The sequence below is a fragment of the Equus caballus genome, chromosome 1 (genome assembly GCF_041296265.1).
Source record: "Equus caballus isolate H_3958 breed thoroughbred chromosome 1, TB-T2T, whole genome shotgun sequence".
In the NCBI taxonomy this organism is placed as follows: Eukaryota; Metazoa; Chordata; class Mammalia; order Perissodactyla; family Equidae; genus Equus; species Equus caballus.
The window spans coordinates 84565137-84637225 of NC_091684.1; the positions used below are offsets into that span (position 1 = coordinate 84565137).

At 35.1% G+C, this 72089-nt stretch overlaps 1 pseudogene; it reads left to right on the plus strand.

Moving 5' to 3' along the window:
• Positions 1-20909: 20909 nt before the first annotated feature.
• On the plus strand, positions 20910-33307 carry LOC100629229 (mitochondrial intermediate peptidase pseudogene; annotated as a pseudogene).
• The last annotated feature ends 38782 nt before the right edge of the window (positions 33308-72089 follow it).

Sequence of the window (72089 nt, forward strand, 5' to 3'; positions counted from 1 at the left end):
ATCATTGGTGCACAAATGGATTTATATCTTTAACTTAGGCATTTAATACTTTTTACAAGATATTATTATCACATACAGAGAAGGAAAAGCTCTCTTTTGGTTCTGGGTATATGTGTAAGGCATACATCCATATTACCTGTGGTCATAAGTCCACCTGCAAGGGGAAATTTAGAAAATAGAGATGAAAGTTGAAGAGAGAGTGTTCTGGATCCATAGTTTCTGGATCCAGCTATTTCCATCCTCTGGCTACTCTTATTATTTCAGTACAGAAGAAAATATATTCCTCCTCCATTTTCGTTTTTGCTCAGCTTAGTTTAATTTGGGTTTACAACATTTGCAAGTGAAATGATCTTGAATAATACAATAACAATGAATTGTGAGGATTATAAGACTTGTAGAAATAATAGGAATGCCAAAAATAACACAAAAGCTGGGAGAGGAGGAATGGAAGTAAGTTGACTGACAGTCTCAAAGGTAACTGCATATTTAGATTTGGGCAAGAGCCACTCACTCATTATAAGGAGGTTTTGATTTGGGTGAAGCTAAATATAAACACAAATATATTCCATATAAGTCTGTATTAAGTAATTAGAAAACAAATACAAATGTAGAAATCAAAACTATGTAATTCATAAAAAACAATAACACAGAAACTCTGTTGAGACATACCAAAAATAAAGACACATGTGTGCACAAATACACACATAATTAAGAATCATCACAGGATAGATTCTGCTTTATATAGCAATTCTATGAGAAAGCATTTTTCTTAATCCTGATGAAATAATTTTTCCAGGCAAAAGCAACTTACTAAAAATAAATCAAATTCAGTTTTCTAGTTCTACATGAAAGGAGCTTGGAAGTTGCCATTCTGTCCTAACAAAAAGTAAGAAGTGGAACAGACTGAAAAGTTGACAACTCTTCTTGGATCCATAAGAGAGGTGAGCATAGACAGCAAACCACTGCACCCAAGATTGGAGAGACAGACAGGCAAATACAGGGAGTCATGTTTTACCAGAACAGACTTATGAGTGGAAACCACCACAGGAACTTGTGCCAGGATAGGGAAACTTGAACCATAGTTGATGAATTGCTGGAGACTCAGTGTGGACAAATCTGAGAGTTAAAAACTCCAAGCTTCTCCAAGAAGACATAACAATCTTAAACATATATGTGCCTAACAACAGAGCATCAAACTATATAATGCAAAAACTAGTAGAACTACTAGAAGAAATAGATAAATCCAATACCATATTTGGAAACTTTGACACCCCTCTATCAGAAATGGACAGATCTAGCATGCAAAAAAATCAGTAAGGACGTAACTGAACTCAGCACTGCCATCAATCAATTGGATATAATTGACATCTATTGACTACTTTACCCCAAAACAGCAGTACAAAAATTCTTCTTAAGCTTGCCTAGAACATTCAGCAAGATAGACCACATTCTGGGCCATAAACCACACCTTAACAAATCCAGAAGAAAGAAAAACATATAATCTCTGATTTCAGACAACAATGGAATTAAACTAGAATTAACATAAACTTAACCAGAAAATCCCAAAATAGATGGAGATTAAACAACACACTTTTAAATAACACATGGATATAAGAATAAATCTCAAGAGAAATAAAAAAAATTTTTTGAACTATAGTCATGTGCCACATAACATTTCAGTCAATGACAGATTGTATAAGCAATGATAGTCCCATAAGAGTAGTACTACATAGCCTAGGTGTGTTGTAGGCTATACCATCTGTGTTTGTGTAAGTACACCCTATGAAATTCCTACAATGATGAAATTGCCTAGTGACCCATTTCTCAGAACATATCCCTGTTGTTAAGTTATGCTTGACTATAAATGAAAAAGAAAACACAACTTATCAAAATTTGTAGGATGCAATAAAAGCAATTCTTAGAGGGAAATTTACATAAGTGAAGATATATGTTAAAAAAGAATAAAGATCTAAAAAATCAATAATCCAATTTTCCACCTTAGGAAACTAGAAAATGAAAGCAAATTAAATCCAAAGAAAGGGAAGCAAAGAAATAATAAGAGCAGAAATCTATGAAATTTAAAACAAGAAATAGAGAAAATCAGCAAAACCAAAAGCTAGTTCATTGAAAAAGATCAATTAAAGAAAAATGAAAGGAGACATAAATTATTAATATCACAAGTGAATCACTACAGATTCCATGAACATTAAAAGGAGAGCAAAGAAATATTATGAACGACTCTATTCCCTCAACTATGATAACTTAGATGAAATGGACCATATCATTGAAAGACCTAATTTCCCAAAACTCATGCAAGAAGAAATAAACAATCTGGATAAACCTATATCTATTAACGAAATCGAATCAATAATTAATCCCTTCCAAGGAAGAAAGCATCAGGCAGAGATGGTTTCACTGGTGAATTTTACCAAACATTTAAGAAACAAATTATACCAATCTTCTGCAATCTCTTTCAGAGAGTATAGGCAGAGTGAATACTCCTAAACTCATTCTATGAGGCCAGTATTACCCTAATGCCAAAGTCAGACAAAGACATTACAAGACAAGGAAACAACAGACAAATATCTCTCATGCACACAGATGCAAAAATCCTCAAAAAAATATTAGCTACTCAAATCCAACCTTGTATAAGAATTATATGATACATCCAAGTGGGATTATCTCAGGTATGCAAGGCTGGGTCAATATTCAAAAGTCAATTAATGTAATACATTACTTCAAAAAACTGAAAAAGAAAAGTCACATGATCATATCAATAGATGCAGTAAAAACACTTGAAAAAATTCAACACTCCTTCATGGTAAAAGCACTCGGTAAAGTAGGAATAAAGGAGAATTTCCTCAACTTGATAAAGAGTATCTACAAAAAACCTACAGCTAACGTCATACTAAATGGTGTGAAACTTGAAGCATTCCCACTAAGATCAAGTACAAGGCAAGGATGTTCCCTCTCACCACTTCTTTTTAACATCCTACTGGATATCCTAGCTAATGTAATAAGACAAGAAAAGGAGATAAACATACAGATGAGGAAGGAAGAAATAAAATTATTTTTGTTCCCAGGTGACATAATCATATGTTTAGAAAATCTGAGAGAATTGACCAAAAAAAACCCTCCTGGCACTAATAGTGATTATAAAGTTTGCCAGAACATGGTTAATATACATAAATCCATCACTTTCAGAAATACTAGCAATGAATAAGTGCAATTTGAAATTAAAAACACAATAACAATTATATTAGTACCAAAAAATGAAGTACTTAGGTGTAAATCTAACAAAATATGTATAGGATCTAATGAAGAAAACTGCACAACTCTTAAGAATAAAATCAAAGAAAAACTAAAATACCAGAAAGATATTCCATGTTAATGGATAGGAAGATTCCATACAGTCAAGAAGTCACTTCTTCTCAAATTGACCTGTACATTCAATACAATCCCAAGCAAAATTACAGCAAGTTATTCAGTAGATATGGACAAACTGATCTGAAGTTTATATGGAGAGGCAAAAGATCCAGAATAGCCAACATAATTTTGAAGGAGACCAACAAAGTTGGAGAACTGACACTGCTTGAGTTCAAAACTTACAGTAAAGATACAGCCATCAATGCAGTGTGGTAATGGTGAAAGAATACATAAATAGATCAGTGGAACAGAAGAAAGCACCCAAAAATAGATCTGTATAAATATAGTCAACTGATCTTTGTCAAATGAGCAAAGGCAATACAATAGGGAAAAGATAGTCTTTTCAACAAATGGTGCAAAATATTCATGCAAAATAATTTAGACACTTTATCTTTCACAAAACTCAAAATGAATCACAGACCTAAAAGTAAAATGCAAAACTATGAAACTCCTGGAAGATAACATAGGAGAAAATCTGGATGACCTATGGTGGTATCTTTTTAGATACAACACCAAAGACATAATCTATGAAAAAGAATTGATAAGCTGGACATAGTAAAAATAAAAACTCCTACTCTGCCAAAGAAAATGACATGAGAATGAGAAGATAAGCCACAGAGTAGGAGAAAATATTAGCAAGGATACATCTGATAAAGGAATATTATCCAAAATATGCAAAGAACTCTCTAAACTCAACAATAAGAAGACAAATAACTTCACTTAAAAAATAGGCCAAAGATATGAACAGACACCTCACCAAAGAAGATATACAAATGGCAGATAAGCATATGAAAAGATAATTCATATCACATGTCATCAGGAAAATACAAATTAAATCAACAGTGAGATACCACTATACACCTATTAGAACATCAAAATCTGGAACATTGACAACAACAAATCCTGGGAAAGATGTGGAGCAAGGAGAGCTTTCATTCTTTGCTGGTGGGAAAGCAAGATGGTACAGCTACTTCGGAGACAGTTTGATGTTTTCTTACAAAACTAAAATATTCTTACCATGTGATTCTGCAAACACTTTCCTTGGCATTTATCCAAGAGAGTTAAAAACTTATGTCCACGCAAAACCTGCACAGATGTTTATTGCAGCTTTATTCATAATTACCAAAACTTGAAAGCAGCCAAGGTGTTTTTCAGTAGGTAAACGGATAAATGAACTCTGGTACGTACATATGATGGAATATTATTCAGTGTTAAAAAGAAATGAGCTGTCGAGTTATGAAAAGACATGGGGAAACCTTAAATGCATATCACTAAGTGAAAGAAGCCAATCTGAAAAGGCTACATAGTGTATGATTCCAAATACATGACCTTCTAGAAAAGGTTAGTAGGTGCAGTAGGGTGAATAGGTGGATAACACAGGATTTTTAGGGCAGTGAAAAAACTCTGTATGATAATCATAATTGTACATTCATTTAACCCATAGAATGCACAACACCAAGAATGAATCCTAAGATAAACTATGTACTTTGGATGATTATGATGTGTCAATGTAGGTTCTTCTATTATAATAAATGTACTACTCTGATGGAGGATTTTGATAATGGGAAAGGCTATTCATGTGCGGGAATAGGGGAAAGGTGGGAAATCTCTGTATCTTAATCTCAATTTTCTTGTGAACCCAAACTGCTCTCAAAAAATAAATTCTATAAAAAAATCAATTAAAATTAGAATATCTGGATAGTCTAACAAATATATGCCAAACAGCTATTAATAAATTCCCACCAAAATGTACAGTACAGATAACTAAAGAAAATAATTTAACTTTTGAATAATGTGCACTGTAGATAGCATAATAATTTCCAAGCAATATAAGAATTTACATATTAATTTTCCCAATCTGTTTGAAGAAGATAACATAGCTCTAATAATAAAATACACAGAGAACCATTTACAGAGCATAAGGTGTTTTTCCCAAGGCTTTGCTCCTCTTTTAGGGAGTGAACTTCTTTATTTGGTTCCATTTTCACTGCATCATCATAGAATGCCTTAAAAGTTCTATTTTGACTGCTCCATGCCTTAGGTTTTAGTATTCATGGTTATTTTTCCTTATTTTTATATTTCTCAGCTTATCTTAGAATTTTGGTAGGAAATAAAAGTATGCCGTTAAGCTTCCATTATTTGTTTATAGACACTTCCTCGTTAAATGATAGAATTAGGGAAAACTGATTAAGTCATTGAGATTATAAAGAAGGTAGGAAGCAGTAATCACTTTCTTTCTCTGGCATCTGCTTAGTTCCCATTTCAATATTTGGTATTGCTGTGTCCTAATTTAGCTTCAAATTTTCTACTTAGAGGACCTTACTAACTTTTTGGATGAACTATTTTATTTTGAAGTGGCCCCAATCATAAGAGAGAAAGGAAAGAAAAAATGTGTGCATATTGGGCAATTAGCCTTTACATTTACAGGGTTATTTTATTTATTTTGGGGTAGAAGTGAGTATGATTGGGGTGTTGGGGTTTGGGCCTGAGTTTGCAGCCTGTTAAAAACCATACATTGCTATCAGACTATATTTTTTCATGATGTGCTTTTACACGTATTAATTTGAAGGCAGGGCACTGTGCCAGAAGGGAAGTGTGCTTTTGGCTCCAAGTCAAAGCAGATATGAAGAAATCTAAGGAGAAGGCAAAGAAATGAATATGACCTGAGTACATCAGCTGGCTATAAAGAAATGCTATTAAAGACTTTTTTTAAAAAAAAAAAAAAAACTAACTACATAATTATATTGATGTAGCAAAATTCTTATTTCTGACTTTGATTCAGTTGATGGCAGAGAGGTCACCTTAGAAATGTTATTCGTATATTCTCACTGTAATGAGAGAATGTTAACATTATTTGTGACAGTATTAGTAAAGAATATTAATGTTATTAATGTTCTGTATCTTGTTAAATTGTAAGAAATTTCTACTTAAAATAAAAAATTGAAGACAAGCTATTCATTATGCAAATTAGCAGTAACAATAATGCTTCATATATATTCATGAATAGTAACCACTCAATTGTGGTCCAATTTTCCTCTCAGTCAGCTTTTCATCCTGACATTTTGTTTTAAAATGGTGCAACATGGTTTTCTTTTAATTTTCACTTGCATGAACAAGTTCAAAGCAACCGGCCTATAATTATCCATTCACAAACAATAGCTAATTGATTTTTGTAATTTTCTACTCTATCATCTACCTGCATAGAAAATTAAGCACACATCAAGAAGTTATGTACTCACTTTTGGTGTAGTGTATGCTTCATTTTATCTTTGGAAATGTTGATTACAATGTTCATTTAAGAGTTGGACTCTAAGAGTTTGTTTGCATCTAAACTAAGGTGCTTATAAAGAAGAAATAAATTAATGATATATAGCCCCATATCTTGAGGTAAAGAAAAGTGTTTGTCACTGTAAATACTAAATTGTTAAAATATATAGTGTTGTTAAAGGACAAAATATTACATGTTGATTTTTATAGAGCATATCTGTCAATTCTTAGTTTACATTATTTAAAAATAAAGAGATCAAGTAAGCATTTCCCTGGAATAATTGACAAAGCTACAAAAAAAGTGCTATTGAGGCTGGAAAGGGAAGAGTTTCCAAATAATTGAGATATTAATTCTTGGCAATTGAAATATGATAGGGTTTTGTGCTCTCAGGTGCACCTAGGTTGTTTAATATAGCAGCCACTAGCCACATGTGGTTATTTAAACCTTAATTAAATTAAAATAAAATAAATAAATACGGTCCCTCAGTTACTCTAGCCACATTTTAAGGGTTCAACAGCCTCATGTGGCTAGTGGGTATGCTACTAGTAAGTATAGGAAACATTCCAGCATCTTAGAAGTTCTACTGGACAGACCTGAGGTAGACCACAAATAGAGATGTCCAATGGTTGGGAATGTAGATTTGAAAGTGAGGAGTGGGATTCTGTATAGAATTCTTGATATTATGGTCACTATAGAAAAGTGAGATTTGGAGCTGTTGAGTTTAAACAAATGGACAGCCAGTTATTTCTCCCGCAAAAATGGGTTTATTTGGGATCAACAAAGAATTGCAATTCAGGATATGCAACCATGGAGAGCCACGTGCAAGTCCTGAGCAACAAGGGAAGGAGAAACTATTTATAGTGCGGAAGAGGAAGTTTGGAGGGCTATTTTAAGCAGAGTCCATTGAAGGAGACTGAGAGTTGTAAGTATAGCGGCTTTCCATTGGCCGAATTGTGACAGTCTCTCATTGACTGAGCCGTTGCTCGTCAAGAAGAGGAAATCTTTCTTCTGTTGGGTTCTGCAATTATCACAAGGTGTGAGAGCTCCTCATTCTGGCCACCCAACTCCATTTTAAATGAGGTTTCTCGTTATTAATTTTCACAAAGCCATGAAATAGATAAGATTGCTAAGAAAGCTAAGGTGCAACCCTTTCAGAATATCAACTGCTAAGGGAAGAGGCAGGAAGATTGGTCAATCAAACAGAGAATGTTTACTTAGAGAGGAAGATTCAACCTTGCTGATGTCATCAGGGTCTTGACTAACTCAACCAGCACTTTCGGTATCATTCTGGAATTATGCATCTCCAAAAATTTGTGCACTGTGCGATCTCACACTGAAGAGCAGAGATATTCCTCAAAGTAGCCAAGTTTAAAAATATTGTCCTTTCAAAGACTATCACTACTCATAATTTTAGAAAATTTGCCTCTCTCTTTTGCCTTTATGATCTACAGCAAGCTGAGTTCCAAGTATACTAGAGTGTCTTCCTTTTGACATAAATGAGAAACGTGTGGCAAATCTTTCTTTTGGGCAATTTTGAGCAAGTTTTCTATCTCTGAAAGAGGGAGTTTTAATTAAAAATGCAAATCAGTATTTTAAAATGAAATCTACTTCATAGTATCATTTGCTATTCCAAAGGTCCTATAAACTGAGTTAACATCTGTACCAGTGGATCATTCTGTTCTGCAGTTTGTCTCAAGATATTTACGCCTTTTCTCACCTCCCCCAGGCTGTGGGACAGTCATCTCTTCACATTGCTTGAGGATGCCGCATTAGAAGTCCCTGTCTCAGTGATTCTGGATATTGTCAGACTTTTAAAATTGTATATATCTTAGAGATGTGAAGTGAGATCTTATTTTAATTTGCATTTCTCTGAATATTAGAAAGTTTGAGCATCTTTTCACATGATTTTGGCCATTTGACAGTGGCTCAACATGAGGTTGACATAGGGGAAGCCATATTGTAGAAAAGAAGCCATAGTGCAGCCTAGGTGGATTTGCTCCAGGTTGCATGTAGTCTAGATAACTAATAGCCACGCTTTAGGAAACATGTATGCTTTATAGATTTATAGCCCCTGCTTGCGTATATACCTCCCAGCTGTGATAAGATGATAATCTGTTAAGTTCCCTAAGAATGTAATGACCCCCTCATGGAGATTCTATGCTGGTATCCATCGTCAACAATAGCCGAAACATCCGGTGTGGTGAATCCCAGTCTGTAACACCAGATGGTCAACATCCCTAACTCCTTCTCCTGTAACCCACTGGCCTATATAATTGCTTCAAGATTCTGCACCCCTCCTTAAAATGGTTCTTTGGGACACTAGCTTGCCATCTTCTGATCAGCTAGTTCATTGCTTAATAAAAGCGCTTTCTCTACCACCATCTTGCTTCTTAATGGATTGGCTTTTGTCTTGCAGCAAGCAGATTGTGCCTTTGGGCAGTAACACATTCAGTTTATTTTTCTGTGAATTGGCTTGTTTCTCTTGTTTTCTTCTCCTTATTTTCAATAAAACTGCATATATTTATTTATTTAACTTCTTAATATGCTCCCTTGATTGTTTATTCATATTTTTAAAAGATTCTTTTTCCATGGCTTGTCTTTTAGCTTTCCTCATGGTGTATTTCTATGAACAGAAATTTTGCATTTTAATGTAGTCAATTTATTAAACTTTAATTTCATGGTTCATGTGTTTTGTACCTGTATCCTACCCTACCTAAGGCTAAGGACATGTTCTCTGACATTTTCTCCTAAAAGATGTAAACCATTGTTTTTATTTATATATTTGTGCTAAATTGAGTTTATATTTTTTTAGGAGCTAATTTTTTTACAGTATGAACAGCTAGTTTCTCAAAACCAATTATGGAAGAGTTCGTCATTTTAGTATTATTCTGTAGAGCCACATGTGTCATATATCAAGTTTTCATATGGGTGATTCTGTGTGGGTCTTCTTGCTTTGTTTCCTTAGTTTCTTTATCCCTATGCCAATACCACATTGTCTTAATTACTGGTGCTTGATATTAGATCTTGATATTTGATGGGAAAAATACTTCTGTTATTCTTCTTCAAAATTTTGATTTTTTGCCAGCCCAGGAAGCTGGTTAACTTATTTCTCAGCTCGACGACCTCTGTTACTTACTATCACTTTCAATACTTTAGCTATCTTTATAGTAGGTATTATGCATCAAACCATGAATTTTACTATGCAGACTTTCCCTTGTGAAGAGTTTGAGTGCCTCCGTTTTGGTCTTGTTCCTGTGTTTCGTCCATTCAACTATGGTGATAGGAGTGGTTATATTGAACAAATATGGTGCTTCCACTGTTTGCTTAGAAATAGAAAAGTGAAGAAGGTTGGTAATTATCAGAAAGGAATGAATCACTAAAAGCTGTGCAGACAACCCAAATGTGTCTTCAACACATCTCTACTTCTGATATCATTGCAACTATAGTTTCAATAGTTTCTTCTTGATAGTTAGGGTCAATCAGTCCAGTCAACACCATGATCCACTTTCCAGAACCAGGTGGCAATATAAGTTTCCAAGACTTTAAAAACATTATTATGTTCCCTGATTTAAGTTTCCTATCCCTAAACATTCACATACTACGTTACCATAGTTCAGAATCATAGGGATCAGAAATAACCATTTTAAAAGTCGATCGTTTGTTGCAACTGTAGGAGGCATCAGCTCTAGCTCCACTTCTTGATTTGTTGGCTTATTTTAATGTGTTAACAAGAGGAGGAACAGTCTTCTTTGTCATGGACCATACTGTGTCTTTTAATTCAGTTCTTATCTTCATATATTGGTATCTCCCAGCTCTTACGGCAGGCATTCTGCTTTTATGTAAAGTCTTCACTCTCAGTGGATAGAGTGCATGATAGTGAGTCCTATGGCTCCTTCTAAGCTTTCCTTTTTTTTTTTTTTTAGTCTAAGATGTATTCCTGTGTCAGAAACAATGATGTGAGAAATACTCTGATGTAGTATAAAACATTTAGTTAGTACATTCTTATAGATTGAATGTTTGTGTTCCCCTAAATTTCATATGTTGAAATCTAATTCCCAATGTGATGGTATTTGGAGGTGGGCCCCTTGCGAGTTGATTAGGTCATGAGAGCAGAGCGCCCATGAATGGGATTAGTGCCCTGATAAAAGAGACCCCAGAGATTTCCTTGCCCCTTCTATCATGACAGGACACAACAAGAAGATGACCATCTATGAACCAGGACTGAATCTGCCAGCCCCTTGATCTCGGATTTTCCAGCCTCCAAAACTGTGAGAAATAAATTTTTGTTGTTTACAAGCCATTCAATCTATGGAACTTTGTTATAGCAGCCTGAACAGACTAAGACACACATGAGTAGCATGCCTCTATGATCAGCTCCTACATGACAAGCTGGCTTGAAAGAAATATGGAAGAATATTAATGACTGTCGGTTGCATTTGTTACTAAACAGAACATTTGGTTGATGTGGTAACCAAGTTGCATTTGGCTGTAATATTGTATCCATATACAGTCTCTCTTCATGCTTCTTTGTTTATTGCACAAGTAAATGGCAGACTTTCTGAGGATAGAGGAAAAACAAAACTTTACATTGACTAGTTATAAAGGACAACACTTTCCTTAGTTTATATAAAACAAACTAGTCTCTACTTCTCTTTATCAACCACTTTGTTGTCATATTTTCCTTAAAATATATTTTAAATACAGGGGTTCTTCAAGGCTTAGTTAGAGCCCATCTTCTTTTTTTATCAATTTTTATGACATTTTCTACGTCTACTGGATTCATAAGTGTACTTAAGTCCAATCTCTCCACTCAGTTTCAAAGGATGAACATAGATCTTGATTTGGCTAGGAAAGTTCTATCCTCTCCGATTTAGCATTCATTTTTTTGCCTTATTTTGGAGAGTAGTCCATTTATTACAATGCATTATTAATTATAGTGCAATTAGAGTAAGCTACATTTATTTCATAGGGCTTTGCAATTTCAGTTTCTTGCCTTGTCTCATCTATGAGTGTGCAATAGCTGCCCAAGGAAAGAGTTTAGGACAATTGCCCCTGAGCTAAGATCTGTGCCAATTGTCCTCTACTTTTTCGTACATGAGATACCTCCATAGCATGGTTTAATGAGCAGTGTGTAGGTCCACGCACAGGGTCCAAAACTGTGAACCCCAGGCCATGGAAGTGGAGCACCCGCACTTAACCGCTACACCACTGTGCCAGCCCCCTTAGTTTCCAATTTTATGCTGACATCCTCCATCAGTTCATAGATTATCCTCATTTTTATTCATATCCTGAAAATATTTTAATAGTTGTTTTAAAGTCAGTGTCTTATAATTCCAATGTCTTTCATATCTGAGTCTGTTTCAATTGACTAATTTTTATCATAGTTGCATGTCATATTTTTCTGCTTTTTATTTTGGGTATTGAGGTGCTATATTGTTCAGTTTCTGGATTTTGCTTTCTTTCTTTAAAGAGTGGTGAAGTTTGTTCTTGGAGGCACATACATTTCTGGCAGATCAGCTTGATTGCTGAGGCTTAGCTGCTTCATGTTAGGCATTGTGATGGGGATATCAGCTAGATCTTAATTTAAGGCTAAAGATGAACTACTCCTCAGATCACACATTTCTGGAATCTCAACTTAAAGCCCAGGTATTCATTAAGATATTCATTTCTGGAGGTTGGACCTCCAAAACCTCCTAACATTGTGTGGTCCCCAGAATCTTCATTAATTTCTCACCTCTTTATAGCCATACAAAGTTTTGCACAGTATTGCCAAGCACAAGTTTTAGCTTATTATTTGCCAAATACTCAAGAGGATGAGTACACAAATTTGGGAGGTCTTTCTCTGAGTAGTTAGCTGTTATTCTCCTTTTAAAATTCCATCTGTCTCAACAATTCTGAACTCTGATCTGTCCAGTGAGATTGTTCCCCTTTCGCCCCTACTTCCTTATTCCACAATTTGAAAAATGCCCCAGGACAGAAGGATTAGATGAATATGAAGCTCACTTCACATGTTTTCCTTCTCTCAAGGATCAAAGCTCCATGTGTTTCTTGTGCAGTGCCTGAAAAAGTGGCTTAGTATATTTTTTTCCAGTTTAATACTGCTTATAGTGAATGCGTAAGGTACCTCTTTCTTAATCATGGCCAACAACAGAAATAATCTGATGAATATTTGGTTTCAGACTTTTTTTCAGTTTTTCATCTCCTTCTTATTTAAAGTTTCCATATCTTTTCTAAAGTTCTCATTTTCTTACCCACTAAATCCATCTTTGCCTGGAGACCTTTAACATACTTGTTATCATTTTTTTACAGTCCTTCTCTAATGATTACAATTTTTGTGTCATCTCTGAATTGCTCCTAATGATTATGTTTTTTTCTTGATTATAGGCCACATTTTTATTCTTAATTGCATGTCTAATATTTTTGTTTTTAATCTTATACTGGCCATTTTATATACTACCTTGTAAAGCTTCTGGATTCTGCTTTCTTTTTTTTTAAGAATGTCAATTTTCCCTCTAGCAAGCCAATCACCTCAATCCTGTGGAAGCTTGTTTTAGGTTTTGTTAGGGCACATTTAATTGTGTTTCTTCTTTAATTCTAAGACGTGAACTTTAGTCCTGAACTTCGTCCTTATTACTAAAAAAGTGGCTTGTCTGGGGATTTATTGTAAAGCCCTATTGCAAATCTCCTCTAGATTGATATGATATAAATTTTAAACATTTTATCCCTGGCACTAGAAATTTATTAGAATATTTTGGTCTTCCATATGTTGCTTTCTGCTGGGCTTCTTGTAGTCTCATCTCACGGATGCAGAGCTGAAAAGTGAGCTAAGGCAGTCAGCATTCGAAAGCAGAATTAAACCTTCTCCTTTTGCGGCTTTGTTTTTCCCCTGATTTCATCCCTCTGGCAGCGCTGAATTCTGACCACAGCTCTGCATCCCAGTCAGACTGCTGCTTGCCTTCCTTTTCTGGTATGCTGCACAGACTATGTATGGGGTGCTTTCAGAGGACGTAATGTTTAAACGTAGATATCACACAGTGCACATCCCTGCTCTCAGTATCCTATCAAGAACTTTAATATAATATCTACTCTTGAAAAAAGTGTGTTTGTTATTTTTCAATTATTTTAAAATTGCAGGGTTTGGAACGTGCACTATTCTGTTTTATATCCTCAGTGTCTAGTATAGAGCTTGGCTAGAGAAGACAAGTGATATTTATTGAATGGTTTAACTAATGAAATATTTATGCCACATAACAACAATAACAAAACACTGTGTTACCATGGGCTAGCCTTCTATATCTGAAGGAGTCCATTTTTTACTGAGACTAAAATATTCATAATCACAATCCAGGGGAGACTTCACTGTTTTAAGTAATTAGTAGTAAGAATCTTGGTTAAAGTTTGAATATGAGAAAAGGAAGACAAAATACAATATCTTTAATAGATATTTTATTTGGATAATTCATGCAAGTATGTGCTAAGATGTACCAGATACTATTATAATTATTGCTTGTGGTAAACTTTTGGTAAAATACAACTGTTAGCTCCATTTCCATAGAGCTGGTCCTGTGCCTATTTCCCTAAAAAGAGATGAATAAGTAAAGAAATTCCTCACTGAATTTCCTGTTTTACATTTCAAGAAGCTCAACCTAACTCTACGAGTGCAGTTTTTCATGGGATGATGCATGATATCATTGATTAGGATCAAAATTTCTTACTACAGTTATTTTTCACTCCTACTGCCTTCAGATTTTACTTAAATCACTTTGTTTAGAATTTGGGTGTTTACTCAAAATTCACAGTCTATCCCATTGTGTAATGTCATACACAGATATAATTAGAAATGTTATTATGTATATATACATGCATACATGTACATAAACATATATACATACCTATATGGAAATATATACTATGCTAATTGTGGATGTACACTATGTGTCAGTTACACATGCCTATATACTTGCAAACACACATATTCCCAAAAGATCATCTTATTTTTCTTATTTTCAAGTTCCCACAATATTAGAGTGAACAAATGACACTGTTAATCTTTCTTTAAGAAAATATTCTACTAATAAATTAGTCAAGTGAATTAAGAGGGAACACAACATATTTAAAGAAATAGGTGTTGAGAATATAGTTGTAAAATTGTGGTGATGGTCACTCATTCATTTGTTCACACATTATTGATGGTAAAGTACTAAGTATCAGGTACTGCATTGCTTGGCAGAATTCGCATGAAATTTTTTTCAGACACTACATTCCTTGATTTAGTATTAAAATTTTAAAATGATAATTCAGTATTTAATTTTATTGATGCCAGTTTTTATATTTTCACTTACAGGAGGTAAATTGTTGTCCTTTGAAACTCTGTGCAATGCATAGCATGGTTTTGGAATAATATGTATAAGCTCTAGTTATATATATTCAAATATTTTCTTATTCTCTCTTCCCTCCCCTTGATTAGATCTTATGTCTAGAAAATATTTCGGCCTCCATTAGTAGAGAGGGAGATGTCAAGTACACAGATTATGAGTCTAATATTCAGGAAAGAGTTTTAGCTAAAGATATAAAATTGGGAGTCCTCAGGTCTAGGGGATATTCAAAGTCATGCGGTTGAATTAAATGTCCAAGAGAGTCAGTTAGATAAAGAAGAGTTTATGATCAGTGACTGGGTCTACGGCCTCTTCTACATTAAGTATTTGGAAAAACAGAAGATAGATCAGGAGCAGCCAGTGAAACAAGAGAAAAGAACCACAAGGATTAAATAAAGATAGTATATGGAAATCTGATGATAGGTCATGCAAAAGGAGAGTCAAATGTCGATCATTGCAATTTGAAACATGGATATCATCAGTGCTCTTAGTAAATTTGGAAAAGTCATGGAATAAAAAGCCTCATTGGAATAGGTTTAAGGGAAAATGGAAAATGAGAAACTAGCCCCAGTGAATACAGACAGCTCTTGTGGTTTCACTGCCAAGTGGAGAAAAGAAATTAGATGAAAGCTGTTGGGAAAGTGAGGTTAAACAAAGGCGCTTTTTTTTTAAGAAGATAGAAATAATGGCTAGCTGTTGGGAATGATCCATTAGTGAGATAATAAATGTTAATAAGCACTACAACTTTGCTATGGGAATTGAATAAGAGTACAAATGAGTGTAGATGTATATCAGGACTGATTATGATATGAATATGATATTATTGGAAGAGCATGTAACTACCACAATAATATATGATAATTACAGGATTATAGAAAATACATAATGGCGTATGATATTGTCTTAGTCTTTTTGGGTGGCTATATTAAAATATCATAGACTAAGTGGTTTATAAACTGCAGAAACTTATTTCTCATGGTTCTAGAGGCTGGAAAGTCCAATATCAAGGCATCAAGGTGCTGACAGATTCCGTTTCTGGTGAGAACATGATTCTTGCTTCACAGACTGCAGTCTTTTCTCTGTATTCTCACGTAGAGAAAGCTGGTGAGGGATCTCTGTGGAGTCTCTTTCTTAAAAAAAATTATTTTATTAAGGTCATGTTGGTTTGTGACATTGTGAAATTTCAGGTGTACATTATTGTATATCAGTTTCTGTATAGACTGCATTATGATCAGCACAGTCTAGTTTTTATCTGTCACCATACATATATGCATCTTTACCCCTTTTGCCAACCCTCCTACCCCCTTCCCCTGTGGTAACCACTAATTTGTTCTCTTTATCCACGTGTTTACTTATCTTCGACATATGAGTGAAATCATACTGTTCATCTTTCTCTGTTTGGCTTATTTCACTTAACATGTGGAGTCTCTTTTATAAGGGCACTAATCCTATTCATGAACTCTGCCTGCAAACATCATCATTCTGGGGATTAGGTTTCAAAATATGAATTTTGGGGGACACAAGCATTCAGTCTCTAACAGATATATAATGGTAATATACAATTTAATGGTACATAATACATTATACAATGCCATAAAATTATAATGATGATAATAATAAGATGATGCTCTGGAAGTGATCAGTCAGTGTGCTGTTGACTAGCTGAATTTTTTTTCTTTGCTTCTGTCCCTTTACAGTGATGAAATCACATGGTGGATTGTGAGGTTCTGTTGCTCTCCCACTTGACTGAAACAAGGATGCTGACAACCTACAGAGTAGCGCCATTAAAAGTGGTACAAGGCTGCTCCTTTGTCATAATTTTACAATCCTTTTCAGGAACTCTACTAATACATGGAGCTATAGATACACTGGATTTTATTTAAGAAAGCAAATAGCCACAACATAGAAAAAATATTTCCTGTAATTCTAGCTTCCCTTTCTCCCATTGTGGTTGATCTTTGTCAAAAATACCAAATTTAGAAACACCTTTTTTCAGTACCAAATACATTAAGACCTTCCAAATTGTTCTATCTCCTCCCCTCTCCTCCACCAAATTATTTTAACGCCAAAATTCAAAATCATCAGAGATGTATCTGAAGATTTTATGGTTCCTGTTTATCTGTATGTATATTACAGAATTACTTTTTTATTAAGAAAAATCATACTGTTTTCAAATTTGTTCTTAGCCAAAGTTTTGAAATAAAATTTGGAAAGCTAAAGTCTAGTTAAAAATATATGCTAATTAATTGAATATATATACAAATAATCATATGAATCTATTATTGAACCTTATATTTTGTAGCATATTGAAGGCTCTTAACAATCTCATGCTTATTTAGTAAATATACTGGAAACTGGTGGTTTTAGAAAGGAATCTAAAAATCGCTTTTCTAGTATGTTACGCTAGTATGAAAATGGCATTTTCTGGCACCATAAAGTTATGTTATAATTTTATTATCTTGTCTGTAAGTTGAACAAGTTTGTACTATCAAGCTAAATGTTAAGAGATGAAATAAAAGAAAAATATCTATGGTTTTTGAAGAAGATCGTAGTGGTTGAAACTCTTATTTTCCAATTTTTTTAGTTTTTGTTTTTACAATCATGGTGACAGAAGGTCAAAAAAGTGGCTAGGCACGTGGGGCTAATTTCAAATTAATTCGTATAAACTCCACTTGGATCAATTAGTAGAATGCTTGTATTTATACACTTAGATTGAAGATTGAACTTTTACACTGACCCAGAGGCAGTCAGCCACTATTTTCAATCAAAGCAATTGCACTTCACTAAGTAGAACAGGCCACTTTCATAGCAAAATCTATTTAACTCTGATGGTTTTAGCATATTTTAAGGTTATGCATCAAATATAATAATATTTTAAAAGAATCATTATGTAAAATAACTTTTTAAGTCTGAAATTATTCAGTATTGCACACATGTTCTGGGTAATTCCATTATCCTCCTAATTAACATCTAGTCTTAATTTAATTGGTGTGTTTTCTTCTTGTTACACTTCATTTGCTATTTTTAAAAATATATATTTACTGGGAACACACAATATGCCAGACTGTACTAAGCACTCATGGAAATTAGCATTCAGTAAGACAATAAAAAATAATAAAGTATGCAAGAAATGAATACATAATTGCCAATTGTGAACAGTACTAGAAAAGAAAACCATAAACAGTCTCTTCAAGATCAAAGAGCTTATCCTGACTACAAAACTTAAAGAGGGCAGGTTAAAAGTTGGGGAAGGTAGAAGACAGAAAAATCTGGGACTTCTAGGCCATGGCAAGTTTGTGAATTTTATCCTGAGTGATTGGATATAATTGAAGGGTTTGAAGTTTGAGGCAGCACTGCATTGGTGAAATCTGAAGGCACTGAATATGACTACAGAATCAACTAAACCCAAATCCAGCTCAACTGCTTATGAGTTTCATTAAATGTATAGTAATATCGTACTGGGACAGGAAGAGGTGTGCTCATTTCAGGGCAAGAAATCATTTCAAGGCAAGAGAACAATCTCAGTTTCCAGTGACCAGAAATCATTAGAAAATTATGAGACACTAAAGAAGCAGCAAAACCCATGGATTGATGAAAGAAGAAAGAGTCCCCTGAGGCAAGTCCAGATACAGTTCAGATAGATGAAAACTATCCAAAAAGGACTGTAAACTATGAGCAATATCTTCAAGGTTCTGAAGGAAAAGGTGGGCAACACGGGACAATAAAAGAAAGAGATTTAACTCATAAGCAAGTAGTGGAGATAAAATGAAATAAAAGAAATAGTCAAAACAATCCAAAGGAGGGCAAGTAAAGAAGAAAAATCAAAGAACACATGGGAGAAATAGAAAATACCAAGATGTTTATACCCAACCATATCCGTCATTGCACTAAGCATAAGTGGTCTATATAGTCCACTTAAAAAGCAGAAACTGTTAGATTGAATTAAAAAATAAGACCAAATTGGTGGCTGACCCAGTAGTGCAGTAGTTAAGTTCACATGCTCTGCTTCGGTGGCCCAGGGTTCACTGGTTCAGATCCTGGGTGTGGACCTATGTACCACTTATCAAGCCATGCTGTGGCAGGCGTACCAGATATAAAGTAGAAGACATGGATGTTAGTTCAGTGCCAATCTTCCTCAGCAAAATAAAGAGGAGGTTTGGTGGAAGATGTTAGCTCAGGGCTAATCTTCCTAAAAAACAAAAAAGACCAAATTGAACGCTGTCTATAAGAAACTCACATTAAATGTAAAAACACAGATAAGTGGGAGATAAAGAAATAGACAAACAAGAAAAGAAGGCTTTTCTTGTTTTTCTTAAGAAAAGAAGGCTGGAGTGCCTATATTAATTTCAGATAAAGGGACTTCAGAGCTAGGAGTCAATTCAGCAGGAAGACATGACAACCTTAAATGAGTACACATCTAACAACAGAGCTTCAAGATTCATGAAGCAAAACCTGACTGAACTGAAATGATAAATAAAACAAAAAATCCAAAACTTTAGTTGGAAATCTCAACACTCTTCTCTGAGTAAGTGATAGAAGAAGTGGAGAAAAAATTAGCAAGGTTATAGAAGAACAACATTAGCTGTCAATTTGACCCAATTGAAATTCATAGAGTACTCTACTCATAAAGGGCAGAATCAATCATTTTTTTTGTCTTAGGATATTCCTTATTTCAATTTAGAGGACCTCTTTTTCTGATTATGAAATTAATATATGCTTATTGTAGGAAATTGGGGAAATACAAGAAATATATAAAGAAAAACACTTTTAAACCCTTAGTTCATTTCTTAGGAATAACTACCACTTTTATTTTGATATAAATTCTGTTAGAGAAATAAATATTCAATCACACTTGTTAAAGATGGTAAGGCAGACTTTATTTAGGATCATTGTGATAGGTTAGGAATCACTGCAATGGATTTTAGAGTGGGGGAGAGAGGTTCGGGTCAACTCTGAATATAGCACAGGCCCTTGGGAATTTACAGCCAAGGAGCAGGGTGGGGTCAGTAGGTGGAAAATTACTAAGAGGAAACATCAGGGGTAAAAGGGATTTTGGCTAAATTGACTTAACAAGATTCTTGGCTGAACACAGGCCAGGGTTATCAGAAATCCCCTGGGGATGGTGGAGCATAAGGAACCTGATTAGATATCTATGGTGATCAGATATTGATGGTAGGCAGTTCTGGTTAAGTTTACTTAGCAGGATTCTTGCTAAAACCAGATTTACTAGGAAGTGCACAGATGGGTCTACGAGAAGTTTCAAGAACCCAACTACAATTTGGTCAAATAATTTTTGTTAATACTTTTAGATAAGATATTAATAAGTACACATATATCTGTAGTTAATAAAAAATTAAAATTTTATAGCATATATAATATTTACCCACTTAAGTGTTTTTTACACTATGCAAATATATAGATGTATGTATTCAGTGTGAGCAACATAATTTATTTTGCTAGCTCTCTCCATTTGGACTTATAAGTAGTTTTCTTTTTGTTGTTGCTATAAGTTACTGATGAATTTATGCACAAAAACCTCATTAACTGTTTTTTTAAATAATGAAAACTTTAAGCATCATAATGTGGTTATATCTATGTCAAATTCCTAGAAACAGATGACTGAGTAAAAGGGTAAGAAGACTCTAAAAATAATCTTGCTATACAACGTCAAATTGTCCCATAAAATTTGTTTTAATGTATACTGACATTATCAGTTTGGGAAGACCTTTTTCCAGAACATTAATAATTTTTTAAATTAAACTTTAAAAAAAAGTTTATGGCCATGGGTGAGCACCACTGGGACCACCTCCAGGTGCCATCCCACATCTGTCCTCATAAGCATGACCTCCTGGTGTCAGGCGGAGAAAGCCAGGTTACAGGAGAGTGACATTAGCATCATGGCAGAGTGAGTTTTCCCAGTAATCTCTCCCCTCCACCATACAATGCATTCATACTCCAACAGAGGACATCCAAACATGACACAAAAGACATCTAAGAGACCCACACAACCATATGATGGAGGGAAGAGAGGCTGGAGGAGGTGGAATGGGGTAAGATGAAAGACTTGACTCTCTCCCCCAAAAGACTGTGATATGGGACCCCAGGTGGCCTCCAAGAGAGAAGGAAAGGGGGAGGGGATGTTTGTTCATCAGAATGTCAAAAATCCCCACAAGCCCTCGCAGTCTAGAGGGAAGGCCTCTACTAGGATGAAAGCTATCGTGGGGGGGGACCTCATCAAGCCAACATCCCAGGAGAACGGATAGTGACAGTGGAGCGAGAAACCCCCGGGGCACACAGAAAAAAGCACCCCTCCCCGACACTAGCCCAGTGCTGTCTCTAGTGGCTAGGATCTTGGCAGAATGTAGAGGACCTTTATCCCCATCCAGTGGTGATAGGTGGTAACTGTGACCAAATAATACCACAATACACAAAAACAGAGCCATACCCTCTAGCAGTATCAAAAATTATATTAAATCTCCAGACCAGAGAGAAAATGACAAGTACCCAGAAATCAGGCCTGAGGACACAGAAATACGTAAGCTAAATGACAGAGAGTTCAAAATAGCTATCATCAAAAACTCAATGAGTTAAAAGAGAATGTAGAGAAACAATTCAGCCAGTTGAGGAGCTACTTCACAAAAGATATTGAAATTATAAAGAAGTATCAATCAGAAATACTAGCTGTGAAAGACAATGGAATAAGTAAAACAAAATATGGATTCCCTGAACACTCAATCAGACATCTTAGAGGAATGAACCAGCATAATTGAGGACAGACATGTTGAAATGCTCCAGATAAAGGAGGAGCAAATTAAGACTGAAAAGAAATGAAGAAAGTCTTAAGAAACATCCAAGTCAATTAGGAAATGCAATGTAGGAGTTACAAGTATTCCAGAGGGAGAAGAGAAGGAGAATGGAGCAGAAAGCTTTTCCAAAGAAATAATAGCAGAGAACTTCCCAAACCTAGGTAAAGAGATGGAAATCCATATGAAAGAAGACATCAGATCTCCTAAATATGTCAATGTAAAAAGACCTATTGCAAGCCATGTGGTAGTGAAACTGGCAAAAGTGAATGACAAAGAAAAAGTACTAAGGGCAGCAAGACAGAAGAAAATAACTACAAAGGAACCCCTATCAGGCTTTTAGTGGGTTTCTCCACATAAATTTTACAGGCTAGGAGAGACTGGAATGATGTATTCAAATCTTTGAAGGACAAAAATCTTCCAGCAAAGAATACTCTATCCAGTGAAAATATCCTTCAGATATGATGGAGAAATAAAAACTTTCCCAGATAAACAAAAGCTAAGGGAGTTCATAAACATGACACCCTCCCATAAGAAATCCAAAAGGAGACCCTTATACCTGAAAAAAAAAAAAAAAAAGAGAAAGGGGTTGCAAAGCACAGAATAAAAAGATGAACATGAAGACAAAATCAAAAAATTGTAGCTATACATCAGAACAGGTTAGCAAATACTCAAGTATAGCATTAAAGATAAAAGGAAGGAAAACACCCAAAACAAAGACAATCTTGTCATTTTAACCACAAACTCACAACACAAGATGCAATAAGATGTGAGAAAAACAACTTAGCAGGGAAAGAGAAAAGGGACTGAATCAGTTTCGTCTAAGGAAATAAGAGGCCATCAGAAAATGGACTATCTTATCTACAGGGTTTTGAATACAAAACTCATGGTAACCACCAAACAAAAAAGCAGAACAGAGACACAAATATTAAATAAGGAGAAAACAAAGAAACACAACATTAAAAACTACATAACTCAATTGGTAGACCAAAATACACAGAACAAGAAACAAAGGAAATGCAGGACAACCAGAAAATGAATGATAAAATGGCAGCATTAAGCCCTCATATATCGATAATAACCCTCAATGTAAATGGTTTGAATTCGCCAATAAAAGGATATAGAGTAGCCAGATGGATTAAAGAAAAAGAACCAGCAATATGCTGCCCCCAGGAAACACATCTCAGCTCCAAAGACAAACACAGCCTCAGAGTGGAGGGATAGAAGATGATACGCCAAGCTAATGGATAACAAAAGAAAGCAGGTGTCACAATACTTATCCCAGACAAAGTAGACTTCAACATAAGACAGATAAAGACAGGCAAAGAGGGGCAGTATATAATGATCAAAGGAACACTCCACCAAGAAGACGTAACACTTATAAATATGCACCCAACACAGGAGCACCAAGATACATAAAGCAACTATTAACAAACCTAAAATAACACATTAATAATAACACAATAATAGTAGGGGATCTCAACACCCCACTCACATCAATGGATAGATCATCCAGACAGAAAATCAACAAGAAAACAGTGGAATTAAATGAAAAGCTAGACCAGTCGGACTTAACAGACATATATAGAACACTCTATCCAAAAACAGCAAAATACGCATTCTCCTCAAGTTCACAGAGAACATTCTCAAGGATGGGCCATATGTTGGGAAACAAGGCAAGCCTCAATAAATTTAAGAAGATTGAAATAATAATAAGCATATGTTCTGATTACAATGCTATGAAGCTAGAAATTAATTTGAAGAAGCAAGCTGAGAAAACGACAAAGATGTGGAGACTAAACAACATGCTATTGAACAATCAATGGATCATTGAAGAAATTAAAGGAGAAATCAAAAAAATCTGGAGACAAATGAAAATGAGAACATACCATACTAATTCACATGGGATGCAGCAAAAGCCACATTAAGAGGGAAATTCATCGGGCTCACCTTAACAAACAAGAAAAATCTCAAATAAACAACCTCAAACTACAACTAGCTGAATTAGAAAAAGAACAAACAAAGCCCAAAGTCAACAGGAGAGAAATAATAAAAATCAGAGCAGAAATAAATGCTATTGAAAAAAAAGGCAGTAGAAAGGATCAATGAAACAAAGAGCTGATTCTTTGAGAAGACACACAAAATTGACAAACCTCTAGTGAGACTTACAAAGAAAAAAACAGAAAACTCAGATAAATAAAATTAAAAAGAAAGAGGAGAAATAACAACAGATACCACAGAAATAGAATTGTAAGAGAATACTGTGAAAAGCTATATGCCAACAAAATGGACAATCTAGAAGAAATGGATAAATTCTTCGACTCTCACAACCTCCCAAAGCTGAATCAAGAAGATATAGAGAATCTGAATAGACCAATCACAAGTAAAGAGATTGAAACTATAATCAAAAGCATCCCAAAGAATAAAAGCCCAGGACCAGACACCTTCCCAGGAGAATTCTACCAAGCTTTCAGAGAGGATTTAATATCTATCCTTCTCAAGCTATTCCAAAAAATTAGGGAAGATGGAACACTTCCTAACACATTCCATGAGACCATGAGACTCTGACATCAAAGCCTGACCAGGACAACACAAAAAAGGAAAACTATAGGCTAATATCACTGATGAGCATAGATGCAAAAATCCTCAACAAAATAATGGCAGCCCGAATACAGCAATACATCAAAAAGATCATACATCATGATCAAGTGGGATTTATACCAGGGACAGAGGGGTGGTTCAATATCTGCAAATCAAACAATGTGATACACCACATTAACAAAATGAGGAGTAAAAACCGCATGATCATCTCAATAGATGCAGAGAAAACATTTGACAAGATCCAACAGCCATTTATGATTAAAAAAACTCTTAACAAAATGGAGATAGAAGGAGAGTACTCTCAACATAATAAAGGCCATATACGACAAACTCACAGCCAACATCATACTCAATGGGGAAAAACTGAAAGCCACCCCTCTGACAACAGAAACAAGACAAGGATGTGCACTAATACTACTCTTATTCAACATAGTACTGGAGGTTTTGGCCAGAGCAATTAGGCAAGAGAAAGGAATAAAAGGAATTCAAATAGGGAGTGAAGGAGTGAAACTCTTGCTGTTTGAAGATGACATGATCTTATATATAGAAAACCTTAAAGAATTCATCGGAAAACCATTAGAAATAATTAACAACTACAGTAAAGCTGAAGGGCACAAAATCAACTTACAAAAATCAGTTGCATTTCTCTCGTCTAATAACGAACTTACAGAAAGAGAACTCAAGAATATAATTCCATTTACAATCACAACTAAAAGAATAAAGTATCTAGGAATAAATTTAACCAAGGAGGTGAAGGTCTTATACAATGAAAACTATAAGACATTACTGAAAGAAAAAGAGATGGAAAGAGATTCCATGAACATAGATCGGAAGAATAAACATAGTTAAAATGTCTGTACTACCCAAAGCAATCGACAGATTCAATGCAATCCCAATCAGAATCCCAATGACATTCTTCGTGAAAATAGAACAAAGAATCCTAAAATTCATATGGGGCAACCAAAGAACCTGAATTGCTGTAGCAATACTGAGAAAAAAGAACAAAGCTGGAGGCATCACAATCCCTGATTTCACAAAACCATAGCAATCAAAACAGCATGGTACTGGTACAAAAACAGGGACATGGATCAATGGATCAGAACTGAAAGCCCAGAAAGAAAACCGAACATCTACAGACAGCTAATCTTTGACAAAGCTGCCAAGAATATACAATGGAGAAAAGATCGTCTCTTGAACAAATGGCCTTGGGAAAACTGAACAGCCACATTCAAAAGAATGAAAGTAGGCCACCATCTCACACCATACACAAAAAAACTCAAAGTGAAGCAAAGACTTGAAGATAAATCCTGGAACAATAAAACTCCTGGAAGATAATATGGGTAGTACACTCTTTCACAGGGAACTTAAAAGGATCTTTTTGAATATCATGCCTTCTCAGATAAGGAAAACAAAAGAAAAAATAAACAAGTGGGACTTCATCAGACTAAAGAGCTTCTGCAAGACAAAAGGAACTAGGATTAAGACATCCCACCAATTGGGAGAAAATATTTGCAAATCGTATATCTGACAAGGGGTTAATCTCCATAATATATAAGGAACTCACACAACTGAACAACAAGAAAACAAACAGCCTAATCAAAAAATGGGCAGAGGATATGAACAGACATTTTCCCCAAGAAGATATACAGATGGCCAATAAACACATGAAAAGATGCTCAACATCACTAATCATCAGGGAAGTCAAAACTACGCTAAGATACCACCTTACACCTGCTAAAATGGCTATGATCACTAAGACTAAAAATAACAAATGTTGGAGAGGGTATGAAGAAAAGTGAACCGTCATAAACTACTGGTGAGAATGCAAACTGCTGCAACCATTATGGAAAACACTATGGAGATTCCTCTAAATACTAAAAGTAGAAACACCATATGACTTAGCTATCCCACTACTGGGTGTTTACCCAAACAACTTGAAATCAACAATCCAAAGTAACATAATTACCCCTATGTTCATTGCAGCACTATTCACAATAGCCAATACATGGAAACTATCCAAGTGCCCATCGACCAATGACTGGATAAAGAAGAGGTGGTATACATATACAATGGAATACTACTCAGCCATAAAAAAAGACAAAATCATCCCATTTGCAACAACATGGATGGACCTTGAGGGTATTATGTTAAAGAAAATCTGCCAGACTGAGAAAGGCAAACACCATATGATTTCACTTATGTGTGGAATATGAAAAAACATGTGGACAGAGAAAACACTTCAGTGGTGACCAGGGGAAGGGGGGTGGGGGGTGGGTACAGGGGGTGAAGAGGAGCACTTGTGTGGTGACAGGAAAGAAATAATGTACAAGTGAAATTTCACAATAATGTAAACTATTATGAACTCAATTTAAAAAAAGCTTATTAGATAATTGTAGATTCACATATAGTTGTATGATACAACACTTTCCCCAGTATTACCCAATGGTAACATCTTCTCCACCTAGAGTAAGAGATCACCAGCAGCATGTTTCATTCATACAGTCAAGAGACAGAACATTGCATTCACCATAGTTTACCTCATTATTAATATCATTCCTTTTTATAGTTACAGCCTACCTGTCCTCTCTTATCCCCGGCAACAACTAATCTCGATTTCTAAAATTTTGTCATGCAAGGATGTTACCGTACAATATTTAAACTTTCTGGATTGGCATTTTTTCACACAGCATAATTCTCTGGAGAGCCATCCAGTTTGCTGTAAGTATTAATAGCATCTTTCCTGGGTTTTTTTTGTTTTTGTTTTTTTTTTTTGCTGAGTAAAATTTCATAGTATGGATGTACCACAATTTATTTAACCACTAAACCATTGAAAGACATCTGGGTTGTTTCCAGTTTTTGCCTATTACAAGTAAAGATGCTGTACCAACTGTGCAGAGATTTTTATGTGGACGTTAAGATTTCATTATTCTGGGATAAGTGCCCAGAGCACAGTTGCTGGGTTTTATAGTAAGAGCAGGTCTCGTTTGTTTAAGGGACTGCCAAACTGTTTTCCAGAGTGGCTGTATCATTTTACATTCCCACAAGTAATGGATGAGTGATCCAGTTTCTCTATATCTTTGCCAGTATTTGACGGCAGTGCTGTTTTTTTTTATTTTTGCCATTCTGATGGGCATGTAGTGATATCTCCTTGTGATTTTAATTTGTGTTTCCTAATGGCCTTTCATGTGCTTACTTGTCACCTGTACATCCTCTGTGGTGAAATGTCTGTTCATTGCTTTTATCCATTTTCTAATTGGAGTGGGTTTTTTTAACTATTGAGTGTTGAGAGCTTTTAAAAAATGTTTTATTCTAGATACTAGCCCTTTGTCAGATATGTGGTAGATTGTGGTTTGCAAATATATTCTCTCAATATGTAGATTTTTTATATTCTCTTTCCAGGGTCTTTCACAGAGAAAACCTTTTTAATTTTGATGATATCCAATTCATTAATTTTTCATTAATGCATCCCATTTTGCTTTCAAGTCTAAGAAGTCTTTGCCTCTTCCTAGATCCTAAAGATTTTCTCCTATTTTTACCTGGAAGTTTTGTAGTCTCACATTTAAGTCTGTGACATATTTTGAATTAATTTTTATGTAAGATGCGAAATAAGATTGAGGTTCAATATTTTTCCTATGGATGCGCAATTGATCCAGTACAATTTGTTGAAATGCTATCTTTCCTCCACTGAATTGGTTTTGCACTTTTGTTAAAAATCAATTGAGCATATTTGTGTGGGTCTATTTCTGGGTTCTCAATTCTGCTGTATTTATCTATGTGTCTATATTTCCACGAGTATCACAAAATATTAATTACTGTGGCTCCATAATAAATCTTGAATCAGGTGGACTTTTCCATCCCTCTTCCTATTTTTTCCCAATTGTTCTAGCTATGCTAGTTCCTTTGCCTTTCCATATAAATTTTTGAATAAGCTTGTCTGTCTCTACCAAAAAGCTTTCTGGGAATTTTTTAGGAGCTGCATTAAAACTTCATATTAATATGCAAAGAATTGACGTCTTTATTATGTAGAATCACCCAACAATGAACACAGTATGTCTCCCCATTTATTTAGGTCTCCTTTGATTTCTTTCATCAACATTTTATAGATTTCAACATATAGATCTTATAAACGTTTTGTTAGATTTGCACCTACATATTTCCATTTCTTTTCTTTTTTGAGTGATTTTAAGTGGTATTTATATTTGTCCTGGTTCTCCAGAGAAGCACAACCAATAGGATGTATAGGTATAGATGTATATGAGATGTATATGTATATAGGTATAGATGTATATGAGGAGATTTATTACAGGAAGGGGCTCATGCAGTTATGGATGCTTAGAAGTCCAACATCTGATATCTGCTCCCTGCAAGATGGAAAACCAGGAATTCTGGTGGTGTAATTCATTCTGAGGCCAAAGGCTGGAAAAATAGGGACTCTGATGTCTGAGGACAGGAAAAGATGGATGTTTCAACTCAAGAAGAGAGAGAGAATCTGCCCTTCCTCTTCCTTTTTGTTCTATTCAGGCCCTCAATGGGTTGGATGATGCCCACCCACATTGGTAAGGGTGACTATTCTTTACTCAGTCTGCTGATTCAAACGACAATCTCTTCTAGAAACACCTTCCTAGACATACTCAGAAATATTGATTTACCAACTATCTGGTCATTCCCTAGACCAGTCAAGTTGACACAGACAATTAACTTTCATGGTATTCCCATTTTAATTTTGTTATATGTGTGTTTATTGCTGGAATGTAGAAATGCAACTGATTTTTGTATGCTTACCTTGTATTCTGTGATTTTCCTGGTCACAGAAGGAAGGTATTTTTTAATGCCTTCTTTAGGCTTTCATACGTAAGTAATCATGTCACCTGCTGATATGGATAATTTTGTTTCTTCTTTTCTGATATGTATGCCTTTTATGTGTCTTATTGCACTGGCTAGATCTTCCAGTGTTACATTGAATAAGAGCACTAAGAGCAGACATTCTTACCTTGTTCTAAATCTTAGAGGGAAAGTACTCCAACATTCATCATTCAGTAATACGTCAGCTGTAGGTTTTACATAGATTCTATTTTTCTTGTTGAGGAAGTTCTTCTCTATTGCTTTTTATCTGGAAGGTTTTTTTGGTTTGTTTTTAGTGAGGAAGATTGGCCCTGAGCTAACATCTGTATCAATCTTCCTCTATTTTGTATGTGGGATACCTCCACAACATGGCTTGATGAGTGGTGTGTAGGTTCCTTTCCTGGGATCCAAACCAGTGAACCCCAGGCTGCTGAATTGGAGCATGTGAGCTTAATGACTACACCACTGGATTGGTCCTATCTGGGAGTTTTTAATCATGAGTATTAAATTTTGTCAAATCTTTTTTCTCCGTCAATTGCTATGATCATGTGTTTTTTTCCTGGTTAGCCTGTTGCTATGGTGGATTGCACTGACTGATTTTCAAATATTGAAACAGCATGGCTTCGCTGAAATAAATCCCACTTGGTCAAAACTTACAATTCTTTTTATATATTTTCATATTCTATTTGATAATACTTTTCCAAGGATTTTGCATCTATATCACAAGGGATAATTTTCTTAACTTTCTTTCTTTTTTTTTTACTGTCTTTGGAATCAATGTAATATTAGCTTTGTAAAATGAATTGGAAAGTATTCCCTCCTTTTTCTGTCTTCTGGAAGAGATTGTGTAGAGTTGGTGTTAATTCTTCTTTAATGGTTTAATAAGACTCCAGTGAAACTAGCAGGGCCCGAAGATGACTTTTTGAGTTTTTAAATTATGAATAAATTTTTCTGAATAGTTATACGGCTATGTAAATTATCTATTTCATATTGAGTGAGTTGTGACAGTTTGTGCTTTTTAAGGAATTGGTCTATTTTATGTAAGTTGTCAAATTTCTGTGTGTAAGATTGTTCTTAGTATTGTCTTATTATCTTTTAGGTGTTTGCAGGGTCTTTGATGATATCCTGTTTCATTCCTGATATCGATAATTTGTGTCTTCTCTCCTTATTTCTTTGTCAGTATTGCTACAAGTTTGACAAATTTCTTAACATTTTCAAAGAACCAGAATACATATTCTTTTAAATTGCATCTGGAAAATTCACCAAAATAGGTCATATTATGGATTAGAACAAGAACATCAAGAACTTGAAAGTGTTTAAAATCAAACAAGGTGTGTTTTCTGACCACAACAGAATCAATAACAGATATTTGGAAAATGTCCACATATTTGGAAATTAAACACTATGCCTCAAAGTAGCTAATGGATCAGAGAAGAGAAGCCTAGAGAAACTAGAAAATATTTTGAAGTAAATGAAAAATGAAAATTGATCACGTAAAACTTTGTGGAGTGCAGCTACAGAAGTGCTTAGGTGGAAGTTTTAAGAAGTGATGCTTATATTAGAAACTATTAGAAGAAAAGTCTCAACTGAATGATTTTAACTTGTACCTTAAGAAGAGAGAAACAACAGCAAATTAAATCCAAAACAAGCAGGACAAAAAATAACAAAGAGGAAAAGTCAAGGAAATCAAGACTGGAGCTGTGGTATTGAGGCTGGGGGCCTTGTAGCTCTGAAAAGTTCTGCTCGCCTACATGGTGCTGAGCTCCCAAAGACTTGACACCCTCGGAGCCAAGATCCTAGCTGGTGGAGTCAGCATCAGCTAGTCCCTGGTGGGCGCTGCCTTAATGTCAAGTCCTAGGGCCACTGCCTGTACCTGTTTGGCAAACACTGGATCCTTTCAGACTTCCTGAGCTCAGTGCCCAAGAAGGATTTCAAACTGCAAAAGAAAAAGCCTAGAGAAAGAATTCCTGGTAGGGCATCCGTTTTCTACACCACCTGGGCCCCACACTGTGATTCTCTTGGATGTGCTCTCAGATTCCTTGTGCAGAGTGGTGATTTTGTGAAAATTCCTCACCCAAAGCAGAAGAACTTTGTAAATATATTGGCACCATGGTAGAAAAGTTGAACACAAATGTGGAATTATATCAACGTTTGCAAAAATTATGAGCTGATTTAAAAAACTGTGGATTCCTTTGATCCAGAAACCAGGTAAGTGGCTGAATTGTTTACATTTGACTTTAAAACCAGTAGACTCCATCTAGAAAAAGAAAAGCACAAAAAAAGCAGTGGATCTTAATGTTAAAATCTTGATTTTGAGTAGTACATTTTTATGAGAAAGTTTTTCCAAGAACAATAAGTATTTTTATCAGAACACATTTGTCTATAACTTTATACTTAATGGAGGCCATCTAGTAACTGATGGCCTACATGCAGAAACAGCAAATGCCTTGTGCAAGAAGCTGCTTATAAAATTTTTCATTATCCCAATGATGGCCATTTGAAGTATTTAGAAGAGTTGCTCAGCAGCAGAGATCTTATGGCAAAGTTAGTAGGATATTTTACATTTTCTCACAGGGCTCTCTAATGGGCAATAGCTAAAAATCCAGAGACTGTCATGCAGTCTCTTGAGAAACTATCTGACAAGCTTTCTGATAGAACTATAAAAGATTTTTAGATGATATAAGAGATAAAAATGAAACTAAAGGGGCCAGCCCGGTGGTGCAGCCGTTAAGTGCACACGCTCTGCTTCGGCGGCCTGGGGTTCAGCGGTTTGGATCCCGGGTGTGGACGTGGCACCGCTTGGCAAGCCATGCTGTGGTAGGTGTCCCACATATAAAGTAGAGGAAGATGGGCATGGATGTTAGCTCAGGGCCAGTCTCCCTCAGCAAAACGAGGAGGATGGCAGCAGTTAGCTCAGGGCTAATCTTCCTAAAGAAAAGAAAAATGAGACTAAATCCTCAGGATTCTGAATTAATGCTTTGGCGCCCTCATACTACAGTGGTGTGGTTCATGCAGAGAGGTATAATATTAAGCCCAGTTTATATTGTCCCTTTTTGTCCCTTGGAGCATGACTGGAGGGTCTGAATATTTTGTTTAACAAACTGCCAAGGATTTCCTTACCTACAAAACTGCCTGAAAAAAGACAGGTGTAATGTGAAGATGTTCAAAAACGAGCTGTGGTTCAAGAATCTGAAGGATTGTTGGGGTACATTGACAGTGATATTTTTTAGCAAACAGACAAACCACATCAGGATTGTTTTACAATATATGAAGGCAGATTAAAGGAAGATAGAGACTATCAACTCCCTGTCGTAGTTCTTAAGCTGAATCTTACCCATTCCTCAAGAAATTCACCCGCTTAATTAACTCCTGGAATGATAGAAAATCTTTCCCATGAAATAAGACATACCATGCATTCTGTGCTATGATGTACTCATTAGCAACATGTCAATAAGGCCAGATGTTCCATGATTTTGCTGAGGTTCTTTCTATACTGATGGAGTATTTTGCAAATGATTATCAACCAGTTTGTCAGACATTATCACACTGGGAAGCTTCTGTCAAAAAATATGATGTCTCATCTTGTGAATTTGAAAAGTTCTGTGCTGCAACTGGTAGGCAACTTCAGGTCTTTTATGGCACTCTGGATTCAACCTACCACGGAAGGCATCCCCTGCCTAGGCCAACCACAGACATCCTCACAGAAACAAAGGGTAAACTTTATGGCTTACCATAAATTTCAAATCGTTCCTGACAGCTGCAATTCAGACACCTCGTGCGATATGGTGCCAAACATTACTCTAACCTGTTGTCAAGGGCCGTAGCTTCTAGGGTTTGGAAGGAATGTTTTCTACAAGATCCTTTTATCAGGTAAGTGCTATCACAGGGAGATGCTGGAACTTAGTAGTGGCACAGAGCCCATACTCATGTTTCCACGAAGTCAAAAAGGCTCTGTTGTTAAGTTTGTTTGGGAAATGAGACATAAATTTTGAAAGTTTACTGTGCACATTAGAAGACCTACAATCGCAAAACATATTTAGCATTGAATGTGTAACTCAGTGTTCCCAAAAATGTTTGACTATATGAAGTATCCCCTTTTTTGGAGCATAGGTGACAATTTTCAGAACATCATTCAGGTAGAAACAAAAGGCTTGCATATAAAAGGTAAAAAACCAATGTGATCACAGAAAGCAATTGTTCATCAGCATCAAAATCCAAAGGACAATGAAAAAAATTTTGATTGGTAAAGGTTGAGATGCAAAATGACGTTCCCAGATATAAAAGGCTCAGCAAACATCTCAATTTGGTACTTTTCTTTAAAAGTGGCTTAAAGAATAAGTAATTTTATTCAAGAGTTAAAGCAAAGGAAATCTTTAAGGAACTTCTGAGAGTGTGGAGAAGTCACTGCCTCTTTTCACAATAACATCTGGATAAATCATAACAGTAAATTATTTAATTATGATTTTTTTCCTAATCATGAGAATAGACACATAAGCAAAGAAGCAATTCACCTGAGAAAATTTCTCTGCTGTGGTTATGGTTTATCATCAACTTCCAAAAATCCACTTTAAAGTACGTAGGATTATATAAACACTAAAAAACAATCTAGAGAAAGAACTGGAGGAAAATGATGAAAATGCTACTGTATCTTCCCCCAAAATCAAGGAAATCAAGAACAGAGAAATCAATAAAACCAAAAACTAATTCTTTGAAAAGATCGATAGAATTGATAAAGTTTTAGCCAGACTGATGGGAAAAAACAGAAAAGATAAAAATTACTACATAAAGAACAAGAGAAGGAGAGGGAAACCTCACAGCAGATCCTATACACATTACAAGTATAACAAAAAATATTATGCAGAACTTTATGCCAATAAATTGGACAAGTGAAATGGTCAAATTTCTTAAAATACCCAAACTAACAGATCACAAAGATCAATTTTGAAGAAACACGTTACCTGAAGCAAAGCCTACATTTAATATACATATATATGTATATTCACAAAGAAAATCCCAGGGTCAGATTTAGATGGCTTCACTGGGAAAGTTTTCACCAATATTTAAGGAAGAGATAAGACCAATTCAAACAGAAATATGAGGAAAAGGCAAATTTCCTATCTCATTCTACAAGCCCAGCATTATTCCAGTACCCAAACCAGACAAAGACATTATGTCGAAAGAAAACTACAAACCAATATCTCCCATGAATACACAAACACAAATTCCTAAGAAGTTATTAGCAAATCAAACCTAGCAGTATTCTCAAAGAATGCTAAATTGTCACCAAGTGGAATTTTTCCTAGAAATCAATATTTCAACATTTGAAAATCAATCAATGCAATTCACTATATCTACCGACAAGCTTATTCCAAAATGTATATGCAAATTCAAAGAACCTAGAATGGCCAAAATAATTTTGAAAAATAATTAGTTATATAACATATATACTTAATGTGCTTAATTATGTACTTAGATTAAAGCTATAATAATCAAAATAATGTTGTGTTGGGGAAAGGGTAGCTGTAAAGTCAATGGAACAGCATAGTCCAGATATATATCCCATATGTGTATGGCCCATTCATTGTTTCATAGACAAAGGCAAATCAATTGAGTAAGGACAATTCTTTTCAACAATTGATGCTGGACTTATTGGAGGTCCATTATGTAAATAATAATTATTATTATCATATAATTCCTATTATTATTTAGGTTATTACAGAAACCATATTAAAATTAACTTGAAATGGGTAAGAAACATAAATGTCAGTGCTAAAACTACAACTCTTATAGAAGAAAACATAACAGAATATTTCAGTGATCTTGGCATCAGCAAATATGTCTTAATTAGGACACACAAAAAAACAAGTCATAAAAGAAAAAAATGATAAATTGGGCTTCATCAAAATTAAAATCTTCTGTTTTCTGAAAGATTTCTTCTTACTACAATAAATAGGCAGACTACAAACTGAGAGAAAATATTTGTGAAACATATAGTTATAACATACTTGTATCTGAAATACATAAAGAACCCTTACAACTCAGTAATGAGACAAACAACCCATTTTAAAAAATGAGGAAAAGATTTGACCAGACACTTCATTAAAGCAGAAGTGCAAATGGGCACTAAGTATAGGAAAAGACTCTTAAGGTTATTAGTCATCAGGGAAATGCTAATTAAAATCACAATATTATGACAATACATACTCAGTAGAATGGCAAAAATGTAAAAGGCTAAGAAGGCCAAGTCTTGGAAAGAATATGGAGCAACATGATGCATCAGATATTGCTGGTGGGAATGCAAAATTCCACAGACACTTTGTAAAATTCTTTAGCAATTTCTTAGAAAGTTAGATATGCATTTATTGTAATATGTAGCAAGCACATTTCTAGGTATACAGTGAGTTACCACTTGCAATAAAAAGCTAATGAACTACTGATAAATGCAACAACATGAATGAATCTCAAATGACTAAGAAACCAGAAGCAAAATACTACATTATGTATGATTCCATTTATATGATTTTCTGGAATAAATTATAATAATAGAAAACAAATTAGTGGTTGCCCGTGGCTGGCTTTTGGAGAAGGAGATTAATTGTCAATTGCCAAGAGAGATTTTAAGGGGCTTATGAAAATATTCTGTATCTTGATTATTTTGGCAGTTACACAGCTGCATATAATTATCCAAATTTGTGGAACTGTAGACTTTAAAATAGTGAATTTCCTTGTGTATAAATTAAACCTCAATATAACTCACTTAAAAATCTATCCTTTTATTCCACCGAGTGGTCTACCAACAAAACTAGCCATCAAAACTGGAAGCCACTGTAATTACTGCTGCCTTCAGTCTATTTGGTGGCGATGTTGAGGGTAGAGCTAGAGAAACAGTGGGAACTCTGTTGAATAGTTGTGGCTTTGGGAGCTTTTAATTAGAGTTACAGGCCAAGAGTCTCTGTACTGTACTAGTAAACTTGATTAAGAGAACTGTCTGTTTCGTTATTGTTTTTGGAGTCTTTTGGCCCTTTTTTGTATTGCTGTGGACTAACAGAGTAACAGGTGCTTCATAAGTGTTTATTAAATGGATGAAGGAATGCAAATGAATGCATTCAAGAATTACAATTACAGAATAATCACGACCGTTAGAAATGAATGTTTCAAAAGACTGATATGGCCTACAAGAAAACTTTCATTTGGATGCTTTAGGGATTGCATTTCAGTAGTTTTCGGTTGCTGGGATAGAGGGAGATGGCAGTTCCACACTCCATAGCAGATATTTTGCAAATATCTGAGGGCATGTTAAATTATAACAATGATTAAGGAGCGCTCCTGATGTTCAGTGGATGTGGGCCACATCTGACATTTTCTGACAGTGCCTGTGACAGTTCCATGCAATTAAGCATCATCCTGTGTCTTACTTTATTTTAGAATGTCATGTAGGTAAAACATCTCTTTATAATTGTCTTAGCTTAGAAATAACTCCATTTTACACATAAATAGAGAACCTTTGTGCATAGTTTAAAGCTCTCTGAACTTTCCAAGAATGCAAACACTGAGTAAACTGAAAGACAAGTGTAAGTTATTTCATTAGAACTTTATTGAGAAATATTCACCAGTTAGAAAAATAATTTAGAGCCATGAATGTTGTTTGAGTTGCCAATAAAAAGTATCTACATAAGGATGCATTTATACTTAGTGCACTTACGGTGATACTTTCTATAAGTGCGAACATCTGTGATCTTCATTATAATTTCTGGTGTAGTCTTTTCCAGCATTTACACGTTGAAAACAAATCCTTTTTTTTTTAAGATTGGCCCTGAACTAACATCTGAGCCAATTTTATCTTTCCTTCTTCTTCTCCCCAACGCTCCCCAGTACATAGTTGTATATTCTAGCTGTAGGTCCTTCTGGCTCTGCTATATGGAACACGGCCTAAGCATGACCAGATGAGCATTGTTAGGTCTCACCCAGGATCTGACCAGGCAAAACCCTGGGCCACCAAAGTGGAGCGTGTGACCTTAACCATTCGACCACAGGGCCAACCCAACAAATCATTTTATAAATTATTTTTATTCTTTTCTCCTTTGTACTGCAATTTGGGCATTACATTGATTTTTCTAAAATTACATATATAGGTAAATTTTATTCTGTATACATTTTCTTTTGTCCTAAAGAGCATCAAATCTGATAGAATTGAAAACAGCTTATACGTGATCACTGAGTTACTTAATATTGCTCTTCAGTGTATACCTATGGCACAGTGTCAATCATCCCACATTTTATTTCCTTATTTTACATTTTTATTACGCTTTTAAAAATTTTTACCAGCTTTATTGAGGTATAATTGACAAATACAATTTAAGGTATTTGAAATCATCAGATGATGAGTATGTATATATGTATATGCTGTGAAAAAATTTCCCCAATCAAGTTATTAACACATCCATCACCTCACATATTTACCACTTTGGCAGGGTGGCGAGAACATTTAAATTCTACTATCCTCACAAATTTCAATTATACAGAATAATATTACCAATTATAGTCTCCACGTTATACATTAGATGTTCAGACCTTATTTATCTTATGACTGAAAGTTTGTACCCTTTTATCTCCTATTGTAGTTTTAATTTGAAATAGTCTCCTTCCACATCAAACACTTTATTTGTTATGTTTAACTATAAAAATGGTAAATAGCAAGAAGAGCACAACCTTTCCAAAAGAATTAAGCCATACATTTCAAATAAGTATGACTTATAATTCGTGTGACCTAAAATATATCAGAATATTTCATAACTTGAATTCAACAGTAGAGGTGACATCAACATCGTGGCAGAGTGAGTTGTTCCCTTTGTCTCTCCCTTCTAAGTTATAACCAAATAGACATCCATTGACAAACAGAAGATTCTCTACACAGCACAACAGGCCTAAGAGATCCATGCATCTATACAACAAAAGGTGGATGGATTGGACACTCAAGAGGCAATGCAACTAGGGGAGCAGCCCCTTCCCCTGACAAAAGCAATCCAGGGCATGGGTCCACACACAGTGGCTCCCATGACTGTGAGAGGAGGTGGCAGGCAGCCAGCTCCTGAGACTGCCAGCGCAGCAGAGGTGCAGGCAGTTGCCCCAGCCTGCATGACTGCAATGTGGTAGGGCAGCCCAGGGTTCACCAGTTTTGATCCCTGGTGTGGACCTACCCACCACTCATCAAGCAATGTTGTGGCAGGCATTCCACATACAAAATAGAGGAAGATTGGTATGGATGTTAGTTCAGTGACAATCTTCCTCAAGCAAAAAGAGGAAGATCAGCTACAGCTGTTAGCTCAGGGCCAATCTTCCTCGTGAAAAAAAAAAAAAAAGACAGAAGAAAATAACCTGCAAAGTAACATCCATCAGCCTTTCAGCAGATTTCTCAGTAGAAACCCTACAGACTAGGCAAGAGTGGAATGATATATTCAAAATACTGAAAGGCAAAAATTATCAGCCAAGAATACTCTATCCAGTGGAATTATCCTTCAGATATATTGGAGAAATACAACTTTCCCAGAAAAACAAAATCTGAGGTAATTCATCACCACCAAACCTGCATTATTATAGGAAATGCTGAAAGGAGCCCTCCTACTTGAGACAAAAATGCAAAAGTTTACAAAGCTTTGAGCAAGGAGATAAATAGACAGAATCAGGAAATTGCAGTTCTACATTAGAATAGGTCACTATACAATTATAACATAAAGGGAAAGAAAGAACAAAAATAGCCATAACCACTTCAATTTGGTCACAAACTCACAACACAAAAAAGAATGATTTGTTACAAGAAAAACAGAGAAGAGGAAGAGGATAGGGATGAAACCTGTTATGGACTGGATTTTGTCCCCCCAGAATTGATATGTTGAAGTCCTAACCCCCAAGGTGAATATATTTGATGATAGGACCTTCAGGGAGGCAGTTAAGTTTAAATGAGATCATAAGGGAGGGGTGCTAATCCTAAAGGAGTGGTGTCATTATAAGAGGAAAAGACTCCAAAGAGCTCTCTCTCTCCCTCTCCAGAAAAACCCATGTGAGGGCACAGCCAAAAGACAGCTGTCTGCAAGCCAAGAAGAGAGTTCTTACTGGAAAAATGAGTTCCCATCACCTTGATCTTGGACTTCTAGCCTCCAGAACTGTGATAAAATAAATTTCTGTTGCTTAAGCCACGCAGTCAGTGGTATTTGTTATGTCACCCCAGTAGAGTAATGCTCTACCTATTGTCCCCACTAGCCATTTTTAACTCCCAGAAAAGATCATATTGCCCCTTTAACATAGTCATATATTCCCAAACATATTCTGTATGTTGGGTATTGTTTCAGTTGCTAGGAATATAGCAGTGTGCAAAGCATATAAAAATCCCCACCTCATGGAACTTACATTCTAGTAGGAAAGAGAAAAGTAAATAGATCAAAAATTTCAAGATATAAAATCTGTTAAATGCTACGACAGTGACAATAAAGAATAAGGAGGAGAATAATGGTGCTCATTGCTACTACAAAGAGTCAGCAAGTTCTCTCTGAGGAGATGGCAGCTGGACAGAAACGTGAATGAAGGGAGTGAGGCAGCTTTATGAATGTGGAGTGCAGAGGGATAAGCAGCAAGTTTAACAGCCTTGAGACAGTAATGTGCATGGATGGTGCTTTTGAAGAATCACCCAAAGGCTGGAGTGTTGAGCTCTGTGAGCAAGTGAAAGAAATAAGGACAACTGGCAGAGTATCAGGGTTTGGCAAGAACTTTGGTGAGAGTATTGGGAAGAGGAGTGGCCAAGATCTGACATAGTTGTAAAGGGCTATTTGGGCAACAGTCTGAATAAATGAATTTAAGGGGGCTAAAAGGGAAATGAAGGAAAACAACCAGGGTATTATTAACAAGAAATGACCGTCCTTTATTTTCTCATTTTTAATTCTTCAACAATGGCCAGTGGGATCTAGCCCCTCAAAGGTAGCAGTTGAAGAATAAGAAGAAATAAGAAGAAAATAAGGCAGTATGAATTAATTCCCAAGTTAATATAAACTGTTTTCAGGGAGTCAGATAAAGTGAATTGTCCCATAAACAAATTTACTCCAATCTCTGAAAGATTTAGTGAGGCCAGCATTAAAGGTTTGAGGATATTAAATCCTTGTTGTGTTAAGAAATTGTGATTCTGAAATCAGTAGTTGTGCATGTACATTTTAAAAATACAGATGCTTGGGGTTGGTCCTTTGGCATAGCAGTTAAGTTTGGCGCACTCTCCTTTGGTGGCCCCAGTTCGAGGGTTGGGATCCCAGGCACAGACCTATGCCACTAGTCAGCCAGGCTATGACAGTGTCCCAATATAAAGTGGAGGAAGACTGGCACAGATGTTAGCTCAGGGTTAATTTTCCTCAGCAAAAAAATAAAATAAAATAAATACAAATGCTTATTTTAACAGGCTTTGCTTGTTTGTGCAAAAACTAATTATATGAGATTATTAGCAATTTTTAGAGTCATGTAAAGTACAATCAGTTGAATTATGCCTAACCTCAAATAAGAAATTCCATCTTGAAAAAGAAATAAAATGAAGTCTTATTTTTCAAACAACTAGGAAGAAACGTTATCTTTGGTAAAACATAAGTAAACACTGAGCAAGTTTTTATGTATATGTGCAGTGTGTTTGTCGGGTGTGGTGCCTGAGTTTAGGAGAATTTTATTCATATATTGAAAAGAAACTTTTGCATTCGCGTTACCTAGAATACACACCTCAAATAACTGTTCGGCAATGAAATTTCATGAATCGCAGTCATTTTTATGGCTATATTGTACTGTGATTAAACAATTGTGTCTACATGAGACAATAATACCAATATTGCCAAAACTAAGTTTGTTGCCTTTCCTTAAAAAATTGTCTCACTAATTGTCCTTTATAGTTCATATTTCCCCAAACCGAAAATCATGAGATACACTATTTTATCAATAATAATAGTCAATATTCTTTCCGGCTTTGCTTGAATCTGCCAAATTTCCTGAATTATTTTCAAGCTGAAAATAATCCTCTAAGAATTTTTTCACACATACTGCCATATGTAATGCATTTCTTTCTTTTTTCCTATCAGCAATGATCACGTGGATCTCTGTTGTTTCTGATGCAAAACTATTCCTTCATTATCTAGTAGATTTCAACAGCATCTGCATTGCAAAATCCTGCCCATCAGACCCCCACAAGACTTTAATCCACAATCTCTCAATGTTGTCAGTGCCCAGTCAGGATCATAAAGACACTAGCGACTGGACCCTTTTCTTCCAGAGGCTTCCTCTGTTGGGGAAAACTAGACTAGTAGATTCTCCAAATGATGTGCACTGTGTTGTATCCCAATGCAAACTACCCCCTCGGAGGTTTAAACATGGACATTCTACCAAGCTTGCGTGCATCAGTTCTTTATTAGAATGAATTTTTTACCTTGAAAATCCTAGCCTTCATATATCGGAATTAGTCAGAATGATTAAAATTTAACTCCGAATGAGTCAAAATTATTGAATCTCAAACACCCACATCATCCCAAATTATAAACCTAAGAATCCATGTCACTGAGGTAAACCCAAGCCCCATGAGTGAGTGGCTTAGGGATACGGATATGACAAAATCCTGACCAATGAGATAAATCTAAGGAGGAGCTTCTGGAAAAGTTTACTTGTTTCTAAAATGAAACAACATAACAGCTTCTCTTCTCTGGGGTTTTCATATGTTAATAAAGTTCCTAGAACTGCTACAGTTGTCTGTGATCACAAGGGAGACCCCTCCCCACCATCTGCACATGGCAGAGAGGAGAAACGGGAAGTACCTGTGACTGTTAGGAGCAAACTGGATATTGAAATTCAGAGCTAGTATTACTCTTAGCTCTTCCGATGCTATCATGAAATGGCAATATAATTGCAAAAAATTAATGACAAGCAGGCAATTTATCCAAGAAGAGCCATTTTCATTTATCACTGTTTATTGAAGAATCAACTGACCATAAATTCCGTGATACAAGAGCTAGTCTCAAAGAACTTTGTGTATAGTAGAATGAGTTAATAATATGTGTCTTCAAGAAACTCAACAGCTAGAAACCAAGGATTTGGGCAAATCTAATGAAGATCACTTGTTTAAAGATATACCTAATCAAGATTGAAGAAAATCCTAATACTTTAAACATAATTTTTCCACAGATGGAAAGAGTTTAATATTTGGATGTAGTTTATTGACTTTTCTGTCTTCCATGTTGGTTTCTGAAAACTCCCAGAGCTGGAAACTGTTTTATTATTCTTTGTATTTCTAATAATCCCTAATACCTGATCTGTAGTAGGCACTAATAAATACATGCTGAATGAGGAGTGAGTAGATTCTCAAGCATGAATTAGGAAAAATAAAAATAAACTGAAACGTAACTACTACAACTTAATTCAACACTTTAATTGGACATAAAATGGATTATTTCTGTTTATTTATTACTATGAGTTTTAATGGGATCTAGATGAAGTACAAATTATATTGTTTTTGAACTTTTAAAAAAGACATTTTAATTTTATGATCAATTTTTTGTAGAAATCGATCTAAAAATGAAATAGCAGCTTTCTTGTCTGCAACAAATCAGCAGATTTGTTGATTTCATCTCTATTCTTATATTGCCCTAGTGCTATACTTATTTAAACTCATATTCAGTTGGTAAAATTAGTCATCCTATGCTTTTATTTCCTAAAAAGAGCTTACTGCAAACTTACTGATACATACATTAATATCAATATTTTGTTTTTTCAAGTCAATATATTGTTGAGATGTTTTTTAAAAAAATTTGCAGATGATGGTGATTTTCAAATTTCAATAGAAAAAGCATTAGGAAGCTCAGAGTCAGATGTCCCTCGACAGTTAAATCAGATTTCAGTGGTAATATCCTACCTGGCATCTATACAGAGATTCTTGGCTTTGATGTAAAAATCTGCCATGGCAATCTAGACATTTTTCCTTTGTGTTCTCTGAGAATTGGCTCTGTTCTTATTTTCTGCCATCGTCCCAGTGAGAAATTCAGAAAAACTGCCAGATGGCTCATCCTATGAAGAACTCTGTGTAATCAGGAAGAATTTTGAAATAAAGCAACCTTGGCAAAAATTGGTTAGCAGAACTCATCATTATTGCTGTTGTTTGAAGACCCGTTGTCCTCTCCTCAAGGAGAAAATACAGTAGCTGGAAACCCAGACTTCCACAGAGTTAGATACCATAAATTCATTTTATTTTATGGGAAACTTTACTAATTATCCTGTCCTAAGACAAGATCAATCCTTAGCACATGCATGGCAGAAATGTCCAATTCAAACCAAAGAAGAAAAGCTTTCAAATTATCTCCATGTTCAATACATGATTAATTTACGAAGAAAATCAGAGGAAAATCTGATAATTGAATATTCAGTACCATTTTTGGATTTAAGACTCCTGAAATAGAGACTAAGTCTTTTATATATAATCATGTACACTGATGTGACAAGTTAACAATATCTTTTTTGTCAAAAAACATAAGGAGAAAAGCATGAACTAACAGTGCTGTTGAAACTGAAACCAAGTATATCTTAAAGAAATCATTTTACCCATGTATTTATTACACCTGTCAAATTAATCTGAATAATAAATATTAATTTTCATTGTATCATTCTACTATCTAGGGACCTATATTTCACCTAATTATTTACTAAGTCAAATACAAACTCTGGAACTTGGAACAATTCCTATTTCATATGCATCCTTGTTTCCCATAACTCATAACACACCCTCGTGTCTACTGTCAATTCAGTAATAGCATCTTTATCCCCACCACTGTGCTATTTCCCTGACCTGGAATATGTTCTCTCCATTATGCTCAAATGCTATCCTTACTTCATAATCATTTTCCCATCAAATCTTTCAAATCCATAGTCACCAAAAATGACTGTTTCTTTACTCTGAATTCCTTACATAACTATGGTTATGTTGCACATTTGCTAATCTTCTACCTTAAAACAATCTTTAACAATTCTTAAACACAGCAAAAGACTCGAAGACTTCCCCATTACCAGCATCTCCTGCGTTTCCATTTATTCTCTTACTCAGACATCCACATTATTAACAATTCTGACAATTTAGATTGTGGCTCTTCCTTATTCTAAATCATTTCTCACTTGTTAATGCCAACAGAAAAAATCCACAGTTCCTGGTTTAGGAGTTCTAGGTCTGCTTTTAAAAAATCACCCATTTGTACCATTCATACAGGAATAATATGGAAAAGAAATGAGGAAAAAGTAAAAGTTCAATAAACAAGCAATTTTCTTGGAAAGAGAGAGTGGTAACTAGAATGTGTAAAGTTGAGGGAAGATGTCTTTTGATGAATTTTGAGTTTGTTTTTTCAATACCTCGATGTTTGTAAAACACTACATGATCTCTCCCGGTGGTGAGCAAGAGAGGAATATGGCTGCATTGCAAGTCAAATCTGAATATATGAGGCAGGTGAAAAGCCAGGAAAAGAGAATAATGCATAGAGGCTCAAAATTTGGAACTGTATGGTAGTAACTGAGTTCAAGAACAGAGGAAAATGCAAGAGGGAATATTGGTATCCTAGAAACACCCATTTCCTTTGGCATGTGACACTATACTCATGTTTTATTCCTCTTACCCCAAATTCCATATGCTAGCCCCCTGCCTAGAACGCACTCTCTCTTCTGTGTCAACTCCAATTTTACATTAATTTCAAGCCCTGGTTTCCATCCCACGCTTTTTCCTAGTCATTCTTGTACTTTTCTTATCCTCTCTTTTAGAATCTTTAAATATTGGTGTTCCTTGGAGCCTTGTCCTCTACTTTCCTCTATTTTTTATTCTAAAGACTTTTTTAGGGTCATTGAAATCATTGCCATATCTTCTTGTGTTTGTGTTTTTAATCTCCACTTATATTATGGTTAATCCCAAATCAAATGTCCAACCAAGACCCCTCTTGCAAGTAAGCTACTGACCTGTTTATCCACCTGTCTATTCCACATCTTCACTTAGATGTCTTCCGGAGGCCTCAAATCTCAGAATACCCTAAATAGATCTCATCATCTCTTGAACCCTAGCCCCGAAACTTGTACTTCTATCGCCTGTTGCTTTTACCAGAACTTGGAAGTTGTTGATTCTCACTCATCCTTTGTCTAGCTCTTCAACATATCATAGAAGCTACATATAATTTAATGTACTTATAATTTAATGTAGCTCCTATATATGAGTTCCAAATCTTAAATATTTACTGTTACATTCCTACTTACACTGGCATGATTCATGCACAAGTTAATGCCCACTCTTACCTGATTTACTGAAACAACCTGCTAATCGGACACCCCACAGCTCTATCTTTCCCCCAACAGTTACTATTTTCCCTGGCCACTTCATTTGACTGTATCTATTGCTCTTTTAGTTCTCAAACAGAGGAGGTACACTTACTTAGTTTTCTATGGCTCCTCACATTATAGTAGGCCCTTCTAATTTATACCTCCAAATAAACTGTTATTTATCTTTCCTAGCACGCTTGTTCCTTAGAATTACTGTTCAATACCTGTTTTCCCACCTGAATTGTGAGATCCTTGAGTGAAGAAACGCGGTAGGCAGAATAATGGCCTCGTAAAAATTACTCATTCACATCTGATTTCAGTGGTTTATATGTTAAGAATTTTGGAATTTGAATTGATGAGTTTCAGATGAGATTTCAGATGGGGTGAATGTATTTTGCATGTGGGATGGATGTGGAACTTTAAGGGCTTGAGGGAACGCTGTGGTAGGCAGAATAACGGCCCCCCAAAGATGTCCAGATGTCCATTCCCTGAGCCTGTGAATATATTACATTACATGGCCGAAGGGATTTTGCCAATGTGATTAAAGTCATGGACCTTAAAAAAAGAAGATTATCCTGAATTATCCAAGTGAGCCCAATCTAATCCCCTGAGCAGTCAAAAGCAGGGAACTCCCTCAGGTTTGAAAGCGAAAGATCTGTGTCAGAAATAGAAGACAGAGATTCCAGGCTCGAGAAGGTTTTGACACAGTGTTGATGGTTTTGAGATGTAGAGGACATGTGCAAGTACCAAAGAGAGGCCTTGGGAGCTGAGGACAATTCCAAACTGACAGCCAGCAAGGAAATGAGGTGTCCATTTCTACAAAGTCAAGAAAAAGAGTTCAGCTGACAACCTGAAAGACTCTAAAAATGGACTCTTTTCCCAGACACTCCCCACAGACAGCCTGTGAACACACTGGTTTCTGGTTTGTGAGAGCTAGAGCAGAGAAACTTCTCAAGCCCACTTGGACTTCTGCCCTACAGAGCTATAAGATAATAAATTTGTGCTATTTTAGGCCACTAAGTTTCTGTAAATTCATTATAGCAGCAATAGAAAAATAATGTTTTTTTGTGTTTGTTTGTTCAGAAATACAGTATTGATCAATACATATATTTCGAATAGTTAAAATAATAAAGAAATCCAAAGTTGCAAAGCTAGTTTGCACTCATGATTGACCAAATTTGTCTAGGTACTGAAAAATGTTAGAGAATATATATTCAATAGTTATTGTAAATAGATATTTCCTGCAAATAATTTAATAAGCACAGGATGTAAGAATATGCAGATTGTAATCAATTAAGAAGTGACTGGATGATGACTGCAAGTATAAAATACTTTTTTGAGCATTTTGAATGAGACAGGAAAAATATGGACTAAAACTGGAAAGGGGCATACACTTTAGATATATTAAAGTCGAAAAAAATGAATGAAGCAATAAAAGTCATCAAATATCTATAGTTTTCTCATTTTATGATGCTGTATACACAGTGTTGTAAAACTCCTGAAAAAGTGATGCTGAAAGCTACGCCACTGGTATTTCAAATACAAGCAAGGTCACCCATGGTGGACAGATTTCAGCATCAGACACAGTGCTCAAACAAGAATGTTGTTATGAAGGCAAGAAATTAGACATTTTAATATACAAGTGATGAGCTTTGAGTCCTTTTCGATCATTGATGTATGCCAAAGGAAAGCTAATATGGTCATTTGTAAAGAACATATTAGATTTATTTAGTAGAGAAACTCGATTGTTTCATATTCACATTGATAACTGTAGAATAATGGTAAGAAATTTCTTCATCCTTTTGTCCATCAAAAATGAATATCACATTTTTCTTAGTGGTTTTTAAGCATCTCACAAGCTAATTATGTAATTTTCTCTTCCTTTCTCTCAATGTTATGAAATGCACCTTCTTTTGTGTGCCTACATGTAAGTATATGTGTGTGTATGTATGTACTATATTCTGGCATGGTATTTTTTAGATGAAAGTTTATATTTTAGAGCAATTTTAGATTGACAGCAAAACTGAGGGGGAAGTACAGAGATTTTCCATATGGCCCTGACCCCACATTGTGTATAGCCTCCACTATTATCAGCATCTCCCACCAACCTAGTGTCTTTGTTACAATTGATGAACCTGCATTGGCATATCATAATCACCAGAGTCCATAGTTTACATTAGGGTCCACTCTTGGTGGTATACTCTTTATGAGTTTGGACAAATGCATAATACATGGTACCATCATCATGGTACCAGAGAGAGTATTTTCAATGCCCTAAAATCCTCTAGGCTCTGCCTACTCATTACTCCCCACCACTACCCCCAGAAACCACTGGCCTTTATACTGTCTCCATAGTTTTTCCTTTTTCAGAATGTCATATATGTGAAAGCATACAGTGTGTAACCTTCTCAGATTGGCTTATCTCACTTAGTAATATGTGTTTAAGGTTACTCCACGTCTTTTCATGACTTGATAGCTCATTTCTTTTTGGTATTTATAGTATTCCATTGTCTGGATGTGCCACAGTTTATTGAGCCATTCACCTGCTGAAGGTCATCTTGGTCACTTCCAAGTTTTGGCAATTATGAATAAAGTTGCTATAAACATCTGTGTGCATGTTTTTATGTGGACATAAGTTTTTGATTACTTTGGGTAAACACCTGGAAGTGTGACTGCTGGGTCATATGGCAGGAGTATGTTTTTTAGTTTGTAAGAAACCGATCAAACTGTCTTCCCAAATGACTGTACCTTTTTGCGTTCCCACAAGCAATGAATGAGAGTCCCTGTTGCTCCACATCCTCCACAGCATTTGGTCTCTTCAGTGTCCTAGATTTTGTCCATTCTAGTACATGTGTGTGATATCTCATCGTTGTTTAACTGGCATATTATTTTTTAATAAGAGAGTATTTAAACGTTGTAAATTTGCTTAGAGAGTCATTACCTTTTCAACTTCTTTTTTCCAACTCGACTTGAGTAGTTGTATAACAGAGTACAGGATTTTTCTTTAGAGCTTAATAACATATTGCTTCATTTCCTTTTTCTAGGACCATGTGATACTGATGAGAAATATGATGAAAATTCTTTCTCTTTCTTTTACAGTTAAATTAAAAGTGCTGGAATTTTCTTTTAGCCTTGGAATTCAAAATTACTGCAGGATGTCACTAGCTGTTTAATTGTTATTATTAATTATTATCATTATTTTATTTTCATTCATTCTCCTTAGCACTGTGTGGGTCTGTAATAGTCTGAAGACTCATTTGAATTCTGCCTTTAAGAATGCTCTATTTCTTCCTCCCTCCATTTCTGTTTCCCTCCCTCCATCCCTTCCTTTCTTCCCTCCATTCTTCCTTTGTTTTCTCCATTCTCTTTTCTCACACTGTAGAACTCCTAGTAGAAGATATTTGACACTTTAGATCTATTTTTTGTGTCATAATTTTTATCTCATACTTTTTAATCCTATTTCTTTAATGTTAATTGTTTCTAGCTTCCAGTTTATTTATTCACTTTTCTTGTGTATCTCCCTTGCTATTTACTGAGATTTGGGGTTTTTGTGTTTATTGCAAATTGATTTGGGATTTCTAAAATCTCCAATTGGTTTTATCATATAATATACAATTCTTTTTTATGTAAGTTTATCATGTAATTATATAAAATTCCATTCAGCATAGTATAATTGTACTTCAAGTTTTCCCTTAGCTGTATTAATTATTTTCTCAGACTTTAAGTTTTGTTTGAAGAACTTTGTATGATTGTCTTTGTACATGAAATATCTTGTTTGAGTGTCTGCTGAAGCCTTATCCCTGAGCCCTATCCCGCAATGGTCTCAAGGTCCTGTAGGAAGGGAGCTAGATATGTTTCTGTGTATGACATGTTTCCTAGGCATAGTATCTCCCTCTCTTCCTGGAATTTGTAATTACCTGGGAAACTGATCAGACTCTCTGGTCCCAGTGCCCAAATTTATAGTCTTTGGGGAGAAGAGAGGGAGAGGGACAGACAGCCTAGATATCCTGGGATGTAGCTGCTGGGGAGGGCCACAGATAACACTTCCTCTGGCCTCTTCTCCCTTTTTGCAGCCCTCTCTTGCCTACATTTATGCCTAGGCTTTCCTTTAGCTTGGCTTCTGTACTGATCTCATCCTATCTCCTTCAGTACTCCCAAGAATTTCTCAAATATCAGATATGTTTATGGTTCCATTTCAAATGAATGCTGTTCTGATGGATTTATATATTTTTTTTAATTTTGTAAATATAATCTGTAATTTTTTACAAATCTGTGTTGGGGATAGTAGACACATATATTAAATACATGTAAACACGTATTTAGTAAACACATATACACATTTTCTCTTCAACAAATGATACTGGATCAATTGGGTATTCACAAAATAAAAATACAAGGTACCTTGACTCCTATCTCCTATAAAAAAATCCTTTCAAGATGAACCATAGACATAATCATCTATAGACATATAAAACAACAAAGCGTGTACAAGGTAACATAGCAGATTTCTTTATTGCTTTAGAAAATAAAAATTTTCTAAAATAGGATACAATAATGTGTTGATCATAAAGAAAAAGACTGATAAATTGGGCTGCATCAAAATTAAAAACTTTTGTTAATGTGAAAACATGACTAAGAGAGTGAAAGATTAGTCACACAGTGAAAGATATTTGCAGTTCTATCCAACAAGAAATTCATGTCAGAATACAGAATTATGACACTAAATCATTTTTTAATAATAATTCTTACTTCTTATTATATTCATATGAGATAAAATTACTAGAGCATGAAATATACTGAATAGCTGAACAATGGAGTAAATTTCCCAAGGTGAACTTCCAAGTCAAGTGAGGAGTCAGGCTGAAAATTTACTCTAACAAAATAATCCAAACATGGAAAAATGCTCAGATTTCTTAATTTGATCCAAAACGATCCTAGAAAGACTAATACTTAGAAAGATTGCAAAGAAATAAAGCAAGCCTTTTAATTAAATGTTTAATTTTTGCAATAAAATTACAAAATGAAGCATATTCAAATATATGTGATGGTTTCCACTTTTTAAAATACCTTAAGAAGATATGGGAGAGAAATATACCAAAATAATATAGTGTGAGCTAAATTAGTGGTGATCACTTTTTCTCTATTTTTTTTCTAACTTCCCTCTAAGTGATTATTATTTTATAGTTAATTGATAATGTATAGTGAGATCTTTTCATTGGAAAAGATATTATCTGGAAATCATCTGATTAAGTATAATAATTGTGTTTCCATCTGTTGTCATGTCATTTTGATTTGCCAGAAGATTGAAGACAAAGGTCCAATATTGCAAAGCTTGTACAAATTGCATGTTTTCAGTATGAAATACAACACTCACGCAAAACTTGGTAGTTTCGGTGACCTTTTAAGCTGCAAACAGATAAATAAAAATAAATTGCTTCATATTCCAAATGTTTTTTAAAAATTGGTTTGATAAACCCTGGATAAATTATTTTAGAAGACTTTCTTATTTGGACGCTTATAGAATTTTTCTAACTAAAATTGGTGGATCAAATTAAAAATGCTGACAATATCCCAGTTTGGAAATAAAATTCCCCCTCATTTCCTTTTCACATAAAATGGTTTTAAGACAGGACTCTTCCTGCATTGATTTCAGCTGACGTGTCAATATGGCAATTATTCATTTCCACATTGAGTTTGAGATAGTTTGCTGTATGCAGAAATTACAAGGCAAAATTTTAAGAACTAATTCCATAACTTTAGACTCTTCAGTATGATAAAGGATTTAAGAATAGGTCTGAGTGGAAAGAGGTGGAGGGGGTTTTGGAAAGGGTTTTTTTTGGAACATATATTTGACAGATGAAGTCAGCCCACAAGAAAGAATGGTGCAATTACTACCTCCTTCCCCTCAAGCCTGCAAGCGCACGGCTCCAAGATCGTCAAATTTACGTAGCTTTAAAGACACGAGGAGCAGTGATTGACTCACCCCAATGAAGCTAAAACAGCACGTTGTGGAAGGTCAGAAGTGGCTGCATTTGGAGTCACCTCCAGATTCAGAGTTTATTGAGGCAAGGAAATTGTGCTGTTTTTGAGTAGTTACAGGCTACATGGGGGAGAAAAACAACAAGGGATCATAATGGGCCTTGTCTTTTAAGATCTCCAAGAGAGACAGAGAGAATTCATCAGCAAAGAGCCAGAGAAGAATGTGGTGTCCCTAGTAATTACATGAGACATTACAAATGAGCATCCTGAAGAGAAACGCATCCACCCAGCCCCATGCAGGAGAGAGGTCTCCAGGGATGGGATTCACTGAAGAATCTAAAAAGTGCTGCACGGGAAAGTGAACCCAAACATTGGCCCGGCCTTTTAGGAAAATACTGCTTCAAGTAAGACTTTTCTTCTCTTACCACTTGCAATCCCCACGGCTGAACTTAACCACACTCAAAAGGGATCAGAAACTGTGTGGCCAGTTGAGGGTGGATGGGATATTTAAATTGACTATAGGACTGTCTTGCAGTGAAGAGGAAGATTTAGTTTTGGATGTTCAATTATATTCTAGCTACAGTGGCTTGTTTGTGAAACAGAACCGAGAGCTATTTTTATTCCACGATATTTGCATAATGCTACTAATTAAGGAACATGTTACATACTCAGGCTTGGAATTTGAAGAAACCGACAAAGCCTCTTCAAGCTCAAGAAGCAACCTAGACTTGGCAGACGCTGACTGAATATTTCCTCTTTCACCTGGCCTACCAGAGCATTCCTGATGTCCTCTCTTAGACCCTTTGGGCTGGAGCCCTGATTAAATGGTAGCAGTACCTTGCTAATCTCCTTTGACACTTGCCTTAAATAAAAAGAATTAGCATTTCTGGTGAAAATAACTTATTAAAAGTATTGTTTTACTTTGTCTCAACCTATATTTATGAGTCATAAAACCACAAAATGTTCTGCTAACATGTTTAATATATTCATTGCCTTCTCACACAATTAAAAGTAATAGGTAATTGGGCAACATAGAATCAGAATAACAAATGTGAATTATATTTTAGGTAACATTTCTTGCCTATGGAGTATGTTTCTTTCCATAATGCACAATTATATGTAAACTGTCAGATTACACTAATTATGATTAAAATCTCAGAAATTTTACTTTTAGGATTATTTTGATTGTTTAGGTATCTTTTCATGTAAAACATAAATTTATGTATTTTTTTCTATTCATAATTGATGAAATTTTAAAACTTTGCATTGTCATAGGAGGTGAGAGATTTTAATAAAAATGTTGCAAAAGGATACAATTCAAATACAGATAATTTGAGGGAAAAAGGATGGAAATTGTGAAACAGTGGTATAGCACATTCCACTGACTATGACACATACTTTCTAAGTTATAAACAGAGTGCCTTCCCAGAAGAATGTTTAAGAGAAATTATGTTACTTAAGAAAAATTAACGCATGTAAAGTAACAGTTGAATATACTGATTATGATTAACACGGTCACTTAGAGAAAAATTATAAAATACCAGAATAATACATATATTTAGATGAATATTGACCTCAGAAATTTGCTGCTGTGAAGGGAAAATATAATCTAGTGATTTGAAATCTCACTAAAAATATTTTATTTGCAAAAGGTAAATACACCTTTCCTGAGTGGCAAAAGTCCGGGTGGTCCCATGTATTAGTTTCCAGGGGCTGTGTTAACAGAGTACTATAAACTGAGTGGCTTAAACAACGAAAAGCTATCATCTCACAGTTATGGAGGCTGGAAGTCTGAGATCTAAGTGTCAGCAGGCCCATGCTCCCTCTGAGGGCTGTGGGGAAGAATCTGGTCCAGGCCTCTCTCCTAGCTTCCGGTAGTTCCTTGCCTTATGTCAACATTCCTCTAACCTTCATATGGTGTTTTCTTTATGTAAGTGCATGTCCTTGTCCAAATTTCCCCGTTTTATAAGGACATCAGTCATATTTGATTAGGAATACCCCATACTCAGTATGACTTCGTCTTAACTAATTACATCTGCAACAACCCTATTTCCAGCCCTATTCCTGGGTTAGGATTTCAACATATGAATTTTGGGGGAATAATATTCAAGCCATTACAACTTGATAGGAAACAAAGACATGGAAATCCTCTTGGGGTTAATGACAGAATGCTATGACTTTTACTCATTCAAAATCTAGATGATCTAAAATAAATTAAAGATCTCTTTTCACATAGGGAAGAAAGCATCAAATTTAAATATATGAAGAATGTAATCTACTTGTAGCTGACTGAGTTATTTCCTATTGGAAAAGATTGTTCTCCTTGTCAGAGAGCAGCAAGGTACAGTTTAATAAAATAGGAGCAGACAGATCTGCAAAGATTACTTCTTCCAAGCTTGCACTTGTGTAGAACAATCTACTTGAGAGCAAGCAGGCAGTGAAATTTGGACCTCAAAATTACCAATTATCTTTGTTGTTATTGTTACCTCAGAAATAATTAGAAGTTGAAAATAGCCGAGTTTCTCAACATGTCCCTGAGGGAAACAGAGAAAGTGATACTAACTCCAAAATTTGATCTGGCCACAGGACTACTCTCCATTACCAGACGGAAAGGAGTTTCAGTACTGCACACACGGCTGACGCTCTATGTTCACAGGGGGCTGGATTAGTGTTTCCATCAGTCTCAGTGATTGACAACATTGATTTCTTGTTCACATTAGATATACATGGTGGTGCGTCAGCTGCCATTGCACAGTCCTTCCAATGCAGGTCCCAAGATGCAAGAAGAGACCTTATTTGGGCCATGCTTTTGTCAGGGCAGAGGAAAAAAGTAAGCCATAGTGGAGACAACAGATGTCTCTTAAACTTTCTGCTCTGAATTCGCATACTTTATCTTCCAGGCACATTTCTATTGGCCCAAACAAGTCACATGAGAAGACAATGGCTCAAAACATTCTCTTCCTTCAGGGAGGTAACACATGCAGCATGGAAACAGGCAGTGATGTCTAAGCTTCCTATAGAAAGAGAACAATAATGTGACTTACCAAGGAAGCCTTTATTATTGTCCAAAAGGCTTCTGAACTAATTTTCCTGAAATAATCTTTGAATTTGATATTGAAGAAGCCTCCTGTTTCACTTTAGGGGATGCAAAAATTTGAATTAGAATGAAGTCTAATCTGGGAGTAGCAAATATATCAAGAAAAGTTAGAATTATATTTGACTTGAACAAATCAGAGTTTATTAAAGTTAGCAAAATATACATTGCATGATAGAGCAATTAATAATATAGGTGAGACAGTATGATAGTATCTTTGTTAACTTAATGGTCTCTTTGGTACACATAACTTTGAAATTTCTCTCAAATATTTCTTGATGTAACTGGGTTTTTTAAAAAAATCACTTATACCTAAAGTGTAGTAACATGTACAATATTTTCTGGAGCACAAGATCATTACTGATAAAAAGACATCTAGCTTTGGTATACTACATCGCAAATTTGAAGAAATATAAATTAAATCACTTTTGCTACAATTTGTACTATTAAGTAGTAAGTCATCGTGAAGTGACTCTGTGCTGCTTAGGGCTTATATTCAGTAATTTAAAATGAAGGAGGAAATCATTTGTCTAGTGTGCTAGACGCTACATCATTTTCTTCTCCAGATGCCTCATTTAATCCTCTTGTCAACACTTCAAAGGAGCCATGCCCTTCATTTGATGAATGAGGAAACTGAGGCACAGAGGGATTAAGTGGCCACAAGGCATGTCTAATTTTATTGCCACTTGCTTTATATCAGTTATCCTAAATTGTAAAGTATAGGATACATAAAAGAACTTAACTCTTACAACTAAAGAGAATAGCAGAATAAGCTTGCTCACTGGTACAAGGATGAATGTTCAATGATGTTAGAAGCACACGTTGGAGATATTGCAGATTTGGTTCAAGAATGCCACAATAAAATGAGTATTGCAATAAAGCAAGTCACATGATCTTTTGGTTTCCCAGTGCATAAAAAAGTTATGGTTAGGAGCTGGCCCAGTGGTGCAGTGGTTAAGTTTGTATGCTCCACTTTGGTGGGCGGGGGTTCACTGGTTTGGATCCCTGGCATGGACCTACCCACTGCTTATAAAGCCATGCTGAGGCAGGTTTCCCACATATAAAATAGAGGAAGATGGGCAAAGATGTTAGCTCAGGGCCAATCTTCCTCAGCAAAAAGAGGAGGATTGGCAGCAGATGTTAGCTCAGGGCTAATCATCCTCAAAAAGAAAAAAAATAAAAAGTTATGTTTACATTATACTATAGTCTACTAAGTGTGCAAAAGCATTATGTCTAAAAACATGATGTACATACTTTAATTAAAAAATACTTTATTGCTAAGAGATGCCTTCAGTGCCTTCAATGAGTGTTAATCTTTTTGCCAGTGGAAGGTCTTGCAAAAATCATATCTTTGAAGCACCATCAAGCAAAGGGCAATGAAATGAGGTATGCCTTATTTAAAACTGACAAATCAAGTAGTAAGCATAATTAAGAGTAAAAAGCTAAACCTTGAAGATAAAGTACTGTTTCTCTAAACCAGGTGGTGAAGTAAAAGGATTGAAAGGGGGGAAAAAGGGATATATGCTGATGATATACAGATGTAAGCTAAACAAAGAGAAATAATGAAATAAATGCAAAACATATGTGCATAAATTATCACTAAATCTAGAGTTTATAAAAGTGAGACTAAATGGTGGAAGATTTTGTTTTGATGCATTCCACATGCATGCATGTACATATACACTTACAAACAGAATATAAACTGAAAAAATAATATAAAATAGTATGAAAGAACTAACAGCAAACATATCTGTCATATCAGTAAATGTAATAAAAATAAATAGTGCTAATTTACCATCTTAGTCAGCTCAAATTGCTAGAAAAATATACTATAGACTAAGTGGTTTAAACAAGATATTTATTTCTCACATTTCTAGAGGCTGGAAAGTCCAAGATCCAGGTGCTGGCTGATTCGGTTCTTGATGAGGGCTCTCTTCTTGGCTTGCAGATGGCCACCTTCTGGCTGACTCTTTACATGGAGGAGAGAGAAGGCTCTGGTGTCCATGTAAGAAAAGGAAGGCACTGTGAGGGGCTCCAGCCTCATGACTTCATCTAAACTTAGTTACCTCCCAAAGGCTTAACCTCCTAACACCGTCTCATTGGGGATTAGGGCTTCAATATACGAACAGGGAGGGGCACAAACATTCATTCCATAACACTTACCAGTTAAGATATAAAGATTCTCAGATTAGACCCAAAAGCAAAATGCAAGTCTTTGCTAAACACACCTAAAACAAAGTGATCAAAAAAGGTAAAAATCATACATCAGGCAAAGGTCAATGAGGCAATACAGGCTTCCCCTGCTAGCCGAAAGTTCACTTTACGCCACTTTGCTTTTATGAAAGACCTACATTAGTACCTGTTTTCACTAATGAAAAGAAATCTGAAGAGGATTTTTGCTTTTATGAAAAAAAGTTAAAAGCAAAAATAACGTTCAGCTTTTGTTTTGCAGCCAGCTGTTATAGAGGCTAAGCAGTCAAACGTACTGTTGTATTTCAAGACTTCCATATCAGCCGCATCAGCTATAACAGAGAATGCAACCTTGACCTTCAACACGGAGGCAAGCAGACATAGAGGAAGGTGTAGACCTCCCACCACCCCGACCTCCCACCTCCCCAACCTCCCACGATTCAGCCTAACACACCCTCATCAATGCCACCTCTTCTGAGCCTTCCAGCGTGCTTGTTGTCTTTCTGATCTGGTACGTGAAACTACACTGTACATACATTGTATCTACTTCATACAGCCTGTGTGTTTATCACATCATTTCCTTCTTTTGCTATATGTTAGTGTTATTTTAGGTTTTATGTGTTATTTGATATGATTTGGTGGATTATTTTTTAAGTCTGGGAATGCTCAGACATTTGATAGTACTAAAGGATTTGATTCATGAACAGGATATTACTATTAGAAATATCTATGCAACAAATTAACAGCAGTGTTTATGAAACAGAAATTACAGGCGACACAAGGAGAAATGGTAGAAATAACACAAATTTTGCATTTCCTTAAACCCTCTCAGGTCAAGTTAAATCGAGCAGAGAAAAAAGTATTACAGCAAAGATCCAAAGTGAAAATCAATGCAGTATAATGGATTTATATAGAACATCCTAGTCTGACAATTGAAAGTAAGACTTTGCTTCAAGATTCCAAGGAAGATTCATGTAAACTAGTAGTACATTGGGTCACAAACAAAGCTTAATACATCCCAAAGTATAAATAATGTAACAACATTCTCTGACCACAAGTGAGTAAAAATAAACAGAAAACAGAAAAGTTCTTCAACTTGTAAAATTAAAATATAGATCTATATTTCCTTCAAAAAATTCTTCAAATCTTGGGGCTGGCACAGTGGCACAGCAGTTAAGTTCTCACGTTCCATTTCTTGGTGGCCTGGGGTTCTCCGGTTCAGATACGGGGTGTGGACATGGCACCGCTTGGCAAACAAAAGCCATGCTGTGGCAGGCATCCCACGTATAAAGTGGAGGAAGATGGGCATAGATGTTAGCTCAGGGCCAGGCTTCCTTGGCAAAAAGAAGAGGATTGGCAGTAGTTAGCTCAGGGCTAATCTTCCTCAAAAAAAAAAAAAAAAAATTCTTCAAATCAAAAAGGAATTTTAAGGAAACAATGACAATGAAAACACTACATAAAAAACCCTATGGGGGGGCTGGTCCCGTGGCCGAGTGGTTAAGTTCGCGCGCTCTGCTGCAGGCGGCCCAGTGTTTCGTTGGTTCGGATCCTGGGCGCGGACATGACACTGCTCATCAAACCACGCTGAGGCGGCGTCCCACATGCCACAACTAGAAGGACCCACAACAAAGAATATACAACTATGTACCAGGGGGCTTTGGGAAGAAAAAGGAAAAAATAAAATCTTTAAAAAAAAAAAAAAAACGAAACCCTATGGGGCTCAGCTATGACAGTACGTCTATTAAAGGCTAGTATGAAATAGTAGTTAATAAGAAAAAAAGAAAATTAATAAAATAAGAAGCTAACTCAAAAAGTGAAGAAAAATACAAAAATAAAACTAATGATGTCAAAAGGAAGAAATTAATAAAAAGGAAAGCAAAATTTAGTGACCTTAAAAACAGAAAAATTGTGGAATGACTAAGTGCTTGCTTTGATCCTTAAAAAAATAGTAAAATTAATATACCATTAGCAAAATCATCAATTAAGAAGTTAAAAAATGCAACATAAGAAATTTCAAGGTGAAAATAATCACAAAGTTAGAAGAAATTTTAAGACTAAAAAGGGATTAATTTACACAATTCTGTCAAAATACATTTTTTGTGAAATTATAACTTACCTAAGGTGACCATGAAAGAGAGAGTTAATTTGAATATAGCAACTTCCATTAGAAAACAGAAAAAATAAAATTTAAAGACTACCTTTCAAAGCAATCACCAGACAGTTCCTCACACTTCACAGATGCATATAATAAAATCTTTTTTTTAATTTTTTTGATTTTTAATAAAAGCAATACATACATGTACTTTTTTATTAAGACAATTTTTTCAGAGTGGTTTAAGGTTCGGAGAAAAAATTGACGGAAGGTACAGAAATTTCCCATATGGCTTCCCCAGATGCATCACCTCCCCCATTATCAACATCCCCACCAGAGTGGTACACATTTTACAATTGATGAACCTACACTGGCACATCACAGTCACTCAAAATTCAAAGTCCGTAGTTTACATTACTGTTTTCTCTAGGTGCTGTACGCTCTATGAGTTTGGGCAAATGTATAATGACATGTATCCATCATTATGGTGTCATACGGAGTATTTTCATTCCCTAAAAATCCTCCGTTCTCTGCCTACTCCTCTCTCCCTCCTTCCTCCTCTCCCAGCAACCACTGACCTTTTTGTCTCCATAATCTTGCCTTTTCCAGAACGTCATACAGTTCCAATAATAGAGTATGTAGCCAACAAGGTATAAAGTGCAAGGTTACTTAAATGGTTTCAGACCATAGAAAAAGAAGGAACACATCCACAATATTTTTGTCAAGCAATTATGACAAACATACTGAAACTTAACAAATATTACACATATACAAAAACTAGAGCTCTGTGTCATTTGTGAATATTGAAATAAAAACATATAAATGTATAAGATATTAAGGATTTCAGCAGCATATAAAACAAAAAAACTTCATGATTAATTTCTGCTATTCCAACAATAAAAGGATATTTTGATATATCTATCAAAGTATATCCAGTAATATATTTCATATTAGAAGGAGAAAAGGTATAATCTCATCTTAATAAATGCTGCAAAAGTACTTGTTAAAATTAAACAGTAATTTGGGGCCAGCCTGGTGGCACAGCAGTTAAGTTCACACATTCCACTTTGGCAGGCGGCCTGGGGTTTGCCGGTTTGGATCCCAGGTGCGGATCTACGTACACTTGTCAAGCCATGCTGTGGCAGGTATCCCACATATAAAGTAGAGGAAGATGGGCATGAATGTCAGCTCAGGGCCAATCTTCCTCAAAAAAAAAAATTAACAGTAATTCTTGATTTTAAAAAATATTTTGTCAGGGGGTCGGCCCAGTTGTGCAGCGGTTAAGTTCGCACGTTCTGCTTCAGTGGCCCGGGGTTCACTGGTTTGGATCCTGGGTGCAGAGTTGTCACTGTTTGGCAAGCCATGCTGTGGCAGGCGTCCTACATATAAAGTAGAGGAAGATGGGCACAGATGTTAGCTCAGCGCCAGTCTTCCGCAGCAAAAAGAGGAGGATTGGCAGCAGATGTTAGCTCAGGGCTAATCTTCCTCAAAACAAAAGAAAAAAGAAAAAATATTTTGTCAAATGGAAATCAAGACATATTTTCATATATATCACAAAACTTGGCACATCTGTCTATATATGTATGTATTTATGTGTATGTGAGTGTGTGTTTATTCTAAAACCCAGCATCATACGTAATTGGGAAAAAAGTACTGGAAAAAGTCCAACTAAAGTTCTGCTAAACTCAGGAACAAAACAAACATGCCCTTAACATTTTATAAGACACATTAGATGATGAGATTACAATGCAATTATGCAAGAGAAAGGAATAATCAGAATCAAAATATAAAAAGTGAAGGAAAAATATTTGACTTACAGAAGATATGATTTTATATACAGAAAATTCTAAAAGGGCGAACTACACAAAATCAATGTGCAGAAATTGATAGACTTCATATATACAAGGAAAAACCAATGAGAAGATATAATGCAAGCTATTACTCCATTTAAAATAGCAACACCAACAAAACCCCTCAGGAATAAAATTTAAAAGACTGGTATCAAACTGATATAAAGAAAACAATAAGGCACTCTTAAAAGACACAGAATAAGACTTGAATAAATAGAAAGACATCCTTTGTTTTTTGGATAGGAAGATTCAAAACAATAAAGAGATCAATTCTTAAATTAATTTAAAATGGTCTCCACAATAATACTTTGAAATCTTTTATTCTAGAATTTTAAAAGTCATTCTAAAGTAAACAAGTAAGGCTATGAAGGAAAACTCTTAAAAGGTATAATATTGAAGCATATCCTAACACCATACAAATTAAAACAAGGGGGTACTAGTTAATGAATACACAACCAGATTAAATTTGCAAAATGGGCAGTCCTGATAGAGTTCTAAATGCATATATCATTTTAGAATGTAGAGTCAGCACCTTGTATTTGTGGAATAAAGATAAACTTTGTAATAAACGGTGTGGCAAACAGAAATATAAATGGCTCATAAATACATGGTGAGTCTACTCATAATAAGAGAAATGCAAATTAAAGCCAAATTGAAATATTTCTCACTGGACCCCCCCCCCCCCAAAAATTGGTAAAACACCAAAGGTGTGAGAACACACTATGTTGGTGAGACTGTTAACAATGATTAAAATATCAAAGTAAAATATTTTCCTTACGTGTCTGAATAGCTTTTACATATTTTTGCATACTTATGTCATTAAGCCACAGTTCATTTAATTTCTAAAAATAAATATACGGAAAATTTCTATAAGAGGGAAGGAAGAAGCGAGATCCTGGCGGATGAGACGCAGATAGGAGCAAGACTTTATAATCTATATTTTCACATCATTTTGATCTATACAGTTCTTCCCCGCTATCTGAAAGTTCTCTTTAAGCCACTTTGCTTTTAGGAAAGACGTACTTAGTACTTGTTTTCTCTAACCGAAATCCGGAGAGGATTTTCCCTTTTACAAAATAAAAAGGCAGAAAGTGAAGATAGCTTTCAGCGATTGCTGTGCAGTCTGCCCTTTTAGAGGCAGCGCGGCCTCCAGGCTCCTTCCCCAGAGCCCCGCTCAGCATCTAGCCCCCACAGCCTTGACTTGTCTGTGAGCATCTGGGCTTTCTCTCCACTTATTCTAGTAGGTAATTTTTTGGGTGTAGGAATCCTCAAAAATTTTTCCCATATAAATGAATGGCAATCGCTTCTTCATTTTAGTCCATTTCGGCTTACCAGTTTCATAGGAACGCTCTACTTTCGGATAGTGGAGCTAACCTGTATGCATAAAATAAGTATATCCACGGGCCATACCCATCTCTTTTTAGCCAGCTGTTTATGATGTCTCTGTGTATGTGTCCATTTTTCTAGCAAACTGACCTGGTCAGGATTCAAATGAAACGTTGAGGGAGGTAAGAGGAGCCTTTGTTATTGCAGGCCTGCTAAAAAATGTGACTTTAAAGTAAAAACACATTTTTTTACTTACATTGTTACTTTCCATTTTTATTCATGAAAAATCTTTAAGTCCTTGAACTAATTGATTTCAATTTCAGGGAGTAGATCATTGCAAGAGAAAACTTTGAAAATCCCAAATCTCCACATAGCGATATGAAAAAAGATAAAAAATATAATGACTTCTTTGGTAAGTTATTAATTTAGAGACTATATTAAACAGTTTATGTACAAAAGAAGCATGCAGCTTTGCCAGGTATGAAACTATTTCTTTCAAATCCTGTTCAACATATCTTTATTTTCAAATACGTGAACAGCGTTTTAAATTTGTTAGATCTCTGACATTCCTTTTAATAAATTCCTTGCCAGATCAGAGATCTTTAGCAAGGTCATCCATAAAACAATTAGCAATAGCAACAACTACATGTACAATTCTTGAAGTGAAATTCAGAAAAATATACTGGCATCATAAGCTATTTTTTTATTTTTAATATTTTATTTGATCTCATCTAGGCATCTTCAGTTCAGTTTTTTTCTGCAATAATTAATTTTATCTTGTCAAAGATTTTGCAAATGGTTTGTGTAAAGTTAACCATTTTTATGTATCTTGTTATCTAATTTGGGTAAAACAATTTACAGTAAACGTAATCTATCAAAGTGATATTTGTATTTTCTTTCCTATAAATGTACATCCTTTTGAAAAATGTATTCTCAGATAAAAAATAAATCAGGCACATTTTTATTTCTAATTGCTGATTTTTACTTTATCATATGTAGAAAGAAGAAAGGATTCTTTCCAATACTAATCACATAAATGTATAAGCATCATGTTAAAATAGGATTGAACATGTTTTTATCTGGATTGTTTTAAATTGTTTGAAAATATCTATGAATGGTAGATGTAGAATTTATTTCACATCTGAGTTTTTGAACAACATGCCAGCTTATTTAATTTAACATTCTTTAGCTAAGATGTCCATTATACTTAATTTTCTCATTCTTTTCCAGGCTGGATACAAATTTGTTGAACTGCAATATTGGGGGAGGTGCAGGTCACGTTGTGTTGGAATACATTGCAACAGGTTATTAGGTATTGTTATGATATAAGAGGTCTAAAATATAGACTATTTCTTCAAATTACTATCCACAATTTATACATTTATTAACCAAGTCAATATGTGTTAATAACTTTGTATAGGCATAGGATTCCACAGTGTTCCTCCAAGTAATTTACAATATATTTGGAGTGAATAAAAGTGATGTAGTCAGTAATTTTGACTATTCAAGTGTTATTATTCTTATTTGGTATATAAACCCAAATGAAATTGTGACTAAAACTGAGTCATGGAAACTAAGCATAAATTATGTACTGAAGATTATAAGTGTTCCAGGAGTTCAAAGAATAGATTTATCAGTTAGACTATTTGTAGTTAATAGCTCCATTTTAATGTAAGTAAGAATGAGCTGAGCTTTGAAGGATAAAAAACTTATCCGAAAACATTCTTTCTGCAGTCTCCTTTCTTTCTATCTACGTCTCTTGCCTGCCATTTCTCAGACTGCCCACCATTTCTCCTCCTCTTCTTGGGCTCCCTCACTCAACAAAAGTCAACCCAACCGGATTCACCTGAAAACCGTCCTTCAGCCCAAACAGATCCTTAGTAGGGTTTTCTAAACATTTTTATACCAACAGTTTTCATGGATATTTAATTGTGTAAGTTGAGATTAAGTCTTTGATATGCTCCATAATTAGCTAATGATATTGCCTGTCTTAAGTCCTATTCTTTGTTGGGCTGATCTTTAAATTCATTCATAGTCATTTGTTACCTACTAATTATGCATTTCCAGCCTTTCCCAAGCTATACGCCACAGTCCTTATGCTGTCCGTTATAACTGTCCTTGAAATGGCCAACCGTACAACTCCCCCTCTTTTATATTTTAGCACAGACGGCTAACTTTTCATCAAAACCCATTTCCGATTCTTCATACTCATACAGCTGAACCACACCTCCCAATCTTGCTGTTAGATGTGGCCACATCAGTGGTTTCTAACCAATACTTAGTGAGCAAAACTGAGCTCTACCACTCCCAAGTGTGTTCCCTGAATCTTTCCAACACACTCTTCTCCATCTCTCTCTCTTCAGTCGGGCTGCAATGGAAGCAACACATGAGTGACTATAGGACACACAGGTGAAAAATAGCAGAGTTCCTGTAAATCTGGAACTACCTTGATTTGTTGTATAATAAAGAAAAAAGTTACTATTATATTGAGCTATCTTATCAACAATGTGTTTAGATCTATACCAGAACTAAAGTACACATAGTCCTTAATATTTGTTGCAAATTTAGCTTTCTATGCCTGTTACTCAATGTAAAAATAAACTTCCATTTTGTGGAACTACTACATATCTTAGTTTATGTGTTAATGTTATCAGCCCTAACCCAACAAATATACAAACAGATCCTAATATTGTTTCAAAATTAACTTGTATTGCTGAAATCCTTGGTGATGTCCGCAGGGTCTTTCAATTGCTTCATTAAACATTGAGTTCAAGCACTTTCTAGAATTTCTCACTCAGTTCCATGACAAATTCCAAAAGCTAAAAACTGCAATTAAGATTTCTAATGATTCTCTTGCAGTCAGGGTCTCATATTTGTTTTGGGATGCACAAACCCACGGCTATAATTTGAAATTGAACTACTTAGAAGGAGGCCACAGCATGTGGCCTCCACTTTTTTGATGTGGATCATGCTGGTGGGGGCAGCATTGTTTTAGGTTCAGTAGGTGGCTTCCAAAGTCAGCGCCTTCCTGATCATGGCAGGGGCACTGCAGTTGTGCGGCTAAAGCTTATTTATCTACAGCCTCGTAAGTGTGGTAGAAAAATCAGCTTCTTTGGAATTCGCGTTGTGGGGTGAATTTTAACAATCATTCCCTGAAGTTTAGCTTAGAATCTGTTTTTCAGCCCACTATCTCTTTATGTCCCAATTAATCTCTTTCTGCTCAGTAAAGTGGATTCCCTGTCTACAAATAAGAGCTCTCACTAATGCAGTGACCTCTATTTCCTAGATCCTCTCTCTTCCATAATCTCCAGTACCATCTAGATCATCTCTGCTTATTCTATTCCCAAGATACTGTCATTGAAAATCACAATAGACGGTGTGGGAAATGAAGCAGAGTTGGCTGTGAGGGGAATAATCAGTGTGGATGTTGGTAATTAAGCCAGTATTTATTGAATCCATTTTTTGCTTTATTTCATCCAGAATGTAATCGTACCTCAAAACTTTGCATCTCTTTCTTATGCATTAGCTTCTATTTATGGAGGTCGTAGTTGTCAAGAACCAGTCAAATATGCTCTGGTCTTTAATTTTTCATCTTGTCACAGAGCCATTTGCTTTTACAAGATAGATGCAGTTCAAACTTAGAGAAAATATTTTCAAATACAACAATTTCTTTTGAAATATAATCCAACTGCTGCTGCTTCTTTATTAATGTTTAGAAATTCAGAACTACATTTCTTATGGAGAAAGAAACATCCCAAACTCAAATATATATACATAAAATCTTGAAGATAGGCAGTACTGTTTTGTTGCTTTTGTCTTGTTTGCCTTTGTTAAGAAAATGACACTTGGTTTCTAACAATAGCACCAGAGCGTTTTTATAACTGAAAGTAAAAGAGGAGCACAGAATTTCTATTCCAGATATATGTCTGGGTAATGTCTGGAGAGCAGAATGGCTAAAATGACTCTGAGATATTCGTTCATTGAAGTTTTGGGAAATGTCTCAATTTTTTTTTAGAATATTAGTTTGTTTTTCTGTACACGCACATAAGACAGTTTTAGTGGAACACAACCACATCCATTTATTTACATCGTGTCTGTGTAATTATCTAAGGCTGCTTCTGTGTTACAGTATGAGAGGTGAGTAGCTGAGACAGAGAATGGATAACCTGCAAGCCTGAAGTATTTAATATCATTAAAGGCAGGTTTGCAGACTCCTCCTATGTGAGATTTTCAATACCCATCTTTAGTTTATCATAGTCTACCTTTATGTAAGAGCACACCAATTCAAGCTTAACCTAACAGGCTTACACTTCCTATTCTATTCTTTGCACTGTTTTTCTCATATATTTTCTTTCTATGTATGTTACAAAATTCAAAAATCATTTTTATTGATATTATTTTTTGTTTAAGTGGTCAATATTTCTTTATGGAAGTATTAAGGACATCCATAAAAGGACTCATTAAAAAATGAGTCCGTTTAATTTATCCAAATATTTAGTCTTTTCTTCTCAAATGTTTCTCTAGAGCAAAATGAAATCTTTACTGCTTCACGTGCATATCTTATTCTTTTTTGCATTAGCACCTGAGATGAGATTTTGTGCTTATGTTTAGAGTGGAGCTCTCCAATAAAATTTTCTACAATGATAGAAATGTTCTGTAATCTGAACTGTTGAATATAGTAGCTGCAGTCAAATATTGTAGCTATAAAGAACTTTAAATGTGACTAATGTGACCAAAGAATTAAAATGTTGATTATATCCCCTACAGTTATATTTAATATAAATAGCCAACTGTGCCTGTGGCTACTACAATCAACAGCATACATTATAAAACCATTATGCTTCTGATTTCCAAGTTCTACTCATCCTTCATGTTTCGAAAAAGTCATCTCATACTTTAATCTTTTCCAATTACCCTATTTAGAAAAGATCTCTCACACCTTGAAATTTCCTATTCCTTATACTATTTTACTGAACATTTATTTTACTTTGTCCATTTCATTTATTATAAATAAATAAGTTTATATAATTGTAATTATTTACTTATTTTATTTAACTACGAGCTTCTTGAAGGCAAAATTTGGTTTCTGTATCTAGATAATAGCTTTAGAAATAGAATATAGTCACTAAAATAACTAAACTGTTAAAGGATAATTAAATAAAAGAACCTAATTTGAAAGCTGGGATGCCGTTTGCTAAATATTCAGTGTCTTGTGTTATTGAAATTAAATGTTAATATGCTAATACCTTTCAATATGAAAATTGAGGGTTTTTTCCTTAAAGCATAAATGAAACGTACAATTTTAAAGAATAAAAACCAGTTATATTGCAATATATTTGACATATCAAGTGGTGCAAGAAAAAAATTTTTGAATATTAAGTTCTATTTCTATATGGCATTCTTATTTAGCAAATATTCACATGTTATATAGTTGCCAAATGTGTAAAGTTTGTTCATTAGATAATCCAGAAATTTGAAAGTGCACAATTGTTACACAAAGAAGGAAAATAATTTTACCTGGACATTTGAATTTATATTTTTATTTTAAAATCAATAAACTTTACTGAGACAATTAACAATAAAAAGTGCAAATATTTTAAGTGTATATTTTCATGAATCTGTTTTTAGAATTCATCCATATAACCACCATTGCAATCAAGATACACAACATTTTCGTCACCTAAGAATGAATTCCACTCATCCACTGGCCAAAACAAAAAAGATCAGCTTTCTGACATCAGTTATTAGATATGGCCTTATTAGAGTTTCCTACAAATTTAATCATTTTCCCTGTTGTTTGCTGATTTTCTATTTATTTCAGAGTTCTTCTCTGGTCTCTATTTTTTTCTTATACTTATTCTAGATTTAATTTTCCCTCCTATTTCTAGTTTCTTAAAATGAAAACTTAGTTCATTGATTTAAGATCTTTATTCTTTTCTAGTAGAAGAATATGAATGGATCTTTAGTATCATTTACTCAATGTCTCTCCTGTCAAAGAAAATATATACTGATGTTAAAGTAGCTGCTCATTATGACATAAACAACAGTACTCAGCTGCAAAATTCAAGGCACATTAAATTGCCTTTAAGTGATAAGTAAGTAGTTTTCAGTGAATTTAAAGGAGAATTGGATTCAAAGATTGCCTTATGAAAGAATGGTCCTGAAAGGCCAATGTGCTCAGGACAAATCAATTTGCCACAGATCAGTCTGATCGTTTAGGCCTTATGGAATGCCTCATGCGGTTTCTAAATGCCGTGTAGAACTACTGTGTTACACAGCCAGTAAACATTTTAAATTAATTTCACAATTTTTCAGAAATTTTTAAATTTATTTTTCAGATCCACTGTTTAACACAATAAGTGTCTTCTCAATTCACTAGGGATGTGAATTGCTCCTATGAACTTTTCCCTATGTGTTCTAGTTATCAACTGCTGGGTACTAAACTACCCCAAACTTAGTAGCTTAAAGTAAAGACAATTATTGTTTTGATAATGAATCTGCAATTTGGATAAACTCAGCATGGACATCTTTTCTCTTTGCTACATTCTGTGATCCAGGGGCAAATTGGAAGCTGGCACAACATGACAGCTGGGGGCTGGAATCGGCTGAACGTTTTTTCACTTTGCATGTCTGATGATAATGACTGGCCCTCAGAGGGGACCTCTCTGGGGAAGTCTGGCAAAACACGTGTAAGATATTTCCATATAGCTGTTCAGCTTTCTCACAACATGTTGGCTGGGTCCCAAGAGTGAAGATCCCAAGAAAAGAAGGAGTGCATGGCATTTTTATGGCCTAGTTTAAATATTTAAAGTCATATAGCATCACATATGACATACTCTGTGGATCAAGGCAGTCATAAAGGTGAAATGCTTCAAGATGAAGTGCCTTATACAGCACTGCTTCGGGAGTAGTGTCAATGCCATATTTTAAGAAGTTCCTGTGGATGTATGTGGAGTATATTGTGATGGACAACTTTGGAAAATAAATAGTTTGCTCTCTAACCACAACAATTCACATCTCTCCCACATGCAAAAAACACTGAAAGCTCCTAGTCTCATCCTATCATGTATGGCAATATAGAAAAGTTGAGGCCCCTGTCATCTGCGTCAGATCCGTGTGCAAATAAGGTTCCTTGGATGTGATTCATCAGACAGACCTTGGAGTATAAGCCCTCCCTATTTAAAACTTGGGAACTAAATGTAGAAGTTATCCAACATAAAATTGTGGGGCAGGCATAGAAAAACTACCAGAGACACTTCTGGTCAAAGGTAGTGTGGGAGGAGTGGATAGCAAACAACAGTCACTGGTCCACACACTTCCGAAATTCAGCCAAGCACACATTGCCCATTTCTTGATTAAGGCTAAAGCCTGGGCATGATTCTTTATGGCCCTGAGCTCTGATATCTGGGCTGTTAGTCTGTCTTCTGAGTCATTCTCTCTTTTCCGTAAGAAGTAGCACACGTTTGCAGGTGAGTACTTTGAGGGTCCAAAGGCATCTTTTCATTTTGAACTGACATTCTTGCTTTCAGTCCAAGCTGGCATAATTAATTTAAAAACCTTAAGAGCATTATGGGAATCAATGAAAATGTACTTCATCAGACAAAAGGCATGCCCCAAATCTCACTGAAGTAAGCGTTTCACTACCTTGGGATCCCTGAAAATCTGCTTTGGGATAATAGTTTTAAGGTTATTTGAAGCCCTAATGTTTAGCAGAGAGGATCTATGGGGCTCATCATTCAGATTTTTAGAAGACCTTTTGTCCATTTCTAAAGGGACAGTTCTTGCAAACATTTTATTAAATTTATTCCTGAATATTTAATTTTAAGATTTAATTATAAATGTTATTGTTTTAATAATTTCCTTTTTGAATTGCTCATATCGAGCATACAGAAATACAACTGCTTTTTGTCTAATCATTTTAAATCTTGCAACCTTGCTCAATACACTTATAAGTTCCAGCAGTTGTTTTTAGACTTTTTAATGATACTATCATGTCTTCTACAACTAGGAGTGGCATGTGTAGTCATACTTGTTCTGTAAGTATTCTCAGAGGTAGTTTTCAATGTTTCATCATTAAACATAATATTGATTGTAGTATATTATAAAAGTCCGTATAAAGTTGAAAGAATTTCCTTCTATTCCTAATTTTCTGATAGTTTTCACCTGGAAAGAACTTTGAATTGGTTAATTTTTTTCTCCATATATTTATTGATGTTGTTTTCTCTCCAATTTTGTCAATATGGTGAATGCCAGTGAATCTGGTTGCCCAAGGTTAAACTTTCATTTCTGGGAATAACCCAACTTGATCACAATATGCCATCCTCTGTATAAATTACTGATTTCAGTTTGCTAAAATATTTTAAGATGTTTTCCATATTCATAGCTGATATGGTCTGTAATTGTAATGTCCTTATTTTTGGTAGTAGGGTAATGTTGACATCATAAAATGATTTGCATTTAAACATTTCCTTCTCCTCTGTTTTCTGAAAGAATTTGTTTATATTTGGTATTATGTCTTATTTAAATATTTAAAAGAATTCACAAGTGAAGCCATCTGGTCCTTTTGTTTTCTTTTGGGAATGATTTAATTAATAATCAAAAGTCTTTAATTAATATAAAGTTATTCATAGTCTTTATTTCTATTTTATCTTAATCAGTTTTGGTGATTTCTGTCTTCAATAAATTAGTCCATTTCATCTAGTTTATAAAAAGTATTGCCATTAAAATGTTTACAATATTTTCTCAGTACCCATTTAATATCTGTAACCTCTACAGACCTATGGCTCTTCTGTTTCTGATATTGAGCAGTTTGTGACTTCCTTCTCTGTTCATGATCAGGAGTTTATCAATTTGACTAATCTATAGGAAAAAAAGCTTTGGGTTTCATTCATTTTCTCTATTTATGCCCATATCCTATTTGACTAAATTCTACTCTCATCTTTATTATTTTCTTTCTTCTACTTATTTTGGGTTGATGTACACTACTTTTTCTACTCCGTACGGTGGAAACTTAGATTATTGACTTTAGACCTTTTCATTCTAGTCAAATATAAACACTTAAAGTTCCCAAATTTCTTACCCACTCTGCTTTAGCTGTATCTCAGGAATTTTGATATGTGTGTCATTTCAATTTTAGTTCAGATTATTTTTGAATTAGACTTGTGACTTGTTCTTTGGTTATGGACTATTTAGAAGTACATTCCTTTTTTTTTTTTTCAGGGAAGGATTCACCCTGATCTAACATCTGTTGTCAGTCTTCATCACTTTTTTTCCTTCTCCCCAAAGCCCCAAACATGATTGTATATCCTAGTTGTAAGTCCTCCTAGTTCTTCTATGTGAGCTGCCACCACAGCATGGCAACTGACAGACGGGTGATGTGATTCCACGACCAGAAAACGGACTCAGGCTGCCAAAGCAGTGAGAACACTGAACTTTAACTCCTAGACCCTCAGGGCTAGCTCTAGAAGTGAGTGCATTCTTTAGTCTCCAAATATGGGAGGATTTTCAGATTCTTTGCTCATGGATTTTAACTTAACTATATCTTAATTGGAGAACATACTGCTTGATTTAAATTTTCTTATATTCATGGGGACTTGTGTTATTGCCCAGTGTGTGGTCTTTTGTGTGTATGAATGTCTTATATGCATCTGAAAAGAATGTGTATTCTGATGTTATTGAGTGGAGTGTCATATACATGTCAATTGTTAGCAGTAGTGTTCAAATCTTCTATAAGCTTGGTAAGTTTCGGTTTAGTTATACTATCAAATACTAGGAAAAGAGTATTAAAATTTCCAAATCTAATTTTAGATATCAGTTTCTTCCTTCAGTTCTTGTTTCAAGTGTCTTCAAGTTTGGTTCTTAGGTGCATATATACGTATTTAGAATTGTTTTGTCTT